The sequence below is a fragment of the Leiobunum rupestre genome, chromosome 4 (assembly GCF_980474605.1).
Source record: "Leiobunum rupestre chromosome 4, qqLeiRupe1.1.hap1, whole genome shotgun sequence".
In the NCBI taxonomy this organism is placed as follows: Eukaryota; Metazoa; Arthropoda; class Arachnida; order Opiliones; family Sclerosomatidae; genus Leiobunum; species Leiobunum rupestre.
Genome location: NC_143387.1, coordinates 22,669,654 through 22,741,742, shown reverse-complemented (window position 1 = coordinate 22,741,742; position 72,089 = coordinate 22,669,654). Strand labels below are relative to the sequence as shown.

At 34.7% G+C, this 72,089-nt stretch overlaps 2 protein-coding genes and 1 long non-coding RNA gene across 3 annotated transcripts; 1 reads left to right on the top strand and 2 right to left on the bottom strand.

Moving 5' to 3' along the window:
• Window positions 1-1,366: 1,366 nt before the first annotated feature.
• On the bottom strand, window positions 1,367-1,684 carry LOC149947178 (uncharacterized). Its single transcript, XM_090170847.1, has one exon. It carries the CDS (start codon window positions 1,682-1,684, stop codon window positions 1,367-1,369), a length of 318 nt encoding a protein of 105 aa, XP_090026973.1.
• Window positions 1,685-5,206: 3,522 nt separating this feature from the next.
• Window positions 5,207-5,766, bottom strand: LOC149947177 (uncharacterized). The gene is made up of 3 exons (XR_016480261.1): window positions 5,752-5,766; window positions 5,317-5,442; window positions 5,207-5,252 (listed from the first exon to the last, which is right to left on the bottom strand). It is a non-coding gene; the product is annotated as an uncharacterized LOC149947177 (long non-coding RNA).
• Window positions 5,767-41,017: 35,251 nt separating this feature from the next.
• Uck (Uridine-cytidine kinase) lies at window positions 41,018-70,294 on the top strand. The gene is made up of 7 exons (XM_090171277.1): window positions 41,018-41,289; window positions 43,003-43,162; window positions 54,403-54,499; window positions 55,456-55,601; window positions 59,711-59,808; window positions 69,308-69,356; window positions 69,936-70,294. Exons 1-7 carry the CDS (start codon window positions 41,179-41,181, stop codon window positions 70,043-70,045), a joined length of 771 nt encoding a protein of 256 aa, XP_090027403.1. The 5' UTR covers window positions 41,018-41,178; the 3' UTR covers window positions 70,046-70,294.
• Window positions 70,295-72,089: the final 1,795 nt, after the last annotated feature.

The following is a 72,089-nucleotide window of genomic DNA, read 5'->3' as shown; positions in this document are numbered from 1 at the left end:
CTTTGGGCTTATTTTACCCAATATTTTTCTGCATTTCCAATCTCTTCAGAGGTAAGGGACTCGATCTTTCTATCTTCAGATTTAGATGTGAAATTGTGCTTGAAGCGAGTTGCGAAAGCAGTTATTCGGTATACTTTGTTAAGAGAGTTGAACCTTTTCAAGTCTAGAATAGGAGCCGGTTGGCTTTTATAAGCGCATAGTCCTTGGTATGTTTGTTGGAACTCGACTTTGGGTTCGTGTTGGAGCTCAGGGTTTTCTTCATTACTGAGGTGGTTCCAAATAGTTTCTGGTTTGTGATTTTCAATTTTCCTTAGGAAAAAAGGTCCATGCCACCATAAGGAATTAGTGGCGAGATCAGCGACAGAGCGACCTCTAGTAGGCAGATCCGCAGGATTTTCTTTCCCGCTGCAATGATTCCAATGAGTTGGGTTGGTATGAGTGAGTATCTCCTGAACCCTGTTGGAGATAAAGGGTCTCCATTTTGTGGATTTATCTTGAATCCAATCCAGAATAATGGTCGAATCGGACCATAGTTGTATTTGAGAGATTTCTATAGAGAATGCGTTTTTCAGATGTTTCAAAAGACGGGTTCCTAATACGGCACCCATTAACTCCAAGCGAGGGAGCGTCTGTTTTTTTTTCCACAGGAGAAACTCTAGTTTTACAGGCCACAAAAGTGGTACCGACTGCTCCTTGGTTAGTTTTTGATTCTTCGAAATTGAACCTTGGGACAGCGACTTTTCTTAGTTCTCGGAGCTCCGAGCCCCATTATGAAAATTGGTTGGCTATATTAATTGGAATTTCTTCGTCCCATGACAGCTTAGACTTCCAAAGTTGCTGGTATAGACTTTTTATCGAATCGTATAGGGCGCAAGTAACCCGAGCGGTTCGTAAATGCGAGCGACAGCTTTTAAAACCCAACGTTTCGAATTTTTGAGATTAGATAAAAATTCCAAAAGAGGCTGTAAGTCAAATAATAGTTTATCCGTCTCAGTGTTCCAGGATAGCCCCAACACTTTGAGGTTGTTCGAGTTTGTTAAGTTTTCTCTTACAGAGGAAGAGAAGTTCCAGAGTTCGCGCAGTTTAGTCTTGAATTTACGTAAATTCATTGAGGCATCTGCTAGCATTTTTGTTGCCTTTTTTGAAATTTCATAGGCTTCTTGCGGAGTATCAGCTCCTCCGATTAGATCGTCTACGTAGAGTCCGCGATCTAAAGCTTCGCATGTTACCGGTTCCTTTGTCTGGTACACCTCGATATGATGACGCAGAGTAGCTCCCAGCAAAAAAGGGCTGGATGAAACGCCAAAGGCAACACGAGTTATTCGGTAAGTTTTCAGCTCTCCATTGACATCAAGGTTGAGAATGTCTATCCACAGAAACATAAAGAATCTAGGTCTTCGGGTTTGAGATATTTTTTTAGAAAGGCCTTCTCTATATCTCCAGTGAAGGCAATTTTTTTCTCCCGAAAGCGGATTACAACATCAAGAAGATTTTCATTTTCATTTGGTCCCACCTCTAAGCAGTCATTGAGGCTGGGAACTCCGATGACATGTGAGACAGCGTCATAGACAACCCTTATCTTAGTTGTCTCGCCTGTTCCGCGGATATCCGCTCGGTGAGGACCGACAGTAGCTTCAGCTACAGGCACTTCTTCGACTACTTTAGATTTGAGCTGTTCAAGCATGACATTGTTGTATTCAGAGAAAAGTATAGGATTTGTTCATAGTTTCGTCACAAGGTTGAGAGTTCTTTTCTTAGCAATTTGATAGTTGCCTCTGAGATCCTACTTGTTGGGCTTCCAGGGAAGTGCCACTTGGTAGCGGCAATCGCTGAATGAAACGTTATTTTTGAAATTATCGAGGGTTTTGCTAGAAGAGGAAGGTTTGGATTCAGTATCCATAATGCCCAAAGACTCCAGCTCGCAAAATGCGCGCAGCTGTGAGGAAATACTCTCAGCTTCTTCCTCTTTAGATGTTACAGCCACTTTCATGATTGCGATGGTATTCATACCAATAAATTTTCCAGTGACGACTTCAGGTCCGTTAACGGTCCATCCAAAGATAGTGTTTAGAGCCACTAGAGATGAGGTAATTCGTTTGGGTGTGGATTCTCCCAACACTACGTCCCAGTACAGGTCTGATCCGATTAAGAGGTCGATGGAAGAAGAGAGGTTTTTACCTCCATGTTCAGATGGCATGTCTGACATATTAAGGCCGAGCTTAGACATCTATATTCGAGCTAGGAACGGCGAAAACCGCACCGCTGATTCTCGGAGACTCGAAGAGTTCGACGGTCACACGCTTTTCAGGATCTCGAAGATTACGAAGTTCGACTTCGACTTTTCAACGAGTGGCACGCTTTGGTTCTGTGACTTCGAACGGAAGAGTATTGAGTTTCTCTTTGGAAACGACAGGAAGTTTTAGTTTTCGAGAAACGTCCTGATTGATGAACGATGCCTCTGGTCTCCACTATCTAGGAGACAACGGACCCTCACATTTTCATCACTTTTGACGTTTAGGGCCCAAGCCTGGGCAGTCTGTAGGAAAATCACTGCATTTGGTTTGTCTTTAGACGCTACTGTCAGTTGATTGTTGTATCCCATGTAGCACAAAGCAGTCAGCCCGAACGCTACGATTTTTGTAGGGACGACTAGTCGGGACTAAGTCGGGGGTGGTGTCTATACACTACTAGGCGATTAGTCGGGATGTCCTACCCGCGCCATGGTTGGCCCGACTAACAAAAGTAATACAAACTGGCCGACAGCATATTGACCTCTTTTCCGACTTATTATTTGTGGGTAGCTCAGCTGGTAGTTTTTTAGTCGGCCCTACTGTTGGCCTTTTCTAAATATACAAATTAACCGCCAGTAGATCTTTAGTTGGCCGACATCTAAATGTTTGTTTTCCCACCTAAGAATTCGATATTGGCCTACAGTATTATCTGATAGGTCATTTAATTGCCGAGCCTTCAGTATGATGGATACCACCCAAAATTGTCGGGATGTTCTATCCAAGAAAAGGTTGGCAAATTATCTCCCCTAAGAAACTGCAAACAATTTCAATTTAATTATAAAATTTATTTCTTGATTTTTATGAAAATTAATTTATTGCAAAACTAATTATTTAATAAGAGTATTTTATCACATAAAATAATATTCTTCTGAATTTTTATTTAGTTTAAGTCAAATATAATTTTTTAATGAAAGTTTGGTTTAGATGCAAAGGTATAAGTTTAAGTTAATAGATTGTACAATTCACAATATAACAAAAATAATCAAAAACTTAAGAGACTTCCAGTTGATTATTTCTAGGAGCTAAATCGTTACCTGTGTATAAAAAAATGGTAGCATATGTCTTAAAAACTTTCAAAAATCAGGAATATACAGAAAAATTAATACAAACCGTAAATAAATGAAAAATTCTTAAGAATAATAATATTTTGATAATACAGGACAGATCACCCACTTTTAAAATAAAATTGAAACTTTCAGTCGAAACACCATCTTATAACGATTACACATTAACTGTCTTTCGCCAGCTCTTTAGCTTATTACTAACATCATCAGCTGAACTATATCAAGCTAAAAATATTACTTAAAAATATTTTGAATCAATATTTGGTAGATAAATGTAGGAAATCTGAGTACACACCTGAATAATTATGATTAATTCGCTGAACTATATTACAAAGCATTGGTAAATGATTATTTGATAAAGCAAAGGCTTAAATTTACCAGTCACGGACACGTTTAATCGTTTACGACTGTCTTGTTTTCAAACAAATAATAGCTCTTTAAAGAAGATAATAACTCACTGTTATCTTTCAACTTCTTAAATCTCAAAAGTTATCTAAATTATCATTACAAGTATTTACACCATAGAGATATAAATTTAACACGGTCGAATAAAGTAAAACATAAACTTTTGGCCACGACATGCAGTAAGCAGCTACCGGCTTTCCCCTTCTCTCTCAGAGTCCTGATTTCTGAGTATCACGTGGTACGCACGGAAAGATATTTGTATGGTAGAAGGCTAACGAAATTTAGTTCCCCCGTTCACGGCCGTCTCGAGATCTGCTTCGCGCTCATAGCGGCCCAGGCAAAGATTTCCTCTCGTATGTATTTCCGCGAATACCTTCTTTTAACACTAGGAGCGCTGTCTGAGCCCCCCCTTAAATGTAAAAAATTAGCGGGATATTTAATAGTTTTCTATGGTGGTAAATTCAACTAGTTAATCCTTTTTGCATTGTTTTTCAAAAACTTCTGGAAAGTTTGGGATTATCATCTTATGATTTGATCTTTATCTAATAAGTTTTCATTTAAAACATTTATTTAATTAAAGTAATATGCTTATATTGAGTTTTATTAGTTAATTGCTAAGCCTAACCAAAGTTTCTTTTGTTTTTCACAATTTTCAAACCAGTATTCGCATTTTTTATCAGAATTTTAAATAAATAACCACAATATTATTCATATTATTTAATAAATACCTTTATTATTCTTTAAATTAAGTTCACATTTCTCAAACTTAAGTTTTAAAATATTGCCTATTTTTAATTTGCAAAAATGCCCACCACAAAAATTTGTTGTGTTCCATTCTGTGAATCTAAGAAGAATATCAATGTATAATTTCATCAGTTTCCAGTTGATGAAAGTTTATGCAAATTATGGACTAAGAACATATCTATAAAAGATTTTGGGGTCAATGAAGCTTACGCATCACGCAAGATTTGTTTGTAGTGGGACATTTTAAGGAAAGTGATTACTATCAAGGTCTAAAGATCCGCAAATTAAAGAAAATATTGACAAAGGAAACATATGAATCTATAATATCTATTAGAATAACTTCATTGTCTACAATATCTTGCGTGCCATACCTCCTTAAATCTGGTTTCCAGTTTGTCTTGACAAGAAATTTAACGAGCGATGCTATTGAAATGTTTTTCAGCATTCTCAGGAAAATGGCTGGAGGGAATGACATGCTTGATGCAAGAGAAACTATATTCAGTTTGGAATCCTACCTTAAGAGAGGCACTATATCATTTACAAAACCTAAAACATCTAACGTTGCCCAAGACAGCTTCACAGATCTACATGTATCAGCCATGATTGATACTAGACTCGATGGATTTTCAACTATTTTTAACGGCAATGAAGTTACGTTACCATCTGAAGTTATGAGTACCCAAATACACAGAGATGCACCTTACGGCTAGCAAGTATCGCATACTTGGCTGGTTATGTAGTACAAATCCTAGAGGAATAACATTTTTGCGAATTGTGCCTTGAAAATGTATCACAGCCTAATTCTGACTCACCATTAGTTGGATTGATAAAATTGTCCGACAGAGGAAACCTTAGGTATCCGCAGCAAAGCTTTATCATGTTAATGGCTATAGTAACAACATTCATAGAGAGAGCTGTACCCTATCTCCGGGATTCACCTGCCATTTCAAAAAAACATTGAAATCCACTTGTGGCCAAAAATTGCTCTATGCCCTTACATCCAATGTGATTTGAATAATAATCACCGAATGAAATTGCTGATTTAATTTGTTGAAAGGTTGTACTTCCAATTATCACAAATATTACCAAAACTCTGTCCGCAAAATTTGAGAAAGTGAAAGAACTTGTGCATAAGCCTCTTTCTTGAAAAGTACTCAAGTTGTAAATTTTAGTTTTCTAAATTTTTAGTTGTGTATCATTCAGTGGGAAATTCACATTGATTTATTATATTTATCAGATTTAAATACCTTCCAAGTTTCCACAACTATTTTCATTCATAGTGATCTTCCAAGTGTCAGTTAGTTAATTAAAATTCATTTATTTTACTACTTTAATTAAAATAAATTTTTAAACATTAATACAAAACAAAGGCCTCTGGAAGTTACTACATAGCAAAAATACAGCTGTAAGGAGAACCACGTGTTTATGTTTACATTTATATACAGAAAACGTCGACGGCAACTTCTGGCTCCTGAATGACCAAATTTTAATAACGTTTTTCAAAACTTTACTTTGCGTTAAAAAATCTCAAGAGGTGTTTAACTTTTTTATTATTAATTAACTTAAATATTACTAAAAAAATATTTTACAAAAAATTACACATTACGCGATAATAATTGAAATTCCAAAGTTCCGCGCAGTTCCTCCCATTCGATAACATGGCTGCGAATTTTCTCAAGGGGGGGGGGCTAGACTAGCGCCAGAAAACGATGTGAGAAGTTTTTGAACTAATTTCCCATACGCGATTTTCGTACGATCGCCTGGGCCGCTATGTGCGCGAAGCAGATCTCGAGACGGCCGTGCCCCGTTTGAAATAGACGCTACCAACCGGTGGCAGGTCAAAACTGTTATAACTCGTAAATTAAAATATGATGAATATCAATCAAATTAATCACAGTTATTTATTATTTTAACTTATTTGAATAGATTGTTGTAATAAATTTTACTTTTTAAATATAGATGTCACTTAAATGAGAAAATCTAGCATTATTTTAAAATAAGGATATAATAAATGTCTGACCTGTCGGTAAAGCCAACTATATAAACGTGTCTAGTTATATGGGTAGCAAATTGTCGTTGACACTTACCCAAATAGCATATCCTCTATCTCATTTTAGCCACTCCCATTCTATATAGTTAGAATCTAATTACAGAGTCGGTAAAACCGTCAATAAATTGAGTCGACAATTACCTATCCGCAAATCAGTTCATAATCAAAATTTTCGGTACATTTATTTTACGTCGGCAGATAGTTGTTTAACCCGACATTTCAAATATCAAAGTAAGGGTGTTATTGACGACTGTAAAATGGCAAACCGAAACAGTGTTGGTAAACAGGCGGCACATACAACACATAAAACGGAAAGGTCGGTAAAAACGACCACAAGATCAGTCGTGCATTACTTAGCCGTATGTCAGTTAATTTCACCGACCTAAGACCGATTCATTTGAGGTCGGTCAATGGTTGGTTGAGCCGACCTCTCGTGCTATCAAATTTAGGGTTGCAAATGCCGACTTTAAAATGGTTATCTTAATCAGAGTTGGTAAATAGTCGGCACCTAAGAATACATTGAACTGGGAGTGTTGCAATGGCCGTCTGCTTAGTGCCCACTTTAACCGCCGATGGCAAAAAGTCAAAACATTGGACTGTAGTCGGTTTCAGTCGGCAAAACCGACCCGACCTTTAACCGACTCTCAGTCTCTTAACCGACTACTAACCGACCGCACTGTGCTACATGGGATATGTTTCTTTAGGATTCATCTCGTCTTCAGGCTCTTTCACCTTTTCTTTGGATTCGTACTTTTCGCAAAAAGACGGGTGGTGCTTCTTATCGCATTTTGGACAGTTTTTATATTTAGACTCGCAGTCTTTAGTGTAATGTTTTCTTAAGCAGATATAACATCGTTGTTTAGTTTTGACGATATTTCGTTTTTCGGCTAATGTGAACTTGTCACACTCGGAGGTTTTGTACGTATAGTTTGGCCGCAGTAAAAACAGGTTTTTACGTAATTTTGCTATTGCTGGCCAGATCCCGAGGCTGGGATGTTCAGCTCTGAGGTGGTCGAATTGAAATTTTATCGGTTTTGATTTCCGTTACTTATTCCGTTGTTAGATTTATCAGACCCACTTTTGCGCTCTGAATAGTGATTATTAGCACGAGAACCATAAACTCTCTCACGACAATTTATTTATTTGCGCAGAAAAGTTAGAAGGTTATCTATTTTGTAAGGCATGTGGTCGTGCCTACGGTTAAACTCAATTTTGAATTCAACATGTGTAAGACCTTTTAAAACATGGCAAAGCAATATCCCGTAAGAGTCACTAATAACCCCCAAAGATTGGAGGCTTCGAATTTGAATTTCACAAGTAGTATAAAGCTTTTTAAGCGCGTCGATTTCGTAACCTCTTTTAACAGGAGTTAGACTAGTTAAAATGTCCATATGTTTCTCGGCAATCATACCAAGGTTACCAAAACGTTCTTCTAAAATGGATAGAGCATCGTCGTAGTTTTCAGCTATCGGAGGCAACCCCGCTATAGACACAGCGGCCTCGCCTTCCAAATAGGATAAAAGGTAACTAAACTTAACTGATTTGTCGATCGCGTGACTGTGGACTGCGGTGTAAAATTGTGTAGAAAAGGCTTGCCACTGTTCCGGATTGCCGTTGAAACGTTGCATTTCAAGTTTCAGTAGTCGCACAAACACAGGAGGCGTGGTGACTATATTCGTCATAGACCCTGTGGCAGTTGAATCGGGTGGGATGAAAACTGAGGAAGCATAGTCGGAGAGTGTGAGGGTCGTCCGAAGAAAGTGACGTTCGGTGTCGTAAGTGAGTTTCCCGAAAGCGGAAACGGCGCGACGACCGAGGTGATCGGTTGACCAGGAAGAGTGGTCGACGTTAATCCAGATTGTCCAAAAGCTGAGATGCTGTCGTAAATACCGAATGTCCAGATGTGACCGTGACTGATGTACTAGAAGCACTGGAACCCGGTAAAGTTACCGAAAGAGAACTCAACGGTAGAGTTGATTGCAAAGTAGCTGTCGATGTTAGATTTGGCGAGAGAATCACAGGTGATTTCGGTCTCATATTAGTAAGCTTTTTAAGTAGACTGCTTAAATCTCCTCGAGCTAAGACTATTGGGTCTCCGTATTTCGTCATTGAATACATCATGTCCGTCTCCAGGACGATATCATCAGAAATAAGATTTTATATTTCTACATTCAGTCCATCAAGAGCCTTCTCTTTAGCGTCTAGCAGACGGATATCGTTGGTCAGTGTATGAATATCCGGCGGATCTTCCTTCAGGTGACCATCGATGCTCGAAAGAAGATTGGTAATGGTGGCGCGTAGAATACCGCGTCTTCTTATTGACTATGCCAGAGCTTCAGGTGCGACAGAAGTTGCGTTTTCATCATTAGCCATGATTTTATTCGAATAAAGCGATTCGTTTCCCGGGTTTCAGCAACAAAATGTGCCGGAACGAAAGGTATTGGAGATTGGGATAGCGTTTTACTTTCCGTGAATTCTAGCCGACTGAAAAACTTAAATCTAAGTAAAGAGTAGTTAGGCTTCACCATAGAATTCCATAACAGTAAAATAGGGTTAACGACCACTCTTTAAAAGATAAGCTTTTTACTAAGCAAATTTCAAGAGAGACCGCTCGCGGTAAATTTCAAGATAATTCTAAGATAAGAAACAAGGTTTGGTATAATCTTTCTACAGTCTTCGGCTAGTAAAAACGGTAAAGTTTCTATCAAGGGGGTGTTTGGGGCTCTTTCTCATGACTTCGTTTTCGGTGTTGCAATCGACCTTCGAGTGGTGTTTCTCGACCTTTCTTTCTTTCGCTGGTGCCAGTCTGGCGGGGTTCAGGCAAGGTGTGAAAAGGATAGATGATGGGAAGGGTCTCTTTAGCACGGTTACGAAAGTGTTTATAGGGAGATAGCAAAAGTGACATAATTACTCAAACTGTGTAAATTTCATCGTTTTTCAAATGAATGTTACGCTCAAAGTAAAAGTTCGGAGGGGAGGGCGGAGGGTATGAATTGGGGATGGAATGAAGTGTAAAAGTAGAAATAGTGTCGCCTGCTGGGAGCTTCGAGAACTAAGGAAGCATTGCGTTAGGTTAGCAGGCTTGTTTATTATTTCCCATTCGACGACAACGCTACCGCCATCTATTAACGTTTTAATAGAACCAATCAGAAAGGGTGCGCATCGTCAATCCTAGCCTAGCTTTCTATGTGGTCTATCTCGATAGCAGAGATCGCCTCGAGCTTCTGATCGAGTCGGTTCGTTCTCTTTTGCTGCGTCGCTTAGCTTCCCCGTGGCTCTCGCTTGTTTTTTACGGCTGCGTTATATCTTGCCTTTTGAGGATCGGCCTCTTTGTTGCCGCCGTTATTTGAGGTATGGTCACTCTGACAAGCGTTGCCGTCAACAGCCTGAATCGCCGCACTGTCCTCGATGCAGCGAGATCCATTCAGATCATGCCCAGTGCAAAAAAGAGTCCCGCTGGCAAAGGACCCCATCCCAGTTTCTCTCGTTCCTGCCCTGTTTATTCTAGGGAGATTATTGTTAAGCAGACCCAAGTTGAAAAGGGAATTACTTTCTCCGAAACCCGTATTACGGTGGCAGCCACTTACGCTGCTGCTGCCCGTGCTGGTCCTCCGCCTCCGTCTTTCCGTGCAGTCCCTCAGGAGTTCCCTCCTCCCCCTACTTACTCATCCTCCAGGCCTACTCTAGGTTTACTTAGTCTGGGCCCCAGTTCCCGCCTTTCATCCGTTTACGCCCCCTCTGACAGCTTTGTCGGATCCCCTCCACGAATTCCGGTGCTCCCACCGTTGTGACAGATGCCATTATCACCTTCCTTGCAGATCTTGCTACCATCCTTAAAGACCCCTCCGCAACCGTAACCCGGCAGCTTACATTCTCCAATCTGTTAAAACTTGTTTTGCCGATCTCCCATGCATTGATGGCGATGTCCTAGCGCCGTTACGTGACGTCCAAAATCTCCCCGAGTCCGCTTGGGCCGATGAGGTGAGCGGAATGGACGACTCCACTTGTGATCATGAATCCCACTGACTCCAACATTCTCCAGTGGAATCTCAGTGGGGTCCGGACCCATTTGGGTTCTCTCGCGCAGCTTCTCCAGAACTACAAACCAGTAATTACGGGCCTACAAGAAACGCACCTCTCTGATACTTCTTCGATTAATCTTCGCTTTGGTCGTTATTCCGTCTACCGTAGTGATCGGCAGGGTCATCAGGGAGGTGGGGTGGCTTTGTTGGTTCAGTCCTCTATCCCCCAATCTCGCATCTTGTTGCCGAGCTTCACTACTCTTGAAGTGGTGGCGGTTTCCTGTCTCCTCAATAACACCTGGACCCCTGCCAGGTCCCTCGAGGATACGGTGGAGCTATTTACCAGCTTAGTTGTCTCCGCTGCTACGATGGCTATTCCCATTAGAGGTGCCGGTCTCTCTGGTTCCGGTCCCGTTCCCCCTCCTTGGTGGTCCACACAGTGCTCTACTGCCCTTAAAGCCGCCGCTGCGGCTCGTCGTCGCGCCTCTCGTACTCGCCGGTCTGATGACCTTCTTTCTGCTCGTCGAATGACAGCCAGGGTGAAATTATTGGTCCGGCGTGCCCGTACTGCTTCCTGGCGTCGCTTCAGTTCCTCCTTGTCAGGTTCAGTCCCAATTAATTCATTGTGGAAAAAGGTGCGATGGTTTGAAGCCGTCCCTTCTCTTACTCCTATTCCTCCGCTGAAGACCCCTGATGGTCCGATTCTTTCCCGCTGCTCCGTGGAGTTCCGCAGGGCGCGGTCCTTAGCCCTCTGCTCTTTAGCCTACTCCTAGATGATTTGCTATTCGGCCGTGGTATATTGCACAGCATCTGCTACAACACTCGCCCTGCTGAACACCTTACAGAACGCTTGCCTTCGTCTCATTACTGGCGCTCCTCGCTCTACGGCTGTTGGGGCATTGGAGGTGGTTTCTTTCGTGCCACCCCTATCCCTCCATCGTGATTTCCTGACCCTGAGGTATGGCGTTCACTGCCAGTCTTGTCCTTTAACTCATTGTCTTACCGACTGGATGGCGCTTACCAATACCACGTCCACCTCGTTTCGTGGTACGTTGGCTCATCTTGCCTTGATCCATAGTGTTCCTGAAGTCTTCCAATCGCTCCTGCGCCAGCCTTTGGCGCCGATGTATGCCCCTTGGAATAGGGCCCCCTTTGTCTTTGACTTTGATTGGTGCCGACATGCTAAATCCACCTTCTTGCCTCCTGCTCTCGCGGCAGACTTCTTGAATCGCCTTCACCTGTTTCCGGATACGATGTGTGTAGTTTACACGGATGGGACTCGCCTTCCACAGGCTGCCTACTCCGGTCTCGCATTCCATGTCTCTAATCATGACGTCACATGCTCCTTTCGTACATCCGCGCTGCTCTCAATCTGCCGGATCGAGCTCATGGCTATTGTGCAGGCCCTTCTTTGGCTTCTCGATCACAACATCCTGGAAGCAGTAATCTGCTCCGACTCCCATTCGGCCTTGGCGTTACTCAGCCGCCCTGATCACTCCGATCCCCTGCTGTTCCCTCTGTTGGCCGCCTTCGTGGTTTCCCCCAGTCTCTCTTTACTTTTCTCTGGGCTCCGGTGCATGTCGGAATTCTCGGGAATGAGTTGGCAGATCGTGCTGCTCGTGCCATTTGTTTTTCCCCCGCCGATGGCTTTCAGTGTCGGAGAATACTTGCCACGGGCCTTCTCTCATCCTGGCAGATCCACTGGGATTCGCTCTCGGTGGGTCGTTTCTTATATTCGGTCTGTCCCTCCCCTGGTTACCCGACCTTATGGAACTTGCGTCTTCGTCGCCCCTTGGAGCGTCCCTTGTTTCTGGCGCTCGTGGATAGTTTCCCAACTCCGGCGGTCTTGTTTCGCTTCAATAGGTCACCTACCCCACTCTGCAGGACGTGTGCCGTCCTGGGAGATCGCACCCATTTTGTGTTTACCTGCCCCCGCTTTGCCGCTATTAGGGGGGCGCTGATGCGTCGGCTTACCCCTAATAGTTGCTCCCTGCATCATGTCTTGGCCTTTCATACGCTCTCTCCCCGACAGTGCCCCCCGCTCTTGCCCGTGCTCGTTATCTTTTTATTCAAACTTCTCAATCTCCTCACCATTTCTCCTCCACAAGCATTTGTGCCGCCATCCCCGCTCCTTTCTATTAGGTTACAGAGCATCTATGGATCCCCTGTGACCTGATGCTCGATAGCAGCATTCATTAAATCTTTATCATTGGAAAGTATACGAAGTAGCACACTTTTGGTAATTATGTAATTTTTGGAAATAGTGATTAACTGGGGCTTTTTAGAGATACCAAATATGGTAACTTTTACTGGGGGTTCTCTGTCTATTGTAGACTAATCATTTAATATTAATTAATCCTGGGTTAATTTAGTTTTACCTTATTCTTTGTTTTTAAAAATAGGGATCCAACTTGTATACCTACATGTATATGTATACCACAGAACATATATATGAATAAACAATAATACAAAATCAATCATCATTTACCAAACTCTTAAATCAAGTTAATCAACAATAGGGGATTGCTTTAAATTTTACTCTTAAGTTTAACATCCAATTACTATCATTATTAGGATAATAACTTAGAATTTTATGTTAGTTTATGAATTAAGTATTCTTTTTTTAATAGCGGGAAATCAGCACGTAGATATAGAAAGTATAAGGGGGGGCGGGTCATAACACAACCAGAAGAAATCGCGAGCGCAGCGAGCGCGAAATTTTTCGTTAGCAGTAACGCATATTTAAAGTACTGTAGTGCAGTTCATTTAGACATGAAGTTCACATTAAATGTAGTAGTAGGTTTGACTTTTTTATGTTCTTAGGTTCGGTCCCAGTAGTATATACTCAATTTTGCTACTTCGAAATCCCGGTGCTAACTCTGGGGTACGCTAAAAACCGGGAGTTTTTCGGACTTTTTTTAGTTTTTTCCTCATAGCGCCAAACTTATGCGTTTTAGCGCATAATTCCTTATCATAACGACCCTTATTACAGCAAATAGATTGTAGGAAATTTAATTAGCTTTCATTGAAGCACAAGTACCTGCCTGTAGGCCTACTAGTTCTCGGGAAAATGATCAAATAGTTAAATTACTGTTTACCGCTAAATTAAAGCAAGTGTCGGCCCTAGTGTAGTTGCGTTCTCGCTCAATAGATGTCGCCGGAAATTTTTGGCAAAAAGGTTTTTTTAAACTATCGTCCATGTTTCGAGCCAAATATCGCTACAACGACGTGTCCTACGACCCTTATAGTTTGTAGGAAATTTAATTTGCTTTCATTTAAGCACAAGTACGTCCTCGAGAAATAGTTAAATGGCTGTTTTGTGGTAAATGAATCCTATCATTTTTCTAGCGATTCCTATGGTTTTATTTATTTCCTTATTTATTTATACCAATTTTATTTATTTTACATTTTACTATGATTTTTCTTATTGTTTTTGTTTGTGAGTTTGTGAATAAGAACAATGCGCCAAACTGGAAAAATAGTGTTAAAACAAATTATTCAAGTAGAGTCATTAGCTAATTACAGACGATATAGGTTCTTAAAATTTACTGAAAACTTACATAACTAAACAAAATTACAAAAGTATTGAAAATTAAATTAATCAAAAACTTGTTTTTATGCCATTTAAAACTACGTCTTTATTTGAACCATAGAAATCTCATAGGTAACTAGAATGCTGCCGCCTACGGCCGAGCTTGACGCCAGTTCGCCTTGAACCTTCAGCCAATGAGAGGCCGTAGAGTGGTTCCGCCAAGGAGGATAATAATCCTCCTTGGATCCGCTACTATAGCGGGAGATAGGTGACGTCATTCTCTCTGGTGACATTAAATTCTTGGCAGAACCACGCTTTGAGCTCTGATTGGCTGAGATCTGGCTATCGTCTGCCACGGCATTTGGCCCATTTGCCAGTTACACGGCAGCATTCTAGTTACCTATGAGATTTCTATGATTTGAACATACATGGACATGAAAAACATACAAAATTACAAGAAAAAAGAAAATACACTAACAAGGAGACATCCCGAAGTGTAACCCACCGATTGGGTTGAAACTCGGGGGATTGGTAGACCTTCATGTAACTTGAAAAATCCTAAAGGGAATTTATTCAATGGGCAACCGTTTTGCCATGGCAACGAAAAATGTTTTTGACAACACAAAATATTAAATTTTCTCGTGGAAAATAGCATGGGATTTTGACCTCACATTGATCAAAATTTGATCAGTTTTGATGTTTTTTTGTAAATTTTTATCTATTTTTTCTATTTTTGGAATTTTCGAAATTTTTAAATTTGTTAAATTTTTTCACAGGGGGTCCTAGGAATCGGTCAGAATGCCATGTTATTTCCAATGGGAAAATATCCATTTGTTGTTGTCAAAAACATTTTTCGTTGCCATGGCAAAACTGTTGCCCATTGAATAAATTATCTTTAGGATTTTTCAAGTTACATGAAGGTCTACCAATCCCCCGAGTTTGAACAAAATCGCTAGGTTACACTTCGGGATGTCTCCTTGTAAGAATAATCTTAAAAATCTTCGGCATGTTTTGGCTGCGCCAATTTTGTAGGAGGCGCTAGGCTTAGGTCTTCTTCGTCAGATTCTTCCATCTCGACGGCGGGTGGGCCATTCAATACGATTTCGACCAATCATGTCACCATGGGTCAATCGATTTTTTAAAAATTTTAAACACAGATAGATTTGCCTAAAAAACCGTGATATCCAAGGTTTTAGCTGAAAATATTAAGTAGTTTTAGAATAACCACCGTTTAACCGAAACCCCACATTTATTGGTATATCGTACCTTGATTTCAGTACCCCTTCGCTTTAAGTTTAATAACTTTTTTTAAATATGTTTTATTTTAACAAAATAACCCAATCTTACACATTTTGGCAAGGAAAATTCAATGGTGGGATTTATATAGTCCTAACTGGAATTGATACCAGGTTATTGGATGTCAAAATGTACATTTTTATTTTTGGGGGGTCTCGTTCGAGGGGTTAAAGGGTCATGTGGGCGATTGAAAAGACGAAATATAAATACACTATTATTGTTAATGATTTTAAACTGGTGCCTCAAAAATCATATTATAAAATCATCTCTTCCATAAGCAGATATAAAAGGTGAGTTTTACGAAGTGAGAAACATGAGCCGTTGAGTATTATTTCAACACATATTTAGTTTTGTGATTGTATACGTAGTTAAAAGTAATATTGTTTTAGGGTTAGTAATTGAAAATATTTCAAAGAACCACTCCTGACTATACATATAAATTATTATTTTTTCTTTAAATTTAAAAATGAACTAGTCACAGCCGAGGCTGCCCCCTATGAAGGTTAAATTGAACCTACCACACATGATAGATGATATAAAATGAATCTTTTGCAAGTGTTGATACTTTTGGGGGCTTGGTATTACAAAAGGTAAAAATAAAATTCGGAAGCATTTATTGTACCATGTGTGTCTTAATGTTTTTTCCAAGCTAACCAAAATGGTGGATTACCAATCTTCAATACTGAAGGGTATAAGGTTTTTTCTAGGTATTTATAGATTAGGTTTAGTTTTCAGTTACAACAAACATTACAGACGACACTAAAAATTACAATGCCTCTATTTAACACGTAATTATTTTCAATTTAATATTATATCAATTTACTACTCAAAATTAAGGGTTGAAAAATATATCCATAAGTTAGCAGTCTGTCATGGCCTAAACGGGACGACAAATGGCATGTACCTCTTAACTTGATTTTGCGACTGATATCAACGCCTACAGCGACTGCTTCCAGAGCTAGATCCTTTATTCTTAAAGATTATAATTCTGAAAATATTCGAGCATTGTTTATCACACATCGTTAAATACGTAGTAATGATTTCTAAAAGATTTAAACCATTTTTGGTACGATATCAAAAATATAAAATTTCAAAAGTGTTGAATATCAAGATAATAGTTTTTGATTTATCAAATAAAAACAAGTAAAATACCCCTTTTTTAAGAGCGAAGGGTTACTGAAATCAACGTACGATATATCAAAAAATGTGGGGTTTCGGTTAAACTGTGTTTATTCTAAAACTACTTAATATTTTCAGCTAAAACCTTAGATATCACGGGTTTTTAGACAAATCTATCGGTGTTTAAAATTAAAAAAAAAATCGATTGACCCATGGTGACATGATTGGTCGAAATCATATGGAATGACCCTGGTACGTTGACGCAACGCTTCCCTTCACAGGATCTGTAGAGAGCAGAGTATTTCAGCCCTGCTCTCTGGCATTTACACCTTCCACCATCACAGCCTTTCTTGCAAGTGTGTCAGAATTTATAGCCCGGTGTACCTAGTAACAAACACCATACCACCGGAGGTCTATCATCATAGTGCCCTACGCCAGCGTCCACCTAGCCCGGACAGGTGTCAAATCCAGCATGGGTAGCTGAACCCTATTACTGATGGTCGCACCTTTGACGCAAGCCACTCAACCCAACAGAAGGTACAGCAATGGGCGGACAAATTCCCATACAGCAGTGGGATTAAGAGTGGATGCTGTAGCAACTCCAGACGACACCCTACCTACGGAGGTAAGGAGTCAAACCCTTTGGAGAGAGCTCCTAAAGGATAACGAAGGGCACACAGCAGCCCAAGTAACCCGGCACAGCTGGCATCGGAGATGCCGGTGTGACCCCAAAAGGCCGGGAAACAGGACCACTGTGCCCTCATACGGAGGCCCGCCGGCCCACAGCAGGCTACCCAATTTGCCGAGGCAGCCAGTTTGCACGGACCCTCTCCGCTAGCCTGAGCCAAAGCTCAGTATCCAGCCCAAACCTAACCGAAGTTGGAGGTGGAAATAGGACCATTTGATCGGAGAAAAAGCGCAAATGGAAAATATCTGCGCAAGTGGTTGGGAGAAAAAAGAGACCCAGATGGATGGGGATGGGAGAGAATCCAACAAGGGTTGATGCCTACTACGATGAAGAATGACCGTGCCCCTCAGAAGCTCCTAAAAGGGCTCTCGTGCACTTGCAAGAAAGGCTGTGATGGTGGAAGGTGTAAATGCCAGAGAGCAGGGCTGAAATGATCTGCTCTCTGCATATACTGTGAAGGGAAGCGTTGCGTCAACGTACCAGCCGTCGAGATGGAAGAATCTGACGAAGAAGACCTAAGCCTAGCGCCTCCTACAAAATTGGCGCAGCCAAAACATGCCGAAAATTTTGAGGATACACCCGGCCCATCAAAGAAACCGAAATATTCTTAGTGTATGCTATTCATGTCCATGTATGTTCAAATAAAGACGTAGTTTTAATTTTCAATACTTTTGTAATTTTGTTTAGTTATGTAAGTTTTCAGTAAATTTTAAGAACCTATATCGTCTGTAATTAGCTAATGACTGTACTTGAATAATTTGTTTTAACACTATTTTTCCAGTTTGGCGCATTGTTCTTATTCAAAAATTCACAAACAAAAACAATAAGAAAAATCATAGTAAAATGTAAAATAAATAAAATTGGTATAAATAAATACGGAAATAAATAAAACCATAGGAATCGCTAGAAAAATGATAGGATTCATTTACCACAAAACAGCCATTTAACTATTTCTCGAGGACGTACTTGTGCTTAAATGAAAGCAAATTAAATTTCCTACAAACTATAAGGGTCGTAGGACACGTCGTTGTAGCGATATTTGGCTCGAAACATGGACGATAGTTTAAAAAAACCTTTTTGCCAAAAATTTCCGGCGACATCAATATTTATAATATATAAGATATATTAAACGGAAACCGTAGTACTAATAATATATGAAAGGAAATAAATAAAACCATAGGAATCGCTAGAAAAATGATAGGATTAATTTACCATAAAACAGCAATTTAACTATAGAGTGTTGTCGTCTGAAACCCTGCGACGTCACCATTGTAATTTGCCTATTGATAAAAAACGGTAACTGTCATGGCGGCCACTATTAACACTACAGCAGTAGAGGATAACTAAATATGAACATGTAAATCCAAGATGGCCGCCAAGATGGCCGCCATAACATCCCCCCAAGAAACCCCCAAAATATTTTCAAAAACAAAAATTTTTCTCCTTCGAAAAATCGAAAAACATATTTTCAATCTCAAATTTCACCTTGAAGATGATCTTTGACCTCGACGCTCGAGCAATGTTCACAACCTCTATCCCTCGGTCTATCACCCCAAGAAGTTTGGTCACGATCGGACAAGGTCGAACCGAGATATCGGTGGTAATATGTGACCCCACCAAATACTTCAACTTATTTACTTTTGGTGTCACTTTTTTCGTTTTTTCGTTTTTTAGCGGTTTAAAATGCTAATTAGTTATTTGCGAGATGGGGAAACGAATTCGCGACCTTCGTTTTATATCCTTGGCAACGTTTGGCCCCACCCAAAATACTTTAAATAATTAAACTAATATAAATAAGTTTTATAAATATTTTATTATTTTAAAAACAATGATAGTTTAAGTAATCAAAAACACAATTAGTTATTATAATATTTAATAACTATAATATTTTCAAACAATATATTTTTTTAAAAACTTAACAAAATATGAAACACTACAAATAAAACTAAAATCTAACAAATTAAATTAATAAATAATAAAGAATTAAAGAAGGGTGTATAAATAATTTGAAGGCTAAAAAATATAAAAAACACAATGTTAAAAAATATTTTAAGTGTATAATTAAAAATAATTATAATTACATCAATTCGTAGAAGGTATTTTTCCTCTTCGGTACAAAACAACATGTCGGGTTGGAAATTCGGGCTAGAATTTATAAATATAAATAAATCAACCTATTAAAAATGAATATATCTAAAAAATATTTACCACAAGAATTCTTTTTTTGTTGCTCTAACATCGCACAAATAAAACACTGGTTTTGGTCTTAATCGCTTCGGAAGTATACAGTTTGAGAATGTCTGAATTAATTAAAACAGATCGAACGGTATGTTGTACAGTGCCAACATGTTGAATTTGATCTAACACACGAAGTTCAGACTCAAAATGTTTTAAATTCTTGTGATTCCACCACGAAATTGACGAGTATTACAAAGATTATACATTCTTACTACTCGAAGAGAGAGAAATTTTAAAAATCGTGGCAAAGAAAGTACAGGCTTTAGATATAATTCGAGAGTACAGGTTTTAGATGTAATTCAACAGACATCTTGATTCTAGATTTCTCCTGGTAAAATCCTTTACATTGACATTTTATAGTTTAAGCCCGACCTTTATTTTAAAATTTAAAAATATTGTCTTTGGGAATAATTATTAATTTTTTAATACAACTAAGGTTAACTAATTATCCGTATCCTTCTTAAACAAGTTTTTATAAATTAATAAAAACAATTGAATTCAATTTTTTAAAAACAACCTAGTACAAAATGTACTTATACAATTTCAGTTAATATACTAATCAATTACCAAAAAAAAACATAAAACATTAAAGTTTAACCGATATTAGTATAGAAAAAGTATATCAAAGATATGAAAATAACAAAAAGATTAATAAATAATCAATGGGTTGTTTGATATAAGCGATAGATTGTATCCCAGATGAACTTTGTTTAAATCAGTTTTAAACAAGAAATTTTCAAGAAGTTTTTAAATAATCATTATAATAATAATAATAATAATAAAAAATATAAGAAAACAAATATTAATAAAAAAACAAAAAAGATCTTTATATCCACCAATTAATTTAACCAAAAAATTTGATACCTGACAAAAAAGATAAGAATAAAATTTCTTGAAAATTCACTGGATAAAAAAGATGAAAACAAAGGATTTTTAATATAGAGAAAAAAGAACTTTACACCAATCCCAACATTAAATTAATAAAGCTAGTTAAAAAAGAAAAACTAGATTTTGAAGTATTAAAAAGAACCTCCACCGCCTGAATTAAATTAATAAAGCTAGTTATTTTAGAAAACATATTTAAAACACACTTAAACCTTTTAAAATAAAAACATTTAAAATAAAAAATATAAAACATTTCAAAATTATTCTTTCACCAAATAAAAACAATTAAAATAAAAAACACAAATATAGTCTTTAAATAAAATAGTAGAATATTAGAATTTTATAAGATTTGAGTCCTATTTAAAAAAAAATAAATTTAATTTTTTAAAATAAATAAAAAAAAATTGTAAATACCTTGAGTCGTAGTTGGAAAATTTCTCGACGATCATTCAAATTTGAATTTGGAGGAGATAATTTGCGACTAAATAAAAATATTTATTTTAATTATTGTAATTATTTTTTTAAATTAAGTATTCCTTACTCTAAAGTTGTAACTATTTTAACTTCCTGTCTATCCAAATCATTAATAAAAAATAAAACTATCATTCCTAATTCTAAACGGATAGTATATCTTGTTAGGTGAAAGTTATTTGTAATTGATAATTGTTTTTTCGAAAAAAGGAAACTTGTTGCAATTGAAACAGTAACAAAAGGTCACGTTGAAGGCTCCTACGATTTTTGTGTTGGCGAAACCATGGGATCTTATTTAAATTTTGATATAGGCGCATATGTTTTCCAATTAAACGTAAAATTTCGTAAGAAAACCAGCCTTCAAGAGTGGATTGAGTGTGGAACAGTAAGCCGTCAAACTCAAAATCCTCGTGGGGACAGACAAAATTAATAGAATGAACGTCAAATAGACAAGAATTGTTATTGATTCTTCTAGAAAAAACCGAAGCGAAAACAGCTGGCGATAATTTGAAAGATTTTTTTATAAAGGGGCAAGCAAAAATGATTTTTTTAAAAGGTTCTACTAAGGCTTGACACTCAAGAAAGACTGTTTTCATACAGTAATTTTCAAGTCTAATTGAATTATCGTTAATTTTAAAAGATTACAATTCCTAACTTTGCGTAATGCTAGATATTTAAGTGAAAAAGGGTTAATAGCGAGAGGATGAGAAATCTTACCAGAAACAGTCAAAACTTCGCGAGAGCCCATGGTTTATAAAAGGAATACGTTGAAAAACACTCTTTTATAAGAAAAATTTCTGAATATTTAATTTTTACATCCTGATTTTAACCTGTTTTAAAATCAAGTCAAAAGACAATTTTTTATCAAATACACCCTGCAGAAATATAATTTTATCCCTTCGTTTAAATTTTATACCTCGCAGAAATATATTTCTTCCCATAGAATTTTAAATCATCTAACCCTGTAATTACCAAAATTCTTACATCTATAATCGATTTTTAAAGCAAAAATATTAAAACTCTTAGGGCGTTGTCTTTTTTGTCACGAAATTAAATATAAAGTCCTTCAAAAAAATAATTAATAATTTTATATTTTTATACATGTCTATATTTAAATTGACATTCACAAACAATTTTAAATACAATTTACATACTGATAAATTATAACTAGGTTCTATCCTTGTAGTATTAATCACTTTAATATTCAAGGTTTTATATTTTGAAAAAATTAATGAAAAAAATAAATACTTTTTTTGGTATAAAAGGGCAAAATTTTACTATTAAAACATAACAGGCTAAAATGGCTTCCACAAGCAATAGTCAAAGCTCCGCGAGTCAGGTTGTTTCAGTTTTTGATAGGCCTGAAGAGGAGATGTTATTAGAATCGGACGAATCAGATGGGGACTATATTCAAGAGGTTCGTCGCATGTCAAATATCGAAGAAATCGGTATCGAACAAACAGTGAAAGTTAAAAAAGGTGGAGTGTCTTACGAAACTAAAACTCCGAGAAAAAAAGCGAGCGACAAGGGGGTATATCTAGATATCCAGATATATTCATATAAAAACATCAAACATCTTCCCCAAGATGAGATATGGAAAGCTGATTATAAAAGGGTGAAATTCTTAGCTAACACCCTATCCATGGACGTTATTCGAATCTTAAACTCAACAAACAGGCTGAAAAAGATAATTGACCAGACGGAAGGAAAAATTGTTGTTCCACCCACGAAGGCAAGTTAAACTCATTAATTAATTATTCTTAATTGTAATTAGAATAACATTTTAGACCTGGAAACGAAATTAGAACATGGATGAATCCAGTGATTACTATTCGGACAGTGAATTAGACTTTTCATCTTTAAACAGTTTTAATTATAAAAAGTTTTATAAAATTAAAAAATTAAGCCCTAGAAATTCAAAAAAGTGGAAATGTAAACAATTGGATATTGATCTAGAACTAATAGACTTAAACGAAATCCCCACACATTTATTTTTTACAGTATTTGAAAAGATTCTGTCCAAAATTATCAAATACGTAAGACAAGAAGCACCCGGTTTCGATTTCCTCAGATTTGCAATTCAATCGGAAAATTTAGAACATCCAATTAACATTAAATTTATTAAAATTGGTCAGTTAACTGTTTCTCGAATATTTAACCATATAGCTCTCATTGCTCAATCGAAAAAAGATTTCTTACTAGATGGAGAAATTAAATTTAGTATAATTCTTTTGAAATCCCCAAAGAAAATGGGAAAAAATTTTTAGCTCTAAAAAACAGAGACATTATCGATCTTGATGCTTTTTTAAAAACTAAAACCAATTTTTACTATATCAACAACGTAGACAATTTATGCGTAGCGAGAGGCCTCACAGTCGGAATAAAACTCTGTGAAATTGCCGAGTACAAAAAGAAAAAACTTCCATTAACAAGTGTTCTTAAAGAATATAGAGCCTTAACTTTCTTTCGTAGTAAATTGCAAACTAAAGCCGTTAAGAAATTACATGATGATGTAGGAATTGCACAAGGAGCTGTAGAAATTGGTGACATAGCTAAATTTCAATCATATTTAGCAGGGTTGGCAAAATCCCTGTTTTTTTCAAAAAGAACCAAAACAATGTTTTTTATTGTTTTAAACAAGATTCATTGTTTTTAACTGTTTTTAAATCAAACCATAAAAAACACATAATAAACAATAAAAAACTTTGTTTAAAACACGTTTTAAACAATTCATTATACTTATGAATCAGACTCACGAGTAAACTCATTTAAAGAAATATTACGTATCAATAAACTTATTATCAGAAGTGGCATATTTACCCTAAGTGTGTCAATAAGATGAATTTTTCAATGATACCTTGTTTAACGAAAGTGACGTAAATGACGTCATTTTTCCAGTGACGGAATTTACGTAATGTGTTTGCGAAGCGGCGTCTGCGGCGAGAGCATTAAAAATACCATATAGGGTACTTGAACGGAATTCGCTAGTCCTACGTTTCTTTGGTCTGTTTAGAACAAGCTCTAATTGAAGATTTTCTGTGTGAAAGGCTCCTATTGGCACACTTAGGGTAATTATGCCACTTATGGTATTATAAATAAACTCACAGGGCGAAGAACCAAAGAGTACACGCTTATTTAAACGAGCCAAGAATTTCGCTAAGCGTTGTTGACCAACCATTGACGGCCTTAGGGTTTTCGATGCCCCATGCAAATACTACCTAATTAACCTGTAGTAGGGTTTTTAATATAGCTATCATCCTGGAATTTTCGGTCACATAGTACTAAGAAAAGGGAAAATAGCTAGTTATCCACACATTGTTTTTAGGTTTGGTTTATTGAAATGTGCACGTCTGCAGTCATAAATCATCACAAATAAACAATGTTATAAAAAATAAGCACTTAGATACCTCTATAATCTTAAAACTTCCATCACATCATAAAATTTCAAAAAAATTTACCGAAATCCCTTAATTTTTATCTAGGAGTGCCGCCTAGTCGGTTTTAACCCGATTTGTCCAGACCGGCCGTGTTTCTTGTACTGGCACAGCCCGACTAAACAGCAACCCTACTTTTATCTCGTGCATAGGTAGGGTGCCAAATCGATGTATATTTTCAGCTATATACATTCTATTTAGACAAAAAGATAAAATTCAATGCGTTCGTAGGATTTTTGCACTGGTAGGAAATTTATGAAATCATATCGAGCCCTTTCAGTCGCTCTTTTCAAAGAATCTTAAGATCCAACTACCCGTTATCAATACAATTTACCTTTCTTAGAGCCTTGGAATGGTTTTTTCTGCCTTTTCCCTCATATTGAATAACCAAAATCTTACAAAAAACAATGAAAATTTACCTTATAAAAAACATGTTTAAAACAGATAGTTTAAAACGTTTAAAACAAATTGGTGTTTGTTTAAAATATTTGTTTTAAACGTGTATTAAACACTTGTTTTAAACATTTTGTTTTAAACTTGCCAACCCTGATATTTAGCCCCAAAGTATCAGATAATAATATTTAACGCGGCAGAAAATTTTCAATTTTATTTCAAGGGTTTTCCCCCTGCCGAAAACAAAATTCTACTTGTAAAAATTGGCACGCACGTTCATTTAGCTAAAAATCTACATTCCATTTGGGGTGGGGTAGCTTCGTGCTTAGACTGTGAAATTTTTTTTTATTCCACCACACATAGAAACAAACATCACTGTTTTGCTGCTTCAAATATTAAATGTAAAAGGTGTTTAGGTCGAGATTTTCACGAAATTTTAGAAATTCCTTCAATTCGTTGTAAACTTTGCAATATATATTTAAAACAAGGTGAATGTTATAGTTTTCACCTGAAAAATGAAACTTGCAAACTTTTCCACAGATGTGAAAAATGCTGTGTTCAATTTGAAACTTCAAAAACTCACAAATGTGAAACAGCTTGCAACTCTTGTAAAACTGAACATCCTCCAAACCAGCATTATGTTAAACAGTCGACATTTAAAAAAACCACGATCCTATGTATATTTCGATATTGAAACTATAATCGAGAATAATATGCATACACCTGTTCTGTTAGTGGCCCAAAGTGAAATTTTAAATCAGCCTGTGGAAACCACGGTTTTTGAAGGACAATATTGTGTAAATAACTTCCTCAATTTTTTGTTTCAACATGAAACTATTTTACTTACGGATGGGAAACGGAAGAGAAAAACAATTAGGCCGAAATTTACCAACCTCATCGTAATGGCCCATAATCTAAGATCTTTCGACGGAATGTTTATTATTTCTAAATTAATTAATCATGTCATTCCCGAGGTTATTTACGATGGAGCCAAAATACTTACTATTTATATTAAAGGGGTAGACATTCGTTTTATAGATTCTTTGAACTATGTTAGTGCTCCACTAAGACATTTTCCTAAAATGTTTTCTTTGCCTCAATCTAAAGGATATTTTCCCTATATTTTTTGGACGAAAGAGACTTTGAACTATTCAGGTAAAATTCCGGATGAAAAATATTTTGAGCCTAGTAAAATGAAAGAATTTGAATACCGAGAATTTAAAAATTGGTATTCACACAAACAGCTCGAACCGGTCTATTGTATTAAATCAGAATCCAGAGCGTATTGTCTTTTAGATTGTAATTTATTACGCTTAGCTATGCAGAAATTTCGCATCTTATATAAAGAACTAATTGAAATTGATATCAGTAATTATGGTGGTATTTCTCTTTCTGGGGCACTTAATAATGTATTTATCGACAAGTTTTTAGAACCATATACACTATGTACTATACCGGCTATCGGTTTGGCAAGTAGACAGAATCAAAGCGAGATTGCATTAAAATATTTATCTTGGTATGAGAAGGAAAATAATTTAATTTTGCAAACGGTCAGATCCGCGGCTGGGGAACAGTCTGTAGGTCCGTATTTTGTAGATGGCTACTGTGAAAATCCGCCCATAGTAATTGATGTAATGGGTGATTTCTGGCATGGTTGTCCAAAACATTTTTCTGGCTCGAGCTTTAATTCAATTGTCGGAAAAACATTCAAAGAAATTAGAGAAAGAGAATAAGATCGAAAAGAATTTATTGAACAAAATTTACCAAACCACACATATATTCAAATTTTTGAATGTGAAATATTAGAATTGTTGAGAAAAAATGCCGAGGCGAAAGTATTTTTTAATTCAATTAAAATTATTCCTAAAATTAACCCTAGAGATTCTTTAGTTGGAGGGCGTGTAGAAACAATTAAGCTGTACCATGAAGTAGAACCTTTAATTGGAGAACAAATCCGATATTTTGATTTTTGTAGTCTGTATGCGTATTGCTTACAAAAAATGGAATACGGTTGTAAAAATGTTAAAGTTATCACACACAACTTTGATTATGCACCGGACGCCTATTTTGGAATAATTAGTTGTCGAATCCTCCCCCCAGAGACCTCTACTTACCCGTTCTTCCCTACCGATTTAATAAAAAAAACTTTATTATCCTTTATGTGGTAGTTGTGTAATAAATAACGATGAAAAATGTACCCACAGTATTGACGAACGAGCTATAACGGTAGTCTTACCCTCGGTGGAAATCTACTACTCAATAAAAGAGTGTAACTACAAACTGTTAGAAATTTTCGAAGTTTATCACTATAGTATTACAACAAATTTTTTCAAACCATATATTGACAATTTTTTTAGAGCAAAAGTTAAAAATTCAGGATTTCCACCCAATATTAAAATATATCAAGAGCAAAAAGAGTATTTAGACGCGATATACGAAGCTGATGGAGTAAGGTTAGAGCCTGAGGAAATTGTTGATAACCCATCCTTAAGAACTTCCGCGAAATTGGCGCAAAATTCGTTATATGGCAGAATGGCGTTAAGAATGGATAAATCATCAACTAAAATTATACATAGATACTCCCAATTAACCGAGATTATAGCAGACACAACGAATAAATTAACAGACTTTCATTTAATCAACAACGATGTTGCCATGGTAAGCTATAAAAAAAAAGTGAGCTAGCCCCAACATTTTCAAAAGGTAATGTTATTGTTGCTTCGTTTGTCACCAGTTACGGGCGTATTCATCTGCATAAGTTAATTAATAAGTTGGGAAAGCGTGTAATTTATTATGATACTGACGGAGTAAAATTTACACATCAACCAAACGAGTGGCTACCCCCCTCGGTGGTAATTTAGGTGAACTTACGTGCGAGACTCCGAATACATATAACACAAAATTCGTATCAACTGGACCTAAAAGCTACAGTTTTAAACTTGAAAATAATCAGACAATTATAAAACTTAAAGGGATAACTCTTACCAGGGAAAATTCAGAAATCATACATTTCGACGCTTTCAAACAAATGATTTTTGTACCAAATACCGAGTTTAAGGTGAAAATTCCCTTTAACGTAATAAAAGATAAGTACAAAATGCTTTTACGCGTTGGCAGCTTAAGTAAAACTTTCAAAAAAACTTTTTGTAAACGTGTTCTAAAAGATAATATTTCTAGTGTACCCTACGGCTATGTAGAATGTGAAAATGGTGAATTGTAAAATACAATTGTCATCTTTTAATTATAAATCTAAAAAACATGTAACAAAAAAACTTGCAAAACAGGTGTCATTTAACAACATAGTTATCGTAAATGAAATCTCTTCCGAAAATCGATTAAATACTTTATTTTTAAATAACCTAAGATTTAAACTTTTAACTTCCAAAATTGAATTTTTACTAAAAAACGGGAATTAATAATTTTTGGTGAAGGAGATATTATGATTTATTTTTTATTCAAAAATGTTATTTTTGTATGTTATTTTTTGAAACTTTATATAACTGGTGAAGGAATGGTTTTGATAAGAAACATTATACTTTTAATAAAATAATTTTTTAAATTTAAAAATGTGTTTGTTTATTTTTTCATATATTCTATAAATCAGTCAATTTACTAACAAAATACGTAGTATGTTGTCTTTGTTTAAACAGTAATGTCTTATATAAAATTTCTTTCACCGTTTCGAATGATGGTGTCAGGACCTACCATGTCGGGCAAATCAGCATGGACGAACTCACTAATTAGATGGAGGAATGAATTAATCGATAAACCTCCTATTAAAATTATTTATTGTTATTCGGTTTGGCAATAAGGTTACGATGCTTTATCTCAGTTTTTAACCGATATAGAGTTTATTCAAGGACTTCCTCCAATGGACAGCGAGTTTTGGGAATCAAATAGAAATTCCTTACTTATTATTGATGACTTAGCAGAAGAACTTTACAAAAATGATCAAATTGCTAAATTGGTTACCGTAGACAGTCATCATTATGAAATTTCAGTCGTATTAATCTCACAAACCCTATTTCCTCGAGGCAAACAATCTCGTTTAATCTCTCTTAATATGTCATATCTAAATCTGTTTAAATCTCCTCGAGATCTAAGTCAAATCCAATATCTAGCCAATCAAATATCTCCAAATAATTCAAAAATAATTAAAATGGCCTACGATATGGCTACTAGAGAACCTTACAATTCACTATTTATAGACACATCTGTCACCACTCCAGATAGCTTACGATTAAGATCGTACACATGTAATCAAATCGGACCACAAATGGTAGTTTTTTCCAATAATAAATAATTTACTATATTATTATCAACTTCATTAAAGAAAATGGCACCAAAAAAGACAGTACGTAAAAAAACGACTCCTATTGCAAATCCCTCTGACAGGTTTAAAACACACTATCCATATTTAAATTTATTGTATAAATCTAAAGGAGGGATACGTAAAAATTTATTAGCTAACAGTTCTCCAACGCAATTAAAAGCCTTACAGACCGTTTGCAAAAACTTGAAAGGGGGTGGAATTATATTATCTAAAGCCAAAAAAAAACAACTTTCTAAATATAAAAAACAATACGGTTCTTAGCCAGTCCGAAAATTTCGCAAAAAAAGAAGCGTGCTCTAATAATTCAGAAAGGTACGGGATTCTTCATACCGGCTTTATTAGGCTCTATTGTTCCTTTAATTGCCAATTTATTCAATAAAAGATAAAATGAAAAAAATGATTTTAGTTCCCGCTTCGAGTGTCGGACAAATATCTCAAGAAAATAAACAGCTTGTTTCTCCCCAGGAAACATATTATAACTTATTAGATAATGAGATGCAAAATATATTAACTTCTAATTTAAACAGCCGCTCCAAATTACGAGAATTTCTAAAAATACTGAGCGAGGCCCGGGAAATGAGAAAAGCGATACCGGTACCTAAAGTTGAAATTACAAACTTTCAAACACCCGGACCTGTTGCTCCATTAAATTCCCCGTTCACCTCGCAAATTTATTCACCCTTCAAAACGCCCGAGGGAGTTAACGCTGGCGACGCTGCGGAGCTGCGTTTAAATACTATGACACGTAAAATAAAAGACTATCTCAGCGAGAGAGAAAACGAACAAACTAGGAAATTCCCGAGTTTTTTAAAGACTGTAGAATCTTGGAAAAGGAAAGCATCTACGCCGATTGTTAAGCAACAAAAGACAATTACTGATGATAGAATGCATAAACGATTAAATCGAGAAAATGAAATATTTGAAGAATACTTAGAAAATACCGATATTGGAAGTCAATTAAGCAAGGAAGATGATTGGGATCGAGAGCTATCTTTGGAGGAGGGTGCTGTTGGTGGCATTCCAATATCGCCGCAAAAAAAAATTAAAATTACCATCCCCTAAAAAATCTCCAAGGCCCAAAAGACAGACCCGCCCTCCTTCTCGTTGTCAAGAATAATAAAAATGTGTAAAAATAATTATGTGTGAAATAAATAAACATTTTTTTATTTTAAACAAATCGATTTATTTCGTTTCCACTCTTTCATCAAATGAATACATATATTCAACAACGCTAAACTATCATTTCTTTTTAAATCGAAATTATACAATTCGTTAATTATTTTACTGTAAGAAATCCCCATACATCTCGAGGTTATAAAATAAATTACATGAGGTCCGCAGTTTTGGCTTTTATTTGATGGAAATTTATGAGTATTGAATTGAATACGCTTGCTATATCGCTCTAGCAAAAATCCATAGTCGTGATGTGATCTTCTTAGAGAACAAAAAAGTCCAGAGTGTTGCCCGATTTGTAAACAGCCGTCCAATGAGAGCCTGGAAGCGTATCAGGATCGATGTTGATTACGAAACAATATGATTTTTTTTTAATTGGAACTTTTGGTAATCTATTAGCGGGAAACACTCCGATAAATTTATCTCTCGAGCGGGGGTCACACTTAAGTATAGCTTGTATTTGATTAGTGTTCATCTTTCACGTCACTGTCAAAATGCATAATTTTTCATATTGATCTTTTGTTAAGTTGATTCCCCTGATTGATGGCTTCAAACTCCCGTCTTCTTTTTTGAAATGTCGCACGTCGAAAGTCTCGTTACATTTTACGAGGTACGTGTCTCTTCCTAGATCGTAGGCTTTGTCACAAACTCCAATATCTAAGCTGTATTCGGGACTTCTTTTTTTAAATTTCATCGCGGATGTTACTATTGTTGCACTAACGCCAAATATTACAATCGCGAGACCCAAGAGAATGTGTACTTCACCCATGGTTAACAAAATGATGAATAAAGACTTTAGCGCTATACACTTGAATTTTAACTAATTCTTGAGCGTAAAACGCCCCTTTAATTATATTGCCGGTCAAATCTTTCACAATATACATACAGGGATCTCTCGTAATTACTCTATGAATTTCAAATATTTCGGCTGTAAACGTTCCTCTGTATGCTTGATCAAATGTTGCTTTTGCAGCGGCTAATCGAATTTTATCCCCAATTTTTAAACTTGACTTCCCAATCATACTAAGGTTGCCATAGTTTTTTTCCCAAATTGCCGATTCATTGTTTTTATTGACATCTTTAGGGGCGATTCCCGTTGTTGAATGTTTTCGAGCGTTATAAGATTTTGCAATTAATGGTAGTTTATTAAGATACTGTAAATCGCCGGTCTTGGTAATTATTTTAAAAATGTTAGATTTTACCGTGCGAACGAGTCTCTCAACCATAGAAGCCTTTTTCTCAGAGTATTCTCGAAATTCTGGCCCTGCGTCGGTACATAAATTAAGGGGTACCCGTTTTTTGAATATCTCTCTAAAAGCCTTCACAATCTCGCTCGAGGTTTTATTTTTAATTGGCAGAATAAAAACGAATTTGCTTAAGATATCCTGAACTAATAACGTATAACGGTAATTTTTATTAAAAGTTTGTAAAATAGGGAGGTCTAATAAATCGGCCATAAATGTCTCATCAATCGTTGTTACGTATAATTTGTTACGTTTAAAATTTAAACTCCTAGCTCTGTGTTGTGTGTAAGTTGGTTGTTTGCTGATAAAATTTTAATTTCTTTTTCCGAAATTTTGGGAAATTTTTTTCTTAAAGTAACACTGTCAGAATAACTGTATGGGCTTTCAACATCGTAATAAACTTTACTTAATTGTTTGTCTGTTTTTGACAACACCATCTTTAAATGTATGAATAGAAATAATAAAAACAGATTATAGTAAAAGTTTTTATTTTAATAAATTAAATCACATTTTAAGTTTGACACATTTTGAACAATATCAAAATATAATTGACTTTCTACTATTAAGGGGTCAAGACCAAATTCCTTTTGGAATCTAACAACAATATGATCGTAGTTTAATTGGGGGATAGCTATTAATATCATATTTTCCACTCGGTCTTCAAAATTTGTGCTAAATCCTAGTTTACAAGAGAGGTCGTGAGTAATCGAAGATTTACAATGTGGATTCTCACAATTTTCGGTAATTTCAAACATTTTATCCGTGAGCTCATGTACAATTATGTCACGCATAATATTTTTTGCCGACAAAATTAAATTAATCTCCTGATCGATTGTATGTTTACAATGCTTCAATCTTTTCCACCCTGCTTGGTTGAGAGTAAAACCATAATTTGTTGAATAAAAAAGATGATATAGATGATTTTTTCCTCTGGCACAAGCGCGTACATCCACGAGTTTTTCCTTTTGTCCCTTGAAACAGTGATTTTTATCTTTGAACCTTCAAGAGGAAGCCAGGTGTGAAAACTAGCAACTTGATCTTCAAAAAAATCAGTTATTTCCTTTTCGAATGTGAATAGAGATTGCCAGGCTTCCAAATTCAGTTCAAATTCGGCGCAAGTGTCTAGTCGGTAAATTTAGATGGATGGATTAACATAACCTATCACCGATACTTCTTGTTTAGGTGAGAGACTGTGAGTTCGAGACATCTTTACCACTACGATTTCGCGAAACAACTAACCAATCTTTGCCCTCGTTGATTGATTTTATTCCGTAATATACGTAACTTGACGCTCTCGGTTAATGACAAATCGGTTTTCGTATTCTCCAATAATAATTATGTTTTGAATATTAGTTAAGGGGGAAGAAAACTTCATTACCATCCGTAAACTACCATTTCGTTGAATTGAGAGATTGTTAGAGTTTGCCGAAGAATCGTAAGTTAAATCAAACGCGAATAATGTATTACCGTTTTTATAATTTTCGTAATCAATACAATTACCAGAGTTATTTCCAATTAAATCCATTGCCGAGAATAGTGAATAATATGACCTAGTGTAGAGGTTTTTATTAAAATCTGGAGTTAGAGCAGTTTCTGGTATATTTTGGTCGTCTAATGAAAGTTGTAAGAACGAGATATTATTATGGTTAAATTGAAAGGGATTTTCTCGACTAGACCCATTGTAAGTAGAATTGTTTACCATTCCGATTATTACCCGATTTGGAATTTTACCTAAAAAAATATTTGACTTCACGAAATCGCTCGCGCCTGCTGAAATTGTCAGAGTTTTAACAACAGTTTGTGTTAGATCGTACAAAGCTCTCTGTTTGTGCAATATCGCATTATGTGCCAGCTGGAGATCTGGATTTACGAGAATATGTTTAGCCGTAAGAACCGCATCTTCGATACATAATCTATATTTGTTATTAACATCTTCTTGTGAAATAATTATAAATTCATCGGAATTTTTCAAGAGTCGAATTCTTAAATTAACTTTGTTTAAAAGAAATTTGTCTATTTTACAAGAATCTACATGAAGTCTTCCCATGTATTCACAAAGTTTCGATCCAGCAATATCTTTACTTCTTTTTAAAATTCCATTGTTTTTTATCCTTATGAACACCGTTAAACGCTAGCGTTGGGTCGCAAAACCCGTCTTCGTAATAACCCTCGGCGGTTTTGTAAGATTGTTTGGCTCCCTTATCAAAATTTAAAACTGTTGCTAAATATGCTAAATATGGGTAGCAGTTGTTGCTAGATTGTACTAAAGTCTCATTCATAAACACGTCTATTTGGCTAAAAATAGAATGCAATGGAAGATTACATAGTGATACTTCTTTTTCGGCTGCTGGAATATCTATTAAAACACCATTTTGTTCTTTTTTAACCCGAATTCGAATTTTAAGCATCAAGTTTGACATGTCAATATAATAATCTCCCCCGGGGATAGAAAAATCAATCTGTGTAGCATTAGACAAGGGAGCTATAGGGAAATAGTCTACAAATTTATTCCCCTCAATATTACCATTAATCAGGGGTTCGTTAAAAAGCTCTAACTCTGAACACATAGATTCAAATTGAGGCATAATGCTTTAGTCAAGAAAATCGGTTTTTGTTCTCTTTGATTATTGCGTAATTTTGATTTGCGCTTCTTTACTCTACGAGCTCCAGAACCTTTCTGTGTATTTAATATGGTATCACCGAGACTATTTAAAAGATTTGTTCCAGCAATTTTACTATTTTTTTTAACGACTCCTTAAAATTTTGGCCCGCAACGACATCATCCATAATTCTCTTCCCCATAACCAACCCTTGAATACCGAGTGATTTAGCTACGGGTCGAAAAAGAGGTGTTACGAATCTTGCTAAACTTTTAAAAATTGACCCAAATCCACGACCAGTCTGATATTGGCTTCCTCGAAAGACGTTATATCCGCGTCCTGTTTGTACATAATGATGATAATATCTTTCCATGATGAGCTTGTTTTAAGTGTACTTTAGACTAAGCATCCAGTCTTTTAAATATTAATTTAATAATAGTCTTGCCTGTTTTATATGGCAGGAGTTCACCGTAATCCGACCTTAAAGAAATTTCTATAGTTTGTATTTGATCGTAGAGAACTGGAAAATAGTCTAAAAAATGAAATCTTTCAACTTGTGCTTGATTTTTATTTTCGTTTAATTTGATAATTCTCAGCAGGGGTGTATTAGTGTGGCCTGTAATTATAGGTTGTATAATATTTGTATAGACATAAATTCCAGATATTCCGTGGTTGAGATCTGCGGGGTACATACCTATTTCGTTAAAAAGTCGTCTTTCAATTTGATTGTTTGAAAAACCTAACATTTGCCCGAGTTTGGGGTTATCTATTGGAAAGGTTAAAAAACTGTTTCCACCCAAACCTTTAACTGAAACTGTCGAATCTGAATTTAAATTAAACTCGAATTTAGCCCAACTCTGGTAATGAATGTTTCATTGCAATTAAAACATCATCAATAGTGTGGTAAACACCAGTTGGAATTCAACAATGGAATTTGTCTACAATATTTAGTTTATTATTTTTACCATGTTCGTAATTGGGGAAATCAATATCACGTTTTTGTCGTCGACTATTCTCAACTCTGTTTAAATCGTTTCGAAAAATTATAAAATTAGCCGTATTATCTAATTCTAATCTAATTTGAAGTGGGTCTAATACTTTGCTTTTATAAACTGAGGAGATATAATCTACTTTGTACTCAATTTGTAAGAGGTCTGCTAGAGGTCCAAATATTTTAATTTCCAACCCACTCATTAACTCAATTTGAAAATAATAATTTCCATTTTCTTTGAAAATAAAAAATCCAGCCTTAAGTGAGATATGCGAATCAAAATATTTTTGAAGTTCATTTAAAATTTTGAAATGAAGAGATAACGGTATAAAATTCCCACTTAAATCCTTATCAGACTCGTAATAATTACGTTCAAACGTATAACTGTCATTTTCCCAGTTAGGGGCTTCAATTGAAATTTTTTTATTATATTTAAAATCTATAACCGATTCCTCATCTGACAAAAATTTTTCCTCATACACTTTTAAAGGATTTTGACTGCTAATTACACCATCTTGAAATTCTGGCGCGTTTATATTAAAAATATTTGCTTATCTCCCGGTGAAGGCAATCTGTAGATCTCTAGGGAATGAAATTCTTAAGTAATGACCTCGATTTATTTCTTCTATTGCGTAACTAATTTCGTACCGATTCAAAGGGGGGTAGTTTGTAGCTTGTTGGATCTCGTTTTTTAATTGCCTATGCAAAGATAATGGGATAATATTTCCAAAATCATCTCTCTGACCTTCAAATAAAAAAGGCTGGATAATTGATACGGAGTAAAAAGCCCAAGCTTCCTGCTCAAATTGCGGTATTTTTGTAGTCTCAATACGTATGTCGATAAAATTGTTACGCGAATTAAAAGTAATATTATTTAAATTATTTAACGGGCCAAATTTTTGAATACCCGTAAAATAAGTGTCTGGTGGAATTTTAAAAAGATCTGCTAATGGATTTTGAAATTTAATTTCCATCCCTACCGGTATTTCTAAATTAAAATATAAATTAACTTCATCATCGGACGATATCGCGGTTTTTAATCCATCAAACTGTCTTGGTTTACATCGTTATAATAAATCGCGTATAATTAAGTGTAATGTGAACGGTTGAATTTCATTATTATATTGTCTTTCTCCCTCATATCTGGCCGCCTCAAACACAATTGCCTAATTATTCCATTGTATTTGTTTAATAACAGGTTGAGATGGTAGATTAACTGGTATTGGAAGAGAACTTGGTAGATTATTTTCTTCGGAAGGATTTAAAACATCTGGTTGGTTGACGTCTCCATTAATATTTGGAATTAAAGGTTCTGTTGGTAAAATGTTGTTTAGTTTTTCTTCTGGTTTCAAATTTGACTTTTCTTCCAAATTTGTTTTTGGTTCAAGTTTTGGTTTTTCTTCTTGTTTCACTTTTAGTTTTAGTTTCGGTTTCTTGTTAATTTTCTGTTTTTTCCTCCTGGGTTGTGATTGTATTTCTTCTACGGGAATTTGTCGTGGTAAATATTTTTGTTGATATTTATTCACAACTAACGCTTTTTTAATTCATACTTCGATAAAATTTGTTGCGTAAGTTAAAGAAATAGTTTTGGCGTGATTCGAGAGTGGATAATTAGAAAGATAATCACTGTCGACAAAATCATTTTCTCGAAATTCCAGAACAGACGCTAGGGGCGATGCTTGAGGTATTCTTACTTGCACATCTTTTTGTAACTGTATTTTTAATTTTGAACTAGCTTCGTTTTCATCTGCTTTTACCGTATTTATTTGTATTTTTCCTTTAAGTGTTTGATTGGCCTCAATAGTTTTAGCAAACTCGTTGAGTATATTATTTTGAAGAGATGTTGGAATAGTATTCTTATTTCTGTCTAGATCACCCTCGTAACGTTTGGGTGGAATTTCAATTTTAATATAATCCCATTGTTTTTCTTCGGGTGAAATAACATCTGACACGTGCCCTACTTGGAAATGCGAATACTCATTTGTTATATTCGAATAAGTTTCAGGAAGAATTATTTCTGCTAATGAGCAAGCCCATTTTTCATTGTTAAAATTTAAAGGTTTTGATAACTGTACTTTAAAGTTAGAAGGCGTATTTTCCGGGTAAATATCGGGTGATGCGTTCGAAGGTAGAAATACTACGAAACTTGACATCTTTATAATGACGGTTTTAGTTGGGCGACATCTCGTTTTATATTAATAAAAGATTTAGCGTGATAGATCGAAAGGATTGGGAGTTGAACTTGAGACTGTTTGAATAACGTCCTGCAACGCTACCGATCTACCACGCTAAACCTTAACACGAAAGAGTTAAATTATCTATTTTTACGCAGGAAAAAAATAAGCACAATATATTTATTAGAAAACATATTTATTCACATATTTTCAATCATTTGACAAGTTTGTTCAAGATTTTCTAAAACCTCAATGGGCGTTTCAACTTGATTAAGAGTTAAAATTTGATTATTTTTACAATATTCTTGAAAAAAAAATAATAGCTTCCATCTGCTCATCAGATGGCATGACAAAGTCCGGTGGAAATACAATATTTGATTTCATTGTTGAATTTAAAGTTTCTTCACTCTTAATACCAGTTGTTTTTTTTTACGATGAATTTTCTTTGGAGTTCCAGTACCATTAGCAAACTCGTTTAACCATTCTTGATGTTTTACGTTAAACTCGTTCAAATAATCAATAATTTGATCGTCTAATATTTCTTCTTTGGTTGTATATTCTGGTTTCTTTGAATGAAGACAATCGCAAACATCAATACGAATTTGATTTTTATAACTACTCGATATGTGATCCATTAAGTGTTGCTTAAAAATTGTCTTGTCAAGATATTGTTCTTGACAAATCCAGCATTTAACACTAAAGTTTAAATTATCAAAGAAATTAAAAGCGTGTTTGCGACATGGATCATCATAATAACAAGGATTCTCGTTAGGTGATTTGCATTTAATTTCTGGTTTCCCCATAAATAACTTCATTTTCTTAACTTTTAAAGAGCTCGATTTTTGAGACGTCTTACGCTTACACATATCCTTTGACTTTTAAATGTAAAAGCAATTATTATTTATAGAAATAGTTATTATCGCAAGTTTAGACACGTTTATTAGTTGTTTAAAGTATTTTGGGTGGGGCCAAAAGTTGTCAAGGGTATAAAACGAAGGTCGCGAATTCGTTTCCCCATCTCGCAAATAACTAATTAGCATTTTAAACCGCTAAAAAACGAAAACACGAAAAAAGTGACACCAAAAGTAAATAAGTTGAAGTATTTGGTGGTGTCACATATTACCGCCGATATCTCGGTTCGACCTTGTCCGATCGTGACCAAACTTGTTGGGGTGATAGACCAAGGCTTAGAGGTTGTAGACAGTGTTCGAGCGTCGAGGTCAAAGATCATCTTCAAGGTGAAATTTGAGATTTAAAATATGTTTTTCGATTTTTCCAAGGACAAAAATTTTTGTTTTTGAAAATATTTTGGGGGTTTCTTGGGGGGGTGTTATGGCGGCCATCTTGGCGGCCATCTTGGATTTACATGTTCATATTTAGTTATCCTCTACTTACAGCTGTGACGTTACAAGTTTTCAAAATCGTATCAGACGACAACACTCTATTTCTCGAGAACGTACTTGTGCTTAAATGAAAGCCAATTAAATTTCCTACAAACTATAAGGGTCGTAGGTCACGTCGTTGTAGCGATATTTGGCTCGAAACATGGACGATAATTAAAAAAAACCTTTTTGCCAAAAATTTCCGGCGACATCTATTGAGCCAGAACGCAACTACACTAGAGCAAACAGTAATTTAACTATTTGATCATTTTCCCGAGAACTAGTAGGCCTACTGGCAGGTACTTGTGCTTCAATGAAAGCTAATTAATTTTTCTACAAACTATTTGCTATAATAAGGGTCGTAGGACACGTCGTTATGGCAACATTTGACTCGAAACATATATGATAGTTTAAAAACCAAAATTATGGAAAAAATTGCCTATTTTTGATGAGCTGTATGTCAGACACTATTAGACTTACAGAGCTCGTTTTGTGCTTAAATTGTAGAACATGTACTCTGGTTTAAACCGATGATAAGGAATGTAGCGCTAAAATGTATATGTTTGGAGCTATGAGGAAAAAACTGAAAAAAGTCCGAAAATCTAGCGGTTTTTAGCGTACCCCAGAGTTAGCACAGGGATTTCAAAGTTGCAAAATTGAGTATATACTACTGGGACCGAACCTAAGAACATAAAAAAGTAAAACCTACTACTACATTTAATGCGAACTTCGGCCTTTTTTGTCTAAATGAACTGCACTACTGGCTAGACTCGGGACGAGTGACAATGCCATTTCCACACGTGTATCAATCGAAGTTTTTGAACACATTTGCGAGAAAATGATAATAAAACAAAGAACAAAATTGATATTGGTTTGTAAAATTCAATATTTTCATTGGAAAAGGATAATATTAAAGTGGTAATTATTAAAATACTCATTCGTAAGAAAGGAATCGAGTCCTAAGGGGGGGGGGGTTGTACCCACTAAACCCCCCTTATATACGTCCTTGGGGAAATGTAAAGAATAAAAACAAAAATACACAATGAGAAGAAAAAACTTTCCCGTTTATGAGAGGTGTTTTTTTCACTTTTCGGGGGGGGGGGGGGGGAGATATTACTCCGATGGGTAACAAAGGAAGCTGTGAGAGTACACCGAAGTCGCTCGAAAATTCGTCTTTGGGAGAGATTTCCAGAGAGTGAAATCGAATCAGTTAGTGCAGGAATCCATAACGCTACTTGGAATGAATAACGGCTTCGATTCCCCGCCGTTGTGGCGGAACATAGTAGGCGGAGCTTATAAGCCTTTGTTTGTCACTGAATTGGACGTCATTTAAGGCGGTTTAAGCGTTTTTAGCCCCTCCCACAATGTTCCGCCGCAAAATACCACCGGGGATATGGGGAGATACTCATTCCAAGTAGCGTTATGGATTCCTGGTTAGTGTAGAGAGCTGTTGGCGAACTTGGCTCACGTGGCATGAAGGGCTTGCCACCACCCTCCTACGCATTGTGACTCGTCCACGTGAATTAATGGCTTTAAAAGTCGCTTGATAACTTGGGCCTTTGGAGGTGCCTTGATTATTATTATTATTTTTCCCAATGAAACCCGATCATATTTTGAGAGCGCCCGAAAGCTGCCATAGATAAAGTTCCCCAAATAATTATAATACCCCCTACCCTACCTCGCGCTCGAAAAATAAGTTCTTTCCTTCTTAAAAATTAAAAAAGTCTGGTATTTCATTCTCTAAAACTTACGAAATCTGACGTGATTGAAGCGAGTGCGCTGCTAGAACGTTTTCCTTCAGCGCGAGTGCGCTGGAGCAAAATTTAACGGCGGATTGCGCCAACTAGGAGCAACAAAGACCAGGAGAACGCAGCTAGCCTTTAAACATGCTAAAGCAGTGTTGTGTACAAATTTCATTGGACGAACCAATTTACGCTGAACGTTTTACGGAAAGAAGGAAGACAATTTCCGAATTTCCCCTTCCGACGGCAGCAGGCACTAAAGCGACTAACCAATGAAAAATGTACACAAGAAAATGCACGACTTTTGACGGGTTACGTTCTCCTTGTGTGGGGTGCTGTGTTTGTTGCTCCTAGGCGTCAACATTAATTTTAGTCATTCTCCCTTACAGCGTTTTCCTGTTAGATTTCGATGGTGCTCGGAGTGCTCGTTCTGAGTTATGATATTCAAACTCCAATGGCAATCTCGTGATGAGATCCACTGGGAACTCGCTCCGGCAAGTAGCAGCTGAAAGTTAATTCGAAAAATTCAACGTAACAACAGATCTTGAGCGGGGTTTAACGTAGCTCCAATGCAATCTCCTTCTTTAGATGATAAAATATCACTGTTTAAAATCAACTTAAAATATTTTGCACTTTAGTTGCGTCCATAGAGTAATTTCATTCCGTAGTGTACCCAACTGCATTTAAAAATCTAGTTTTACAATATTTTGGGAATTCTGGCATATTATTTTGACGCGCTGGTAACGTATTCCTTAGTTGTTGAGTAACGCATGGCCTCAATCAACGTGGTTTCATATTCGAATAGCCTTTCCGTTACTTATTTGTTCCATTTGTTTAATTAATATAAATTTTATATTAGTTTTCATTCTCCTATTTTATTCAGAAGTCTTGAAATAACTGAGCATAAATGCCTAATTTCAAAGGAAATGGGACAAATTACAGTCGGGCTTCTGTTAAGGGTTTTGAAAGTAAAACACCTTTTCTTATAGGAGTAGCCGGTGGAACTGCATCTGGAAAAGTAAAATTTATTATTCGAATTAGTTTTTATGCATGAATGTATATTTACGACTAAACGTAATGATTTTCGCTTCCAAGTAGCTTACTAAAAGCTTCAAGAAGTATGATAGAATAAAAATATTTCCACAGTTGTATCCTTAAACACATTTTATTTTCGTATTTCCACTGCAATGCCTTTAATTGATCCCCAGACAAATTTCTTGTGTGTTAAAAGGTGACCCCATATTTAGGTTAAAGTCAAAAGTCACAACCAAGTCCAGTGGAAAGCATTCGTTTTTCTATTTCATTTTTTTTTAAATCTGTACCCGCTGCTATCAGAGACAAACGTTTTATTTGCTATTAGTAATTTGGTTGGTGTCTTCTGCGTTGGCCATTTAGAATTTCCACGTGGAAGAAATTAAATGATAATAATATTTTGCGGAGACCTTCCAGCTTCTGAAGGCCTTTATCAGTATTGTGTAGAATTACAATAATAATTTATAGGGTGTTAGACCATATTAAAAATAGCAATTTACAATTAATACAAATGTGTTTTTATATTCGACGCAAGCCCACAGTTTACTTAATCAGAAGCTATGATGTTTCTCATAAATGTTTGTTCAATATCTTCCAAATGTACAATTTTTACTGAAATCTCATTGTCATAGTGAGTGTGTTCAGGAATCTGATCATCTGCTTTTAAGTTGTCTATTTTTCTCCCTGGAGGCACATAATTTTTTGGTAACTCAACACATAGATATCAGTAATTATTGCTTCATATATCCACAACTACAACCCCTATTTTAATCTTTATAGGACTAGTAACGTTGAAAAACAGCACTATGGTTCTTATGTTTTTATGGAAACATCTATTTAAAAAACATCAATGACATTTTTTTGTACAAATGATGAAACCGTTCATTTCAATAACTCCGCTTCTAAGCAGCCTTGATCTAAATTCTTATTATCATTCTGTTTAAAAAAATAGTAACTTAACTATGCCTTGGGTATTAGCCTAGCTTATTATTATTATTATTATTAATTTCTTCTCAACTGATTTTTTTCTGAATAAAATTTTTAACTTTTTCTACCCATAGCAATCATTATCATTTCCCCGTTAACCCACAATTTGCTATATATGATGAGCTATTAAATTATCCATGACTGTGATATTAATTGAAGCTTTATTTTACTCGTTTGGTTTCATCTAAATATTTTTTTAACTATATTTAATCTCAAATCTAGAAAAATGTTGATATATTTTTATACATTTTTCAATCTTAATTAATTTGCTTTTCGTGGTATTTGCCTTATTACTGACAAAATTAGGATTTGAGGTCTTTTTTTTTAAATATGGTAATTTAAAATACTTAACATTTTCCTGATTACTGTGATTAACTAATTGTATGAACAGGATTTATCTTTAAATTATTATCTATCCAATACGGTATTGCCAGTATTTAAGAGTCTTAATGGGTTTAAGAAATAAAAATTTACATTTTCCTAATAATTAAAATTCCTGGTAAAACAAATAGAAATTTGAAAAATTAATTTCTTTAAATTTAATTAACTGTTTTACTCTGAGCTTGGCTCATTGGCCCTTATATTTTATGTTATGATGTTATCTCTTGTTGATCAAAAGTGCTGCTGAGCTCCCTGTAGATGGTTTAAATATTTAACCAAGAAGCTGTACTTTTTTATAATTTTATTAATTAACAATTCACTTTTCATTTAGTCAACTGTTTGCCAAAAAATAATGGAAAAACTTGGTCAAGATTCTGTCGATCGTAAACAGAGGCAAGTTGTCTGTATTAGTCAAGACAGTTTCTATAAGGAACTAACAGATGAGGAAAAAGCCCTAGCATTTAAAGGAAAATACAACTTTGACCATCCAGGTAAAATGCTATATCTTTTCTTGTAATTTTATATAGTGAGTAGCATACCATTTCTGATTTTAATAAAATTCAAACACACTTAATTGAAGATTAGTTAATCTTTTTTTCTTGATAATTTTTTTTATTACAATCTAATTAAAACCATTAATACGAAGTAGAGATTTAAAACCTTAAATAATATAAACTAGCAGATTGGGAAGGTGATGAGAATTTTCTTTTGTGGATTTCTACTGAATTATGGTTTGTATTGTAAAACTTTAATTGGTATAAACAAAACAGAACTTATCTTACTTTTATGTGGCCTACTTTTCTTAAAATCTGTATATGTGTCCTACTTGTTAAGAACCAAAAACGAATTAGGCTCTGAATTTTTTTGTAAGTTCATGATGTAAGAGGTTTTGCGAGTCATTTCCTGAAAACTGGATTTATTTCATTTGACAATTTTCTCTCAACCCAGACTTAGCGGTAGAACAGCATTTCCCAGTTATGACTTTAGTCACAGAAACCTTTAATAATTTTTACAACATTATGAAACCCTACCCTAATAATAAATGAATAGTGCAGGTACTGTTAATTAAATAATATAATATTCAAATAGTAGGCCTCTAAAATTTTATGTTAAATTTTCTTTAATTCTTTTTTATTAAAGAAAATGTTCAAGCTCATGCCTCAAAAAACCCATTTACTTAACATTTTAATAAAAATGGCAGATTTACTGCTCTTTCGTGGATGCCATTAAAGTGCCTATGACTATCTGGATTTAGTCTTATTATATAAACTTCTGTGCGACCCTGAACAAAACTATTTTTCAACAGTCTCATACTTCATCTTCCTCACTCCAAACGGGATTCTACTAAATTCTCACTCTTTCGTAGTACAATTTTACCATGGAACAACCTACCTGAAGAAATTTTTGTCCGTGGCCACGGTTCCCCTGGTTTAAATGACTAGTCATGACTGTACTGAATAGTGATATTATTTTGGGCTGAATAGCCCTAGCGCCTAGAGATAAGCGACGCCGCCTCTAACCATAACCTTTAAAACTTATCAGTATTTATTGTTTTTTATGCTATGTGTATATATATATATATACGAATATCTAATTTAATTTGTCATTCCTCGCCTAATCGTTAATGTTTCGTTAGACTATTGCCTCGTTCCCCGCTCTGCTGTAACTTAGTGGTGGTTTTCTAACAGGTTATGGATCCAGTATCAGTTATCTCTTTAGTCGTTTAACGTCAATCGCGTCTTCTGTATCAATTTGTTCCTGATCCGCCTCAGGCAGCCATCTGCAAAGACATTAAGGCTACGTATTCAGATTCCAAGTTGTCCATAACAAAGTTGAACGACTTGAATTACCAGATGTGGAAAATCAAGTTGAAAATGTTGCTGATCAGAGATAATCTATGGGAGGTCGTCGATCAAGCTAGGTCGACACAGGATGTACCTATCGACTGGGACAAGCGAGATCGCCAGGCACAAGCCACTATTGCCTTATCAGTCGAAGATGACCAACTGATTCATTTAGTCAAACACTTCTGTCTGCCCTAACAATGTGGCTTACGCTCCAGAAACTGCACGAACAGTCTACCATCACAAGCAAGCTATTTTTTCTCAGAAGGATACACAAGATGCGGCTCAGGGAAGGTCAAACTATGCAGCAGCATATCACCGCTATGATGGAAATCATGGAACGGCTGAGAGGAATGGAAGAAGTCGTTGACAGACCGTTTAAATGCTCACTTTGAATTTGTTGGCTTATTAATTGAAGTCAGCAATAAAACGCAAAGGCATTAATAAAACTATAAACTATTTATTATGATTAATTAAAAGATCAAGAAAAAGTTAAACACCTTATTAACATCATGGCTATTAGCGGAGTGAGTGTTGGAGAGAGAGTAAAAAAAAACAGGGCAGTGTTGCCTAGCGGTTTAGTTCAAAACAATTCAGTTCAGTTCAGTTAATATCAAAAGGAACTAGTTAATTTATGATAAAGCAAACATTAACTACTAACACTCCCCCTCTTTATCATAATATATTAATGGGCAATCAAATACACACGAAAAAAACTAATTATCAATATTTAGCTTTTGGCAACAATTATCAAACAGTGTTTTACTCAAAAATTTTGTGAAGATAAGATATCTGCTACATTAGTTTTAGAAGGAGTGAATTATTAGTTTAAACCGATCATTGTTCAACTCATCGCATACAAAATGATACCTAATGTCAATATGCTTTGATCTCTGGTTTTCAATTGTATCATTCGCAAAGGATATAGCAGATTGATTATCACAATAAATAAAAGGGGTCGGTAAGTTAATGTCAAAGTTTTTAAATTCGTCAATATTGTGCTTGCGTTAACTGGTAACTTAATTGATTCTTCGCAATATAAACCATACTTCTTCCCTAGCTGGGTAATATAAGATCTCTGATGTAATTTAATGGATCCATCTGGTTTGTCTTCAAATTCTACTCCTTAAAGGTTTCGCACTTTTCCCAGGTTCTTTAACTCAGACTCCTGACAAGCGTTCATATATGTCTTGTACAACTGCTTCATCTTTACCAAATACTACTAAATCATCTACGTAGACCAAGATAACTGCTTTATATGGAATGTAATAAACACAGTTTGTGCTTGATAACTTAAGAGACCAAGGTTGTGAAAGGTCTTATCGAGCTCTTGAAACCAAAGGCGGCCACTTTGCTGTAGGCCATATAATGCTTTGTATAACTTTAAACAATGGGTATTGGGATTTCCACGTTCATATCCCGGGATCTGCTTCATATAAATATCCCTATCAAGTTTGCCATACAGATAAGCGTTCCGCACATCAAAGTGATTGTGTGCCCATCCGAAAATTATAACAAAAATAGCAAAGAAAAGGCGCACTAACGCAAAATTTACTACTGGTGAGAATGTTTCATTATAATCAATTCCTTCTGTCTGTGTATACCCCTGTGCGACTATTCTTGCCTTATAACGAAGTATCTTGCCACTAGTGTCTCTCTTGATTGTATGCACCCATCGACAGCCAATGACATTCTTCTCATTCAGTTTTTATACCAGTTCCGCGACTTCCCTTTCATTTATGATACCCATTTCTTCATCCATGGCATCTTGCCATTTCTTTGATTGTGGCGATCTCATGGCGTCTTTATACGACTTAGGAACTTCTACCTCTGTACAGTTAGCTTCGAAGGTTTCTGAAATATCCGCTGAGACCAATAATTGCATCATTGCCTGCTTCCTGCTAAAGTTGAAAATATCAATATCATATGGTAGATTGTTTCTTGTGAGATGCTCTTGTACTTCTCTTGTTGAACGGAATTTATTCCCTTGTCATAATAATATATATCTGGTAGTCCTTTTGTTTTTCCTGACTGTCGAATAATGATATCTTTTCTCCAACCAGATGGTAATTCCTTCTCGGTAATGTCCGGATTAGCTTCAGCATTCACTTTTGGTACTTCTTCAGAATTATCGCTTGACTCGTCTTCGGACAATCTGGCTGCTTCAGTGTTTTCAACTTTATCTTCAATTGTTGGTACTGAGTTCTCACCGGCATTGTCTTCAAAATGCCAGTTTAATATGTCCTTATCCCCTCTATGTTCTGTGCCTTTAAAGCAATCAATTCGAAAATTTATCTTCATCGAAGGTTACATGTTTTGTCTACACCACTGTATTTTCATCTGGGTACAGTATACGATAACCTCTTGTTCTATGTGCATAGCCTATAAATATGCCAAGCTTAGCTCTGAAGCTTAACTTTCCTTTTTGCCGTTGTTTTGGGATGTTAACAAAGGGCAAACACCCAAATCTCTTTAAGTGACCAGCACTGGGTTTACTGCCGATTAGGTACTCGCATGGAACCGCATCTTCCAATAATGAATGTCGCAAGCGATTCTTCAGGTAGACTGCTGTATGAATAGTCTCCGCCCAGTACTTAGCAGCATGTAAATTAGCACCAGTTAACAATGATCGTACCATGTCCAATAGGGTGCGGTTGACCCGTTCAGCAACACCATTCATCTCTGGTGAATAAACGTTTGTTCTTTGGTGTCTTATCCCAGCTTCTTCGCAAAATTGCGTGAAATACCCAGCACAATATTCTAAACCATTGTCGGTTCTTAGTATCTTAATTTTTCTCTCATATTGGTTTTCTACATAATTTTTAAATTTCTGGAAACAAGAAAATGCTTGATCCTTACTTGTGATGATATAGACCCCGGTATATCGACTGTAATCATCCACAGAACTGATATAATAACGGGCTCCGCCTGCAGATGATGTTCATTCAGGTCCCCAGACGTCTCTAAACACCAATTCAAAAACCCTCTTGCTTCGCCTCTGGCCAATGCTTTTGTGGCTCTGCTTAGTGCTTTTTGTAAGGCTTTTGCTGTACTTTGCATAGGATATTGTAAATGTCGTCTGCAAAGTCAATGCAGACACTTTAGCAGACTAATGTTGTCTGCTAAACATAACAGACAATATAGCAGACGAATTTCGTCTGCAAACCAAAACTAAAACTTTACTTGTTGTGTCATGTTCTTTTGAGAGAGATGTATATTTTGACATTCTAACTTTTGGTCTTCATTAAACTTAATTATATTTCATTTAAAGATGTCTAGATTATTTACTAATTGCCATTAATCCCCCACACTTTTGTTTAATCTACAAGAGACGCAGGTATTGAATTCTACTTCTAAATTTTCCAACCCTCTGAGCATTTCTTTCTTTGACATATGCTGCAAATCAAGCTCATTCACATGCCCGAGGCGTTCATGCCATCTGTTAATATTCGACTTGGATAACTTGGACATGGTATTGCTTTCACAACGACCCTCTACTTGACTTCCTGTTACAACTCTCGCATCATTTAAAGCATAAAGATTATCCTTGGATAATGGTTAATATCAAAAGGAACTAGTTAATTTATGATAAAGCAAACATGAACTACTAACAGAATTGAAAGATCTCGGTGAGGTCTCCTACTACCTCGGTATTCAAGTTCTAAAGACAGACAATGGCAGTTATCCACTCCACCAGTCTACGAAGATCAAGCATATGCTAGAAGACTTAAAGTTGCAGGACCCAAAGTCTTTGAAGACACCTATGGATCTTGCCTATCAAAAACTATATGGAAAAGACGACGCTATGCCTAATAATACTCTTTATCGTCAAGCCATTGGAGTATTACTATATATCGCCACTGTATCGAGACCTGATATCGCCACAAATTATTAACAAAAAATGTCTTATCTGCAACCAAAATTTTTAATATCCTATATCCCTTACCAAAAAATAAGTGGTCTAAGAACTATTTAAGTTGGTTTTAAGTTTGTATTTTAATATTACTTTTCCTTGGAAGGGTATTTATTGAAGATCTAGTCTAAAGGGTTTAGGTATGCGTAAGACAAATTGTATATTGTTTATCAATATCATCATTAATACTTGTAATTACCATCATATTTTATAATAACATTCAACATTTATTATTGTAAAATCTTCATTCTAAATAAATTATTAACTCTTGAAATCATTAACCATGTTTTTCAATTAAATCGGATTTCGGTGGGTGAACGGTGATGGAACTAACATTGGTTCTATTTCTTATAATCGTTCAACTTCTTCATATGTGAGTGCCAACTTTCTTCTCTCAAAAACAATGTCAATTAATTCCTGAACATTTTATATCTATAAATTATGTCAAAATAATATAAGTAAAATAAATAAATAAGAACAGGCTTTATTTGGAACATCCTTTAAGCGCTTATTTACAAACGAGTCCAACTTAAATAAGTTCAGTGTTTCGCATGATTTTAAGCAATTCGGTAACTTATTCCAAGCAGCAATTCCATTATATTTCACACTTTTAATCCATTTGGTTTATAAATACTACCCACATTAAAGTTTATTTGTGATACCCTTGTATTCACTGAAAAGTTCTGTTCATCGAACCAACTTAAAATATATTTAGGTAATCGATTATTTTTAATTTTAAACATGAATACTAATAGATCAAGCAAGTATAAATTTTAAAGTTCTGTATGGTAGCTATATTTCTAACTTTAGTAAGTGAAGATCTCTTTGATTTTTTAGCTGTAATTTTTACAGCACGATTGATAACTGCTTCAATTCTACCTTTGTCATTCTTTTTTGCATTGCGTAAGAAGATTATGGTATATTCAACTATAGGTTTTATTAAAGAGTTAAGATTCTTAAGGTTTCAGTGTTAAGATGATACTGGATTGGTCTTATAAGCCAGAGTCTAGTTTTAATTTTATTAATAGTGTATTGAACATGTTTATTTCTTGTGAAATCCTCATCTAGCCAGAGACTAAGATATTTTATATAATTAGCCATCTCAATTGTTCCAGCACACATTTTATGTACATGCATTGCTTCCTTTTTTATCTATATTCATACTGACCACTCTTTCGCATGTTAAATAGATAAATTTGCCAGTGCTGTGAGTGGTCTATAACTATCTGGATTATCTTCATAATTTTTTTGTATGCTGGTATTATTTTCACAATTTTCCATTTGTCAGGAAAAATTCCTAGTCGGAAGGACTAATTTATAATTTTGGATACGTAAGCTGATATGACTGCATGCAGCAAGATTCTTTATTATTATAGCCTGTATTTCACCATAGCCTTGATATTTATTAGTTTTAATTCTTTTCAGAATATTGAAGATTTGTTCTTCCGTAACTTGATGGAATTCAGTTAATTTTTTAGTAGTAACATCTTGTGGTTTATCACATACTGTAGTTACTTCATTTGGAATGATTGTTAATTTAGAGAGGATTCTTTCTACTGTACCTTGGAAGTGTTCATTTAAAGAATTAACTATATGTCCTATAGGTTCCCATAAATTTTACCACCATAATTAATTTTATTTATATCTTCCCTCTTTTTTAGGTTTAAATAAGGTTTTAGGGTCTTCCACATTTGAGTCGTACTTTTATCTTTAGTTAATTTATTTTAAAAGAATTTATTTTTTGCGTTTTTAATCAGTTTATTTACTTCATTTCCCTGTTTTTTAAATCTCTCTTCAAACTCTGCTCTACAATGGACAATGTTTCACATTTATTAATTTAGTTTTAAATTTATCTCGCAGATGGGTCTGAGGTCTTATTTGAGATGTCATCCACAGTGCATTATTAATTACTATGTATTTCCTCCAGTTTGAGGCATGTATGAGTAGTTGGTTAGTAATTAGTTCTCGTAAATTATCCAGTCCAAGATTAGGGTTAGTAAATAATTTTGTTGGTTTCCCTAAATCTATCTGAATATTTCTTACCAAAGTATTCACATCCATTTTTTCTATAATTTCTAACTAAATTTATATTCTTTTTAATTTTCAAGCGTAGCTTTTTCCTAGTTATGCTGACCAAATTGTGATCAGAGTTACATACAGTATATACATAATTTTCTATTATACGACCACGGAAATTAACAACTACATGATCTATTATTGTTCTTGTTTTCATTTTGATTCTAGTTTTAACATCAATTATTTGTTTGAATTAACTCATTGTTTTAGCTGATTTCCGTATCAGTGATGTCACAATTTGTATCCCCCAATAGAATCATTTCCATATTTGATTTAGGAATTATCTCTTATCTATTTCATATTTTTATTAATCCTGATCAAAAGCTATTGGTAGTATATATATATATATATATAAAGCCTATAATTCACTTAATTTATTATACATTATAAATATAAAAATTTGGTTCCATGGTAAAATTTAATAAGTTAGTCTTTAAAGAACTGCTACTTCATGGATTTGAAAATTATTTTTACTGTATCAATATTTAAAAACTACGGAAGCTATAACGCCGGAGGCCTTCCTCAGCCAACGTCCAAAGGTTCGCGTTTTTCAGTGAAAAATAGGTCTCAATTGATAAAATTGATCTAAAACAATTTTCCTAATTTCTACCTTGAGTAGTTTCCGTAAAAAAATTCTTACTGAAGCTATTAAAAGTACCCAGATAACATTCCTTCCCAAAAACGAGTGTGTTTTGATGCCTTAGTAAGTAATTGGGAATCAAATCCTTCAAGGCTACTTGTTTGTCCATCACCTGGTATCATTTTAATGTCTTTAAACAATCTTGTATTTTTTACAATTTTTTAAATTTGAATATGGGCTAGAGCAGCGGTTTCTATAAGGTGTTCCGCGGATCTCTCGGGTTCTGAGAATTCTCAGCGCGGCCATCTTTGTTTGTGTCAAGAGTCTTTTAAGATAAGTATAAAAAATGAGTTGGATACTTTAGCAAAAAATATTGGGAACCACTGGGCTAGAATACCTAAAATATTGGGTAAGGAACATGGTGATATAATGATAGCGGCAGTAAATAATTTCCCTAAGGCATCTTTAAGGACATTGTTTGGCTATACCATGTTTTTACATCACGATTGACGCATTCAATGGCAACAATCATAGTACAAATAAGGTGATTTATCGTTGCCCAAAGACAGGCTTGTACAAAAAAAACTTGAAAAAAGGGCCATTACGCAGCTCTCAAAAACAATGAACTTCCTTTCACTTTTAAAAGATGAATAGGTATCATCTATTTTAGTATCACTATCCAAGCTATAATAAATAAATAAATAAATAAATAAAAATATAAAAGGTGAAATGTATGAATAATAATGTATAAAAAAATACTACTCTGACGAAGATGGAATGTTAAGATCATTATCATCTGCCTCTTCATCTGAACTAAGATCATCTATTTCACGGACAGGTTTTTGGGCTCCAACATTTTCAAAACTCCCAGAAATATGTATAAATTACCTTGAACCTTTACATCTTATTTGTCACAGTCTGGGTTGCTACATATAGAAATGTTTATTGAAACTGATAGGTTTAAAATTAGCCTACATTTTTACTTAACATTTTGTTTGTGTGTGTTTTTTTTTGAGACTCTGTTAGTTTGGCAACCATCCCTTACCAAAATATAAGTTGTATTTCAGTTTGTATTTAGTTTGTATACACATTATTAGTTGATATTGAGTTGGTATTAAGTAGGCTCACGTTGTCAGCATATTTCAAGATACTATTAAAGGGGTAATAAGTTGTTATTGAGTTGGTAGGAAAATACTGCTTTTGCTAAGTTTATAATTAGTTGCTTTTTAGTAGTCAGGAAATTACATAATATTTTTAAGTTGGTTTTAAGATGTTTCCCTAGTAGGATTTAAGTTGCTTTTAAGTAGTTAAATGTAAATGTTCATTCTGGTTAAGTTGGAAATAAGTTGATTAATAAAGAGAATTTAAGTTATTTTTAAGTAGGCATTTGTCCCAAATACAAACTGAAAACCAAGTTGATATACAAGTTGTCCTAAGTGGTTTTTAGCCAACTTATTTTGGTAAGGGTATTACTATGACTTTTCCTTGTTGTTTGAGAATATTTACTTGTACCCATTAGTTTGACTTGACAACCTATATCAATCTATTTAGAGGAGTTGTTATTAATATAAAAGCACATTTATAATTGAAAAATATTCAAGACAAGAATTACTTTACAGTTTGCTTAAACGTGTTATTGAAATCTATTCCACCCAAAACTAATAATAATAATAGTAAAAATTTTTACCAAAAAATAAGTTGGTTTTTAGTTGGTTTTCACATTTAAGTTGGTTTTAAGTTGGTATTTAGTAGGTTTTCACATTTAAGTTGGTTTTAAGTTGGTATTTAGTAGGTTTTCACATTTAAGTTGGTTTTAAGTAGGTTCAAGTTGCCAGCATATTTTAATAAACTATTTAAAGAGGTAATAAGTTGTTTTTAAGTTGTTTTTAAGTTGGCTGGAAAATACTCATTTTTTGAAGTTGGGTTTAAGTTGGTTTTTAGTGGTCAGATAATTACATATAATTTTTAAGTAATTTATAAGTTGGCTTTAAGTGGTCTTTATTAAGAGGTCTTTTTAAGTAAGTTTTAAGTTGGTTTTAAGTGGTCTTTATTAAGAAAGCTTTTAGTTGGTTTTAAGTTGGTGTAAAGTGGTTTTTAAGTAGGTTTTTAGTTGGTATTTAGTTGGAATTTGTTCCAAATACCAACTTAAAAAGTTACAAGACCACTTATTTTTTGGTAAGGGAACTTTTTATTTAAGATATCCTTTTCAGTGATACACTGTTTTACGAAAGGGTCTTGACATTAAATTAAATTATATACACAGTAGTGCGTCGTTTTATACAATACTATTGAAATAAATTATTATTTTCTAACTAATTACTGCACAAAAAGACAATACATTTTTGTTAAAAGTAGTTGGAAGTTTAAACTATCTCTTATATTTCTAGGTAATTCATGTCATAGTCTAATACCGTTTTCCCTGATGCTTTTATTACACAATGTTTAATGTGAATTTTCAGCTAATCTAAAAAAGTGGGAGGCACCATTTTGAGTGTTATGATTATGAAATGCATTTGATTTATCCAACAAGTTCTGTATATAATTTGGTTTGCAAACTGGTTCAATGACCTTCATTTCTGCCTCAGTACAAACATTTTCTTACCCAGATTTTGATTGATTAATCAGATCGTTTACAATCTGTGAAAAAATTAATTGCAAATTAAAACAACCTTATTTATACACGCATATTAGTAGTAAACATAGAACTAGCTACCTGTTTTCTTCGCCTTTTATCAGAGCCTCCTCATCTTGGACCTTCGGATTCAGTATAATTAAAATTAAAAATTGTTGGAACCACGTTTGGTTTTAATTTTTGAGTACAATTAAATTGGTAGTTCAACGATACCAAAAATTCATTATTTCCACAGATTCAAAATGCAACTTAAAACACATGAATGTATTGATAGTATAAATTTTTTGGTTTGATCTTGACTAACCATTGCCTCAAAAGATTTTTGTTTTTCAAGGTGAAATCTAAAGAAATTAAAACCGGGTGAAGCACTAGAAGACGGGCATGAAACTGCAGAAATATAAAACCTATTAAAAATTAAAATATAATGCTAAAAATGCAATAACCGGAGTGGCGAGAATCATGGTGTATGAACATTGACGTCACCATACATTCTAAGTCCGCGCATATTTTTTAAAGAGAAACACTTTAATTAGTGAAGGAGACGATGCAGATACTTTAAGTGTTGTATAATTTTTTCCATCAAATGCCTTTATTTCAATACCAACCTATTCCTATACATTCTGAAAAAGCATAGTCAAATGGTTAAATTTGATCCTCTAAGATATTCCATTTTTTATGTTCTTTAGATGCCTTTGATGATGAACTAATAGCAACAACTCTACAAGATATCTTGAGTGAAAAAGTAGTTCAAGTCCCTGTTTATGATTTTATATCTAATTCAAGGTAGGTTAATTCATATGTTTGTAGTTAGTGGAAGAGAATGGAAAAGCAAACGTGTCGCATTACATACATGTAAATAACCAAAAATGAAATACCTGTGTTTATTAATTTAAAGTTAATGTTATGATATAAACTTATTGATATAGAAGTACCAAAACACAAAAATATTTAGATAAATACGATATTTAAGAAAATGGAAAAAGTGAAGCTGTCAAATGTCATTCTCAATTTCAATTGTGAATAGCTGAGTAATTATGATTTTCAAAATTATATATTTATTACCAAAGTGTCTTATGATCATATAATGAGAGTTAACATGAGTGAATCTGTAATAGGTACTCTTATCATAAAACCTACTTAAAAAATATTACTAATAAATTAGGCCTTAATATAAATTAAACCTGAAATTCACAAGATTAAAATTTTGAAAGTAGTTCTGTTACATTTAATCAAACTATAGAGACGAGTCTCTACAAAACATTTTAGAGACTTATTATAGTGGAAAACATGTGAATTTTTTTTAATAATGGTTTTTTTCATATAATATTGAAGTCACTACTTAATAAATATTGTTTTGTTTAACTTATTTGCGATAGTACTATTATAAAACTCATTTTCAGCACTTCATATCAGTGATAGATTTTAAGTCTCTTGTAGTATACTCACCATTGTATGTACTGTACCACTGGTTACCCTATGCGAACCTGGAAATTATAAGCATCAAATTTAAGATTCCAAAATCTCTTCAGTGGTGTTGAATGGCGGTTAAATCAAACACTGTTGAAATTAGTTATCACTTTTATATTATAGTCACGTTTGTTAATTAAAAAGAAATTCAAAATCAGGTCAGTAGTTATTCAGAAACGATTTAACATTCAAAACCCCATTGGAGTCTATAGCACACATCCATTGCAAGCTTCAGTTCAATTAAGGTTTTTTCTCTGTAATTCTCTGTATAGGAAGAAGGATGAATGGATAACTATATACCCAGCAGATGTTGTTCTTTTTGAAGGAATTCTAGCATTCTACTTTCCTGAACTTAGAGTTCTTTATCACATGAAGCTTTTTGTGGACACTGATCCTGACACAAGGCTTTCAAGAAGAGGTAATAATATTAAACAAAGTCAGTGTGGTAGTTTAATTTTACACTCATTTGAGTACTGTTAAGAAAACAATTGTCATGTTCATCTTTTTGATTGCTCAAAACTAAAGATAATATTAATATTAATATTATATACCATTATTAAAGTAAAGTAACATTTTTTAGTAAAATAACTTTTTTTTATAAAGAATTAGAAGATATTTTCTTGTAATACTATTAGGCAAATAATTGGTCTTAAGCATATATCAATAACTAGTTTTTGTTATGGTGGATCATCAAGTTTTACATTTCTGATATCAGGTTTAACAGAAGCTAGGAATGATAGACTTTAGTGAAGTTAAAAACAAGTCATAGTGAGTGTTACCAGATATTTTTCATTTAATTGAAACTCCCCTTAACAAAGTGAGAGTTAAGAGCGTAGGAGGTCAGGGTTCGTTACAATAGGCCAAAGCTAACCACAATACTCCTAGTCCTTAACTTACGACGTTAGAGAAGAACCATATATTGGATTGATGAAATCAAAGTGAAAACCAGTCACCAAGAAGGTGCATCCCACACTCAAGCAGATGTTGATGAGGGTTAAGTAATGAATCAAGTTGTTAAAAGCAATAGTGAGGGGTGGAAAAGAGAAGTTGTTTACAGAAAATTAGTCAAAAACCAAAGAACTGAAGGAATAAAATTGTTATTGAAGCTATTTGTTGCGAAGTACCTTCACGAACAACCTTTTCCCTATGACATCCATTCATTTAATTTCTCAAATACAACATCATCATTGCTCTAAGATATTTTACAGGTAGAGATGGATAATATTTTTGAGGTTCATTGCACAGATGTATTAAACATTAAAAATGTAACAGAAGCCATATATCAACAATGAAATGCTAGAAGATATTTATCAATCAATGCTTACCCCGTTATGAGTACCCTTACCAAAAAATAAGTTGGCTAAAAACCACCTAGGACAACTTGTATTTCAACTTGGTTTTCAGTTTGTATTTGGGACAAATGCCTACTTAAAAATAACTTAAATCCTATTTATTAATCAACTTATTTCCAACTAAACCAGAAGCAACATTTACATTTAACTACTTAAAAGCAACTTAAATCCTACTAAGGAAACATCTTAAAACCAACTTAAAAATATTGTTATTTCCTGACTACTAAAAACCAACTAATTATAAACTTAGCAAAAGCAGTATTTTCCTACCAACTGAATAACAACTTATTACCCCTTTAATAGTATCTTGAAATATGCTGACAACGTGAGCCTACTTAATACCAACTCAATATCAACTAATAATGTGTATACAAACTAAATACCAACTGAAATCCAACTTATTTTTTGGTAAGGGTAAAATGCTTAGGACTAATTGGAAAGCTGTTGGTCAAAGAATTGAAAGTTATTTCAGAAGGCGGCCTAAAATTTTTTTTACAACAGATTGCTAAACATTTCTGCATAAAGGCTGAAGTACCAGTTAGATTAGTACCTGCAGCCATGGGTAGACTAACAACAAATGATGAAGGGCTTAAGGGGCTGTTTACTCTGTCACACAGAAAACAAGACTGGATATCCTTTTAGTGGTAACTGCATTATCACAGTATTCCTGGACTAATCCATTGGCAATGTCTATGTGAATTAACCCAATTCACTATTAAATATTAGCGATAAAATTTAGAAACCAACAAAATTGTTTTGTGGACACCCTTACCAAAAACTAAGTGGTCTAGGAACTTGGTTTTAAGTTTGTATTTGGGACAAATACCAACTAAAACCATACATAAAACAACTTATTAACAAATAAAACCATACTGCCAACTTATTACCCCTTTAACTAGTTTATTGAAAAATGCTGACAACTTAAAACCAACTTAATACCAACTAAAATGTGTATACCAACTAAATACAAACTAAAAGCCAACTTATTTTTTGGTATGGGCAAGTATTTAAAGTTTATTAAAAAAAGGTGCGTGCTTCATAAATGGTTGGATTTTAGTCTACAAACGGAAATTTCCTGATTTATCTTAATAATAATAATTTGCTAGGCTAATAACCAAGGCACCACCTTACGCCCAAGTCAGCTAGTGACATTTTAATGCATTAATTCAGGTGGCTGGGTTACAAGCTCTTCATTCCATGCAAGCCAATAGCTCCCTACACTAACTATAACCATTATACCCTATTCAGACGAGGCTAATAAAACTGGGTTCAGTAAACCAAAGTTAAATTTTTATAGCACATTTCAGTATAGCTAAATAAGCTCTGTTTTCAAAAACGGGATCTAAACCCGGGTTTATAAGCCTCGTCTGTAAAGAGTATTACACTCGTGGAAAGAGGGAACCTAAGAACTTAAGGAGGGAAAACCCCTTTAACCAGTAAAATCAAGCAGTTTATTAACTTATGACCTTGAATGATGGTGAGAATCAGCTCATGGCAAGTTTTTTTTTGGAGTAACTTTGAGCAAAATGGATCGTAATAACAACATTTGATCTTCAGTGACCCTTACCAAAAAATAAGTTGGTATTTAGTTGGTTTTCGCATTTAAGTTGGTTTTCGCATTTAAGTTGGTTTTCGCATTTAAGTTGGTTTTAAGTTGGTTTTTAGTTGGTATTTAGTAGGTTCTCACATTTAAGTTGGTTTTAAGTTGGTTTTAAGTAGGTTCAAGTTGCCAGCATATTTTAATAAACTATTTAAAGAGGTAATAAGTTGTTTTTAAGTTGGCTGGAAAATACTCATTTTTTGAAGTTGGTTTTTAGTGGTCAGATAATTCCTTATAATTTTTAAGTAGGTTATAAGTTGGCTTTAAGTGGTCTTTATTAAGAGGTCTTTTTAAGTAAGTTTTAAGTTGGTTTTAAGTGGTCTTTATTAAGAAAGCTTTTAGTTGGTTTTAAGTTGGTGTAAAGTGGTTTTTAAGTAGGTTTTTAGTTGGTATTTAGTTGGAATTTGTTCCAAATACCAACTTAAAACCAACTTAAAAAGTTACAAGACCACTTATTTTTTGGTAAGGGGAGCGTAAAAAGAGAGGGGATCACTTTATTTTTCAGTGAGCTTCAAAAGAGACTAATCCATTTTCATTTGATAGTCTATCTTCAGTTTCTGTATCCATCCAGTTCATACAAGTACTAGATATATTGGTGCCACTTAATAAGCATGAAAAGAGGCAAGCACGCTCTTACCCTTACCAAAAAATAAGTGGTCTTGTAACTTTTTAAGTTGGTTTTAAGTTGGTATTTGGAACAAATGCCAACTAAATACCAACTAAAAACCTACTTAAAAACCACTTTACACCAACTTAAAACCAACTAAAAGCTTTCTTAATAAAGACCACTTAAAACCAACTTAAAACCAACTTCAAAAAATGAGTATTTTCCAGCCAACTTAAAAACAACTTATTACCTCTTTAAATAGTTTATTAAAATATGCTGGCAACTTGAACCTACTTAAAACCAACTAAAATGTGAAAACCTACTAAATATCAACTAAAAACCAACTTAAATGTGAAAACCAACTAAATACCAACTAAAAACCAACTTATTTTTTGGTAAGGGTTTTAAATTTAAGAAAATTGAGGTATAAAATTCCAAACAGTTTTTGCTGTCCTTTCCAATTTGAGGCTAGAGGGGCATGTCTATTTTGCCAGTGCGTCACGATGACCCTGACCAATAACATAAAAACCTTAAAATTATTAGTAGAAAGTGGTTATTTTGTGGACAATTTAAAATCAAGCAGTTGAAAAAAAGAACTTAAATTTTTTTGGTTCCGTAACGCTTTTGTTGGACATCATTTGGAGTAATTGTCTTTTATGAGTAATGTAGAAAAGCAAATAACATTGAGCTATTTATATATCATGCTAATCTTTCAAATTTTAGATGTTTTCTATTTTTATTTAAGCGATGGTTGAAATTAAAACCTCAAAAAAAAATAAACTATTGCATATCAAACACATGCTGTTGTTTTGATGAAACTGCAGCATGCTTGTAACAATATCATTGCTGATTTTATAAAAATGCTGGAAATGGTTTTACTCTTTCACTTTGAATTACAATTATCAATCAAGCATGTAAACGGGTCGACATTTTTAGTAACCTAGATTTTATTCATTATTTCCTTACAGTGTTAAGAGATGTGAAGGAACGTGGAAGAGATTTGGAGCAGGTTTTGAATCAGTATACCAATTTTGTCAAGCCAGCTTTTGAAGAATTCTGTTTGCCAGTAAGTTTTAGTACAAGTGTGTGAGGTGTCCAGTATTCTAAATTTTTAAATTGCAAATGAGTCTCTTATTATTGAACTTGGCAAAAAAAAATAATCCCAATTTCGACGAGGCGATATAAAAACAATTTTAAAATTCAAATTCAGACACTTTTTTTATTGTTATGGCTCCTAGGTTACTATGTACCAAAAAATTATTCGTTGGGCACGAATGTTTCCATATACTTTATCTTTTAGTGGGACTGTGTGCCTTTGATATTACTATACAAGCCATTGGTTTTTGTTTATTCTATCACACAATTGTTTTAAAAATTTAAATTAATTTGTGGTAAATTTCTTTGATGTTAAAAAGAAAAAAATTGTATTTATAGGAAATTCAAAATTATTACTTAACCGGTTTCTTTTACTATAACTGCATACACCAAAGAAATCTTCTCTATACATTGATTCCATCTCTATAATCTAAACAGGCAAATGGTGGTAGTAACCAGATAATTTAAAGGCACTGATAACTTCTTTTGCCAAAACTTGGTAGAATGTAGTTAATAACAATTACAATATAATTATCAAAGATTTGCACATGGGGCTTTATTTCTATTATAAAAAATTTGCATAACGTTAGTGTCTAAAAAATATGAAATAGCTGACTATTTTCCAGATAAAAGTATTATGATATTGGGGGGCAATATACACTTAGTTTGCAAGTAGGTCTAATTTCGCTGTTAAACCTTGTTCTTAAAGTACAAGGAATCCCATAGATGTTTCAAATAACGATTTTAGTCAAATAAATCTAATAAATTTATTTATACAGGGTCTTTTTTTTTGCTCGGAAAAGTGTTTTTTTTCAAAAACTATTGATACTACCGATTTCAAATTTGGAAGGTCAATTCTCTATACCGGGGGACATCAGTTTGAGAAATTTGAGCGTTTTCGGTAATGTTTTTCTCCAATTTTGAAAAATTATTTTTCGACCACTAGGTGCGAGATAAAAAATTTCTATTATAAAGTTGTAGGCCGTCATCGAAAACCCTTAAAAATTGTTCACTCGACGAAAAACAACTTATTTATCAGTGAAAATTCGAGCTTGAAAAATTTACAAGTTGGTGAAGCCAAATTACGATTGTTTGAAACGATAATTGAAAAGGGAACAAGTCTAATACAAACGTAGTAGAGTTTTCACACTTGAAAAAATGTACACGTTTGGTTTTTAAATGCAGATATTTTATTCACATAAATTTTTACAAAACATTTTCAATAATATCACCATTGGCTGCAACACAGGTTTGTGCGCGGACAATTAAGTTCTCAAACGCTTTCTATACCATTTCTGGTGTGACGTCTCGGCAAGCACTGATTATTCGTCTAATGAGTTCCTCCCTAGTTTCAATGGGCGTGGCGTATACCTTTGCTTTAACGAATCCCCAGAGAAAATAATCCAGCGGTGTTAGGTCAGGTGACCTTGCTGGCCAATGCACTGGACCATTTCTCCCTATCCACCTTTCAGGAAACTCGTTGTTGAGGTGCTCAGTTACTTGCCGGGAAAAATGCGGAGGGGCGCCATCTTGCTGAAACCACAACTGACGTCTTTCAGCCAATGGAAGGTCGTCGATTGCGTCACTCAGTTCGTTCTGTAGAAAATGTAAATACCTTTGGCCATTGAGGTTCGTCGGCAGGAAAAAGGGACCAATCAAACGGTTTCCAACAAGTCCAACCCAAACATTGACCCGTTCAAATTGAACCTGGTGATGATATTCAAAACCCCAATGTGGGTTGATGTCAGACCAAAGATGGCTGTTTTGATGATTAAAGGGCCCATCTCTAGAAAATGACGCTTCGTCGGAGAACAAAACATGGCGCAAAAATTTGTTTATCTTCTTGGACAGCATTTAGTAACCAGTTGCTAAATTCATAACGTCTTTGATGGTCTCTGTCAATTAGTCCTAGGTGGAGCGTAGCTCTGTATGGGTGATAGCGATTCTTACGAAGAATTTTCCACACACGATTTGCAGAACAACCCAAATCAGCAGCGGCGTTAGCGCAATTGTGACGAGGTTATGCCACAAAGTACGCGAGTACATTGTTCTCGAAGTCTAAATCCGGTTGACCCAATCCGCGAAACCTAGGTTGCAAGTTACCAAATTGATTGAAATCGTGAATTGCTCGTCTTACTGTATTTACAGATGGTGCTCCATTTGGATGTCTTTCTGCGAAGATTTCAGTCACTCTTCTAAGGTTTTGCGCTGCTTCTCCATAGTAAATGGCAACTATCTCGGTACGCTCAGCTACTGAATAACGAGGCATTGTTCGAAATATTATCAAACACTGATAATAATCTCCCAAAGTTTTCCTTTAAATACCCAATGCATGTTTAGGATTGACCTATAGCCTCGTGTTTTTTAAATCCGGTCGTTTTTTTAACCAAAGTTTCAACTGGATTAGGTAATTCGGTTTCAATTATCGTTTCAAACAATCGTAATTTGGCTTCACCAACTTGTAAATTTTTCAAGCTCGAATTTTCACTGATAAATAAATTGTTTTTCGTCGAGTGAACAATTTTTAAGGGTTTTCGATGACGGCCTACAACTTTATAATAGAAATTTTTTATCTCGCACCTAGTGGTCGAAAAATAATTTTTCAAAATTGGTGAAAAACATTACCGAAAACGCTCAAATTTCTCAAACTGATGTCCCCCGGTATAGAGAATTGACCTTCCAAATTTGAAATCGGTACTATAAATAGTTTTTGAAAAAAAACACTTTTCCGAGCAAAAAAAAAGACCCTGTATATATATTTTGATTAACATTCTTATTATTTCAATCCTTTTGTAATTAGACAATCTGGTAATTTGAGAAATATTGGTAAAATTTTGCTGGTATTTTTAAATATCAAGTTCAGATTTTGAGGTAATTGATACAATTTTTGTGGTTATTGAATATTTGATTAGACCAAAAAAATTATATTACTTGAGTTTCAACTTCTGGATACCACTGGCATAATTTCCAATACTATCATAAAGTTTAAATTTTTTTAAAACTATGTTCCATGGTTAAATATGTAAAATTTAAAAACACTAGTAAAAAGTACTGCTACTTCATGGATTTAAAATATTAAAGTTTATTAAAAACTTAAATTTTTTTAAGAACCAAATAGGGACCAAACTAAAACCAAAAATTTTATATTTATTTGACATAAATCCCAAAATTGTCTTAGTTTTATTATCTCAGAAACTAATAGGTGGTAATAAAATAGCTTAGTTTTTGTTATGACAGTTTGACAAAACTGACTTAATTTGACCATTTTTTAACTGCTCTTCAGTACATTCTGGATTACATAAAAATATCAACTGTGATGAGAGCAATGCTACAGAGTGATATGACTTCGTTTTGGGGCAAGTTATACACAAGCCTAAGGTTTTTTATACAATGCATTTAATAATAAATGTTTTCTTCTACCAAATCACTTATTAGATATTTATTTAAGATAGCAAATAATAAAGGCCGTGTCTATTTTGGCCGGTTTTTCGGATTAAATTTGAATTTGAACATATCTCCTAACATTTTAGCCGTGCCTTCTTTCAATGGCATTTTTTTAATTTTAAATTTATTACTTATATGGCCTCCCTCTACCTGCCAGGCCAACTTCAATTAATAGTGTGACATTCCGACCTTTTCCTTAATGAATGCTACGAGCGAAATGAAAGTTGGGAGGGGAGAAAGGAGGGTATACCTTGGTTAGAGAAGGAAGTAGTGAGTAACGGAAGAATTTAGGACTGTGGTGGTGACGTGGGTATTAGCTTAGCTGATTATTATTATTATTATTACTATGTAGCACTGGGCCAAGCTAGTGTATATACGATTTTTAAGTCGCTCTATGGAGACGCTTTCGCCATCTATCGACGATAGGATGAGGCTAACAATTCCTCTATAACTAGAGGGAATTAGGCTAACAATTCCTCTAAAATTAAAGGGGATGAGGCTAACAATTCCTCTAAAATTAAAGGGGATGAGGCTAACAATTCCTCTAAAATTAAAGGGGATGAGGCTAACAATTCCTCTAAAATTAAAGGGGATGAGGCTAACAATTCCTCTAAAATTAAAGGGGATGAGGCTAACAATTCCTCTATAACTAGAGGGGATGAGGCTAACAATTCCTCTATAACTAGAGGGGATGAGGCTAACAATTCCTCTATAACTAGAGGGGATGAGGCTAACAATTCCTCTATAACTAGACGGGATGAGGCTAACAATTCCTCTATAACTAGACGGGATGAGGCTAACAATTCCTCTATAACTAGACGGGATGAGGCTAACAATTCCTCTATAACTAGACGGGATGAGGCTAATAATTCCTCTCATAACTAGAGGGGATGAGGCTAATAATTCCTCTCATAACTAGAGGGGATGAGGCTAATAATTCCTCTCATAACTAGAGGGGATGAGGCTAATAATTCCTCTCATAACTAGAGGGGATGATGTTAACAATTCCTCTCATAACTAGAGGAGATGAGGCTAACAATTCCTCTATAACTAGAGGGGGTGAGGCTAACAATTCCTCTGAAATTAAAGGGGATGAGGCTAAAAAAGAATGGTGTTCAAAGAAGGCATGGGTATAATGTTACGAGAGGTTTTCTAAATTGTGGACAATGACAACCCCTAACATAACAATAGTCTCACTCAATACAGGGTGTCTTAATTTGATCGGCCCAGGCGTTTTTCTCAAAAATTATAGTTGCTAGTAATGTGAAATTATCAGGATATACTCTTAAACGAAGGAGAGCTAGGCTAATATCAAAGGCACCACCTTGTAACCGCCGGATAAATATCCTAAGCCTACATAACCACTGGTAGAGGGGCCTAGCCTCCCTTGTGCCAGGTAACACTCTTACTTACCTAACGCGTTAGTTTTTTTCTCTTTTATTACTAATATACTAATGTCTAATTGAGCGGCCACAGAGAACGGAGAGAGCCTTACTCCTGAGCGTACCGACAATTAACTTGTCAAGTTACTGTTTCTACATATCTAAGTTGAGTTGTATCGGTCTCCAGGAATATGGCTCTGTCTGTGTTGGTAAATATATCTTGTTATTGCTAAAAGATCTCTGCCTTATAAGGGGTAAATGTGATATTCTCTTTAAACAAATAAAATATTGTTGAACTGAATTCCCTATCGGGCCTTCTTGTGTTTATTTAAACCTTCTATAATCTTACGTTCGTCTGGCCTAACTTTTCCCTTTGGGAAAAAAAATCGGTTACAACCTTAGGCCTAAGTCATCAAGCGACTTTTGAAGCCATTAGTGGCCGGGTTCCTTTTCTTTGGGAATTTTCAGAAAAATCGTGAACTTTTTCACCGTTTTGAAATTTGTATTTTTTGAACGATAGGTGGTAGACAAAAATTTTCAATTAACAAGTTGTAGAACGTACTCGAAAACCTTTAATGTAATTGGTTTGTCAAAAACGGACAATTTTTCATTAAAATAATACGTCATAAAAAAAATTGGTACTACCCAAAAAGGTTTACGTCTCATGAAAATGAAAGATGTAAAGATAAAAAATGACTTTTTTTTAAACCAAATCATTTTAAATAATTTTTAAGAGAAAATATAATTTACATAGTAGAATTCCAGAATTCACGCGTCTTATTTGGGGAAAAGAATGTTGCAGGAAGTCCACGAAACCGTTTAATTTATGCCAACTGAATTTCCCACGTGTTTCTTATTTTGCACTACTCTATCGCTTAAAGTGTGGCTCCATTTTGGTATTTAAAGACACACTGCTTCGTTTTAAAATCATTTTCTCAACTTACTCCAGTAAAATAAAAAGATGCCTCGTTATACCTGTGAACAGCGGTCCAGGAGGGTCGAATTATACTACGGAGATGGTCAACAAAATGCACGTGATGTGAGTCTATTATTTCAAATGTTGTATCCTGACAGTCGTCCAAATCACCACACTGTTCTCCGTGCTGTCCATGACTTTGAAAACGAAGGCAACGTGAATCGCAGATTCCGCAGACCTGGCCATGACAACATCAACATGGAAGACACAGTCATCGCCAACTTTGTCGCCTACCATCGAGCAAGCATAAGTATGGCCTGCTCTGATTTGGACTTGTCAAAGACTACGTTTGGAGTGTCCTTGACCGTCATAACTATCACCCATTTCGTGCCACGCTCCACCAAGCACTTTACGATGGTGATCAGCTACTCCGGCTGGATTTCTGTAACTGGTTTTGTACTATGGCAGACGGAAACTAAGATTTACTCCGTTTGATTCTTGTGTCCAACGAGTGCTCCTTTGGGAGAGACTGCCTGTTTAACAGTCAAAATAACCACATGTGGAGTGATGAAAATCCGCAGTGGGGATTTCCTCACCACAATCAGGTACAATTCCGTTTAAACGTCTGGGCTGGTCTTCTGGGAGATTGCGTTATTTTGCCATTTTTTCTTCTGCGTCAACTCAATGGGCAAAACTACCTGGCCTTTCTACAAAATGAAGTCGCAGACGAGTTGGACTTTGTGCCATTAGTCGACGTTCCACCCCTTTGGCTCCAGCATGACAGTGCACTGCCCACCAAGAAAGACACGTCGTGCAGTACCTTAACAACGAGTTCCATGATCGATGGATAGGCAAGAACGGTCCAGTACGATGGCCTCCGAGGTCTCCAGATTTCGCACCGCCGCACAGTGGGAAGAAACGGGGAAAAATTGGGCATTTGAGGAAAATTTTAAATCGATGAAAATTTTTTTCTTGGTTATTTTATGATGACTTTATATCGATAGCATACTGTAATACCTGAGATTTCGGTTTGCAAGTCATATTTTATTCTGTGGAGGCCATAGAACCTGTTAAAGTGACTAAACTCGTTAAAAAAACTTGTACATGTTTTGTCATCCTAACTAATTGTTTTATACAAAAACCATAAATTAAAACCAATTACTTCTAGATTATCTATGTATATTTTTAGTCTCTGTTATTTGACGCATTGATCTAATATTTTTCCAATTTAAAAAAAAAATTTGCTCTGTCTATGGACATCTAAAATCTTAGTTGCTCTTAAAAAGTGTAAAGATACGAATAATTCTTAGATTTTAAAAAACATTATTAAATAATATTATACAAGTAGTTATATTTCTCGATTCTAGTAGTATATAAATATCAATAACCCATATCCATCCGGGTCCCTCTGTAGCACAAATAAAATTATAAAGATAAAGCACTAAATCACAATGTCTCCCAGAAACATTATGAAAAACGTCCAAATAAGATTTTCCTTTATCGCGTATCCTACTTCACCCAACTATAGAAGAATTTGAACTCGATAGAGACTACAAGTGTCATTTCTAGCGGCCAGCAAAATATGTAGAAAGATTCAGAGCGTGATTTAGAGTTATTATAGCTATTTGCTTTTGATTTAAAATTGAGCGCCATTTTATTAGTCAATTTGCATTTTTTTATCTTAATTTTATCGACTTTCTGTTGTGCAAATCCGATTGAATCAAAGCTATGTAGACCTAGAATAGGACGTGGAACACTTTTCTAATTGAAACCATCTTCGTAACTCTTACGGTTTTCGAGATAATTTTTGGATGACCTTGAAGACATGGTTCAAGGTCATCGAAATTTTCATAGTAGGTATTCCCCTACTCACTGTATGCGACCTGAAAATTGCAATTTTCTACCTAAAACAGGTTTGGAGATATTCGCGGCGCCTACTTTTTTCTCGTTTCGTCCCACTGTGCGCCGGACTTTTTCCTGTGGGGGATTCGTCAAGGAGGAAGTGTATAAAACACCTGTCACTAACGAAGATGATCTACGGCAGATAATCATTGCAGCGTTCCAATTCGTAACTCCCGAGATGGTCCGTGCTTCGTTTAAAAATATGCTTCATCGCGCACGGATTTGTATTGCAGCGGACGGTGGAATTATTGAACCTCATTTAAAATAAGATGCGTGAATTAATAATAATAATAATAATAATAATCATCTAGGCTTTACCTTAGGCCTAAGTCAGCAAGCGACTTTTAAAGCCATTAATTCAGGTGGCCGGGTTCCGATGCGTATAAGGGTGGTGGCAAGCCCTTCAAGCCACGCGAGCCAACAGCTCCCTACACTAACTATTACCGTTAACCTCAATTCTACTATGTAAATTTTATTTTCTCCAACTTGTTTTTTTTCATGACTCTTAAGAAATTTAAAACTCGTTAATATTAAGCACTCGTAGCTTTGTAAAAAAAAGTAATTTAAAACTCGTAAACTCGCTGGGTTTTTCAAACTCGAAATTGGTTAGAAATGTTTTTGAATCTCAAACTTGACTTGGTGCCTAAAGGGGCACTCTCACACCCCTACTATTGGCCAATAAAGATTGATTGCCGAAATCCACTGACTGGATGAATTCAAAATAACCATCAAAATATTTTGTTTCCCCTAACCGAATTTTTGAAACAATCTACCTACTCACAAAGAGACATCCCGAAGTGTAACCCACCGATTTTGTTCAAACTCGGGGGATTGATAGACCTTTATGTAAATTGAAAAATCCTAAAGGGAATTTATTCAATAGGCAACCGTTTTGCCATGGCAACGAAAAATGTTTTTGACAACAAAAAATTTTAATTTTCCCATTGAAAATAACATGGGATTCTGACCTATGTGCAAATTTTGAATAAATTTCAAAATTTTAAAAATGCCAAAAATGGAAAAAAAAAACAGTTACTAAAAGAATAAAAATTTATCAACTTTTGATCTATTTGAACAAATTGGGTGAAAATGAAGCCAAATGGCTAAAATTGGGAAAATGCGAGAGAAAATTTAAAGAAGTACAAACAATTGTTTGAAATAAATTATTTTTTAAAAATTGAAAAAATTTATAAATTTAAAACTTTTTAATCAAAAGCAGTAAATTTGATCAAAAACGATTTGTTATTGAAAGGAATTGATTTAAATAGATTATTTGTGAAATGTCGGAATCATATATAGATAAATTGGTTTATTTAAAAAAATTATTTTGGTCAAGAATGGCAAAATTCGAATTAATAATTTATTTCAATTTCGAAATATTTTTTCAATGTTGGTACTATTTTAAATTTTTCTCACATTTTTCCAATTTTAACCATTTTGGTTAATTTTCACCGATTTGGTTCAAATTGATCAAAAGTTGATCAATTTTGATTTTTTTCGTCAATTTTGTCTATTTTTGGTTTTTTTAAATTTTCGCATGAGGGGGGGGGCTAGGAATCGGTCAGAATCCCAAGTTATTTTCAATGGGAAAATTTAAATTTTTTGTTGTCAAATAAATTTTTCGTTGCCATGGCAAAACGGTTGCCCATTGAATAAATTCCCTTTAGGCTTTTGCAAGTTACATGAAGGTCTACCAATCCCCAAGTTTGAACAAATGCGGTGGGTTACACTTCGAGATGTCTCCTTGTCAGTATAATTATAAAAAGTTGTCTTATTCCTTGGATAAGAAAAAAGCAAATTTTATTAATTTATTAATTTGTTTTCAGACAAAGAAATACGCTGATATTATAATACCACGAGGAGCAGATAATGAAGGTAAATTTCACCTAATATCGATAGAATTGATAAATTTGGAAGCATTTATGACAATGTGATTTGCATTGAATCTTCACATGTCAAAAAGTTCCCTAGAACTAATTGATTCAGATATGTTCAAAGTTTAAACAGGCGCAAGTTTCTATGGGGTTCATTATTAGTGATATTAAAGTGAAGCTGACGTATTTTAGGATTTTGGCTACAAAGACTTATGGAAGGGCCTATCGCCATTTTCAATCCACATAATCTGTCAAAGGGATGATATAGCTCCTTAAATACGGGGATTGCCCCAAGATTACAGATCAGACTGAGCAATAATGATTTAATCTGATGAAAATCAAATTAGTTGGCTGAGATGAGCTGTTTCTTAAAGGTCAACACAAGTTACTGTGTAAAATCTTCTGCAGGGGCGGAGATTTAGCGTCCGCAAGTGCTGGCAGGTACAAGCGGGTTTTAGGGTACAACTTTTTTGGTTTTCAAGGGGTGAATAGTCTTAAACGGCATGGAAGCGCAACTAACTCCAGCTCTTCTACTGCTCTGTGACTCACAAGTCAGTTTCATCTATTTATTTTTCTTTAGTTGCCAATGATCTTATTGTTCAACACATTCAGGAGTTATTGAGACATAGTGTACAAAATGGAGGAAGATGTCGGCGATGTTCAACTGACACTGAACTTGCAAGCCGATAAACCCTAAGCCAATTAAAAAACGAACCCTTTCTGGCATCCATTGTTATCTTCCACATTCAATGGATCTTTCATTTTGTGCTCTAATAGTAAATGCAATCTCTTAGTTTCTATATTTCACTCAAGTTAAGTGAGTATGCTAATTTCTAAATGGTAATTTAGCACATATAACGCGTGATACCTGTATTAGTTTTCTTTTGTAAATGTTTATTTTCATTTTTATACTGGGAATAAAGTGTTTCTCTAGTCGTATTGAATAATGTTTAAAATTTATTTGTGTGAATGCTTTAGACAGCTCTATAAAATGCACATATTTGGTCCAAGAATAACACTTCCAGTATCTACTTGCCTTTGAACCAAAAAAACAAGTTAGTTTGTCTGAAACACATATATATTAAAAATTTTATTTCATTTTTATCATATCTTGTGCAATATTTTGGAACCCAAATAGTCAGGAATAATTAATACACAAGTCAGTTTTTGTGATAATTAAAAGCTAATGGCGTTTTTCTTTGGCAGTTCCGAAGTGCTTTCAATTACCACTCAGATTCATGTGTGATAAATTTCCCTGTGAATTTTGAAGAGTATTGTTTCAGTGACCATTTTGGGCTAAAATTTGAAATAGATGCATAGCCTAGCGTTTTATAACCTTTTCCTGACAATAACCCAATGAGACTCACTTTCTGAGAACTTGGACCAAAATTCTATGCAACAAACTTAAACCCGAACCATTCGCATGATTTATGAAAATATAAGGTTTTATTGAGGTATCTCCCACGTTCCCATTGGTGGAATTTACGCCATCTTAAGAAACGGCGTCCAACAACGTCTATTAGTCAAGTGAGTCTCATTTTTTTATTCCCCGTCGACTTCATAGTTTCGCCTATTACTTATTATCATAAGCTTATCAAATATAAGAAAACCAACAGGTGCTTAAATACAACATCTCAAGGAAATCGCCAAGTAGTAATATTTCTGAGAGCCAGGACTTGCAAGTTACTGTTTATATAGTGCTTGTTGAAATAATGGAAACTTTTCAATTGAAAACAGAGCTTCGTGTTTTTTCTAAGCCTTAATATGTCAAAAAAGCTACCTTGTTAAAAGAAAACATTCTTTTCATAACCCAGGGTTTCCACACGTCAGGGAATTTAAAATTGGGCATTAAAAGTCGCTAGATGACTTGGGGCTTAAGTGGTGCCTTGGGTATTAGCCTAGCTGATTATTATTATTAAGTCAGGGAATTTTATGAATTTGCAAAAATTCCGTGGAAAGTCAGGGAATTAAATTTTATCTTGATACTTTTTGAAGGTAATTTTATTCAAGTTATCTGATAAATTCTATGATTATTATTTAGTTCCTTAAAAGTCTTGCTAATTTTTTTAACGTTGCAATAATACTTTTGCACTGAAATGTAGGTTTATTTCAATTTATAATCTTCTGATAAAAGTAAAATATAAATTGTCTAATTTTGGTTTTAAAAAGTCGGGAAAAATCTCTTAAAATAGTCAGGGAATTTGATTCTGAAAATATTGTGGCAATCCTGATACCGTAAAGCTGAAAAGTTTCCATTATTTCCACAAGAACATTATTAATTGTAACTTGCATGTCCTAGCTCTCGGAAATATTCTTGGTGATTTATTTGATGTTTTATTTAAGCGCCTATTGTGAAATCTAGAAAAATCCCAATCTGAAATAGTGAAACCATGGAACTTAACTATAAAACTTAGGTATTTAAAGCCCCATGTAAGTATTGCTTCAGCTAAAGCGTAGTTTAAAAGACCCATCCCCATTGTCAGGAATCCATACCTCTATTTGCAATGCTTATCGCGGCAGATTTTCGTCTCGATGTGGCTGAAGGTTTTTTTGAAGTAACTATGTTAACTTAACAAACAATTACGTGAGAGGGGATTTTCTCTCTAGTAGGCGGGGCCAAAGCCGTCAGAGTGACCTTACTATACGCGATACGGCAGGATAAGCATTATTAAAAGCAAAAATTAAACGTCGAGAAAAAACACTTGGACGTCGATTTTGACAAGAAAACCAGATT

Excerpts from the sequence above, each read along its gene's own strand:
- LOC149947178 (XM_090170847.1), bottom strand. The coding sequence starts at position 1,684 with ATGCTTGAACAGCTCAAATCTAAAGTAGTCGAAGAAGTGCCTGTAGCT.
- Uck (XM_090171277.1), top strand. The coding sequence starts at position 41,179 with ATGCCTAATTTCAAAGGAAATGGGACAAATTACAGTCGGGCTTCTGTT. Across the intron at positions 43,163-54,402 it reads ATACAACTTTGACCATCCAG|ATGCCTTTGATGATGAACTA; the intron begins GTAAAATGCTAT and ends TATGTTCTTTAG. Across the intron at positions 55,602-59,710 it reads CACAAGGCTTTCAAGAAGAG|TGTTAAGAGATGTGAAGGAA; the intron begins GTAATAATATTA and ends ATTTCCTTACAG.